The sequence below is a fragment of the Vigna unguiculata genome, chromosome 7, assembly GCF_037176805.1.
Source record: "Vigna unguiculata cultivar grain cowpea cultivar isolate G323 ecotype 2 chromosome 7, ASM3717680v1, whole genome shotgun sequence".
In the NCBI taxonomy this organism is placed as follows: Eukaryota; Viridiplantae; Streptophyta; class Magnoliopsida; order Fabales; family Fabaceae; genus Vigna; species Vigna unguiculata.
Window position 1 is genome coordinate 34,250,236 of NC_140798.1, and position 71,114 is coordinate 34,321,349.

The 71,114-nt window shown below is 34.2% G+C and overlaps 8 protein-coding genes across 10 annotated transcripts in view; 5 read left to right on the forward strand and 3 right to left on the reverse strand.

Moving 5' to 3' along the window:
• Positions 1-789: 789 nt before the first annotated feature.
• LOC114192467 (calmodulin-like) lies at positions 790-1,883 on the reverse strand. Its single transcript, XM_028082199.2, has 4 exons — positions 1,652-1,883; positions 1,327-1,487; positions 1,132-1,212; positions 790-1,054 (listed from the first exon to the last, which is right to left on the reverse strand). The coding sequence occupies exons 1-4, from the start codon at positions 1,725-1,727 to the stop codon at positions 923-925; spliced, it is 450 nt and encodes a 149-aa protein (XP_027938000.1). The 5' UTR covers positions 1,728-1,883; the 3' UTR covers positions 790-922.
• Positions 1,884-5,066: 3,183 nt separating this feature from the next.
• LOC114191903 (GDP-mannose 3,5-epimerase 2) lies at positions 5,067-8,406 on the reverse strand. Its single transcript, XM_028081353.2, has 7 exons — positions 8,191-8,406; positions 7,142-7,552; positions 6,932-7,025; positions 6,707-6,836; positions 6,436-6,568; positions 5,677-5,884; positions 5,067-5,468 (listed from the first exon to the last, which is right to left on the reverse strand). The coding sequence occupies exons 2-7, from the start codon at positions 7,549-7,551 to the stop codon at positions 5,313-5,315; spliced, it is 1,131 nt and encodes a 376-aa protein (XP_027937154.1). The 5' UTR covers position 7,552; positions 8,191-8,406; the 3' UTR covers positions 5,067-5,312.
• A 12,506-nt stretch (positions 8,407-20,912) lies between these two features.
• On the forward strand, positions 20,913-28,287 carry LOC114191534 (light-inducible protein CPRF2-like). Its single transcript, XM_028080755.2, has 6 exons — positions 20,913-21,561; positions 23,384-23,480; positions 23,776-23,992; positions 27,144-27,219; positions 27,336-27,461; positions 27,678-28,287. Exons 1-6 carry the CDS (start codon positions 21,190-21,192, stop codon positions 28,059-28,061), a joined length of 1,272 nt encoding a protein of 423 aa, XP_027936556.1. The 5' UTR covers positions 20,913-21,189; the 3' UTR covers positions 28,062-28,287.
• A 3,509-nt stretch (positions 28,288-31,796) lies between these two features.
• On the forward strand, positions 31,797-36,452 carry LOC114189791 (uncharacterized). Of its 3 annotated transcripts, XM_028078478.2 has the most exons (9): positions 31,797-32,533; positions 32,665-32,811; positions 33,653-33,748; positions 34,267-34,392; positions 34,582-34,647; positions 34,948-35,013; positions 35,423-35,500; positions 35,755-36,000; positions 36,118-36,452. In XM_028078478.2, exons 1-8 carry the CDS (start codon positions 32,180-32,182, stop codon positions 35,983-35,985), a joined length of 1,164 nt encoding a protein of 387 aa, XP_027934279.1. In that variant the 5' UTR covers positions 31,797-32,179; the 3' UTR covers positions 35,986-36,000; positions 36,118-36,452. The 3 variants fall into 3 exon arrangements, with proteins under 3 accessions (XP_027934279.1, XP_027934278.1, XP_027934280.1); XM_028078477.2 differs by having other exon boundaries at positions 35,755-36,271; XM_028078479.2 differs by lacking the exon at positions 33,653-33,748 and having other exon boundaries at positions 35,755-36,271.
• Positions 36,453-40,494: 4,042 nt separating this feature from the next.
• Positions 40,495-42,796, forward strand: LOC114189793 (auxin-responsive protein IAA16-like). Its single transcript, XM_028078480.2, has 4 exons — positions 40,495-40,951; positions 41,851-42,198; positions 42,294-42,355; positions 42,450-42,796. The coding sequence occupies exons 1-4, from the start codon at positions 40,698-40,700 to the stop codon at positions 42,485-42,487; spliced, it is 702 nt and encodes a 233-aa protein (XP_027934281.2). The 5' UTR covers positions 40,495-40,697; the 3' UTR covers positions 42,488-42,796.
• Positions 42,797-45,445: 2,649 nt separating this feature from the next.
• PNM1 (Pentatricopeptide repeat (PPR) superfamily protein) lies at positions 45,446-47,379 on the reverse strand. Its single transcript, XM_028078476.2, has one exon. It carries the CDS (start codon positions 47,328-47,330, stop codon positions 45,816-45,818), a length of 1,515 nt encoding a protein of 504 aa, XP_027934277.1. The 5' UTR covers positions 47,331-47,379; the 3' UTR covers positions 45,446-45,815.
• Positions 47,380-62,330: 14,951 nt separating this feature from the next.
• On the forward strand, positions 62,331-63,120 carry LOC114189582 (pathogenesis-related protein PR-4-like). The gene is made up of 2 exons (XM_028078186.2): positions 62,331-62,615; positions 62,806-63,120. Exons 1-2 carry the CDS (start codon positions 62,358-62,360, stop codon positions 62,974-62,976), a joined length of 429 nt encoding a protein of 142 aa, XP_027933987.1. The 5' UTR covers positions 62,331-62,357; the 3' UTR covers positions 62,977-63,120.
• Positions 63,121-69,040: 5,920 nt separating this feature from the next.
• LOC114191995 (E3 ubiquitin protein ligase DRIP2-like) overlaps positions 69,041-71,114 on the forward strand; it is a 5,211-nt gene continuing 3,137 nt past the window's right edge. The window contains exons 1-2 of the mRNA XM_028081490.2: positions 69,041-69,602; positions 70,261-70,360. Coding sequence (XP_027937291.1) covers positions 69,104-69,602; positions 70,261-70,360 — 599 coding nt within the window. The 5' untranslated portion in view covers positions 69,041-69,103. The remainder of the gene's footprint in view (positions 69,603-70,260; positions 70,361-71,114) is intronic.

The window sequence follows — 71,114 nt, forward strand, 5'->3', positions numbered from 1 at the left end:
CCAAAATCATAAAAATCCCAATAGTTCCGCAACCGAATAAGAATACGAGAAAGTATAATAATATGTTAACTACTAAATTTTGACAATTTTTTTTTATAATTTAAAATGTTATTTTATAAGTGATTTAAAAATATAAAAAAAAAACAAAAAATACAGAATAAAAAATCACTTAAATAATAACACCTCATATTATAAAAAAAATTATTAAAATTTAGTTGTAAAAAACATGCCAAAATTCTATGAATAAAAAATCGACTTTTGCATCAAATTTGTACACACGATTTGAAAAAGCCCTAATGTCCGATACATGAGTTTAAAATATTTATAAAAATATCATTATTATGTGCTTATGTCCAACACAAATGAGTTTAAAATATTTATAAAAATATCATTATGCGTATTTATGATAGTATATGACATTAAATTAATGTGGTGAAGTAATTGACCAATACGCGTATTAAAACTTTTTTACAATCGTATGTGATTTTTTTTAAAATTAAAATGAATAACTTTTATTAAAGTTTGAGTTGTAGTATACGTATGCTATTTATACGTTAGGACACATATTGCTAAAACAGTTTGATCAATATAATGATTCCATAACATTTCTTTTTCACTCTAACTGTAGAGTTAATTCGTACATAACAAAAAATATAAGTAAATGCATGTCTTAATTGAACCATATATATCCTCAAACAGTAACACGTTGATAAAAAAATTCATCTATAAATGATTTTGAAGATGTAACTTTAATACTATCTAAGACAACAAAATGAGTTGCATGCCAATAACTTACGACTTTAATTATTGAACATAGTCAACATTTTGTATTATATAAGGATTGATAATACATAAAAAGATGAAGAAAAACAAGTTTAAAAGTGTTTCATTCATTGATCATTTGTTCTATAGTAACAAATAACTAAAAAGCCATCATCCTCACGAATTCTTCATAATTAAGTCGACCATCACCATCCAAATCAGCCACTCTCATCATCTCCTCCAGCTCTTTTTCTGTGATCTTCTCTCCAATATTTCTCATTACAGATAACAACTGCACATAAATATTAATCATATGTTATTAATTACTAACAAATTAATTAATTTAGATGCTTAAGGAGTTAAGTAAACCTCTGTGGCTGATATGTAACCATCTTGATCCTGGTCAAAGAGTCTGAAAGCTTCTTTCAATTCCTCTTCTGCTTCACTTTGCTTCTCGATTCATCCATCCAACACATGCATGCATACCACATTATTAGCGTTCCTTTTCACCATTACTCTCATTTATCAACAAATTGAAAATTCAAGTTCTTCAACTACACGCACCTTCATTTTTCTGGCCATCACATTCAAGAACTGCTCAAATTCTATCATTCCGTTCCCATCCATATCCACTTCATTCACCATCATTTCCAGCTCCTCCTTCCTGGGATTACTTTGATTCAGTGCCCTAATTGCACTACCCAATTCTTCCATGGTTATGCACCCTTTTTTTTTCAATTTATAATTCAGTAGAAAAAAGACGTAAAAAAGAGAGACAAAACATGCAAACACCAGAGAAGAGAAACAATGGCAGAATATTGTAATTGAATTATATATGAAATACCAAACTATAATTGAGTTCAAAGAGAGGTTAAGAAAGGATACACACCATCTCCATCTCTGTCAAAAAGACAGAAGGCTTCTAGAAAATCGCCAATCAGATTTTCACTCAGCACTTCCTTCATGTTGATGAACTGCAGCAGATCCAAACCTAAGCACAAAATTTAGAGAGAGAAAGGAGATGAAGAACAGAAAGATAGAGTATTGGAACACCAAAATAAAAATAAAGTCCTCATTCATATTCATATTTATCAACCGTCCAAATATATAAGCCTAAGTACAAAATTTAAAACTGAACTTTAGATATGCATGCACCAACCGCCCAATAGGAAAAGCCCCACACCAACTAATTCATGAAACGAAAATAAAATTTTATTGTACGAAAGAAGGAAATAGGGTTAGCAGAAGTGGCCCCTTGGAGGACTTACGTGTATTAATTTAAAGAATTTTTTTCTCGACACAGATTATTTTTCAAGTCACACCAAATCTTCTTTTTTTTTCTAAATCACATTAAATCTTTATTTCATCTATTGAGATATTGTCATGTGTATTGTAAAATATTTGTTGATAAAACTTCGTTAAAACATAATTTTCTTAACGTTTGAAAAATAAAGAAAATGTTTTAAGCAGACAGAAAACTCTGTCAGAAGAATGCATATTTTTCAAGGTAATTAAAACTATTCAAGTATTTATGCAGAATTTGCCTCTTTTTTCTTCGGAAAAACTCATAGAAAAAGACCTCCTAATCACCCTTAAGACTGTTTGAAACTGTTGTATATATCAGCACAGTGTGGGAATTGTCTTTGTCCGAAACTCTCCAAAAGTCGTTTTTTATGACTTTTTTTTAGAAGGGGTTGTGTTAATGAAAAATTGTATGGTTTTGGTTTTGGTTGTTCCCACTTCCTATTCTCGCTGTCTAGCGTGTAGGTGCCGGTGCCATCACTCAACACTCTACACTCTGTCTGTTCTTATCAGGCACAGAAATTGCACATAAATGGAAACAGTATGGAAAATTTCAACAGTTCTATTACAATTACGTGAAATATAGAGCATGTTGTTTCTTTAAAGTGAAACATAGAGTTTTAAAAACGAGATATAAAGTAGAACAACTGATTCTATTCAGGAAAGGAAAATAATAAAAAAATTTCGTGTTCTGGGGAAACTAGATTCCTCAAGGTCCAATTATTGACAATGTAGGCTAAAGAAAAACCCAAAACCAAAGCAAATTGCAATACGGAAAGTGGAGTTGCAATAAAGTTTCAAATCAAACAACCTGCTCTACTAAGATAAATTTTATGTTTTAATGAAAATTTGTAAGATGCATAATTTGAAATAAAAAAAATCAATTTAATTCTAACCTGTAAAATAGAATTTAAATATCATTTCTTAAAAAATGGACAGAATTGTTCGAATGATTTTATTTAGTGAATTTTAGCCTGCCAACAAGTTGGTGGTTTTAATTTATGATCTATGTTTAGTTGAAAGTTTATTCAAAGTTTCGTGTTAATAAGGCAATCTGAGATTATATAAGTGGTGCAAATCTCACTTTTAATCTATTTTTGTAGAATTCAGTAAGGTTTAATGCTTCTTAACTTCTTAATAAAGTTAGTGATGTGATCATTCACATTCATCTGAAGCCATGTTTAGATTGTGTGTTTTGTTTTTTTGGTAAATGCACATGTTCATGTTCCGAGTGCATGGTTTGTCTACTTTTTTTGAAAATGGAGAGTATCAAGTTTTGGTTAATGCAACATTTTAAACAAACTTTGGTAGAGAATGGAATATTTTCACCATATTCTTTTTTAATTTTCATGTATTTACTTTAAAAATACTTTGTTATATTGTAATTTTTTAAACTCGTTATTCTACCAAACCACATAATTGAGTAGGACCATTTTCCATATACAATACAATATTTCTCTTACGTTTAACTAGTTTCTATTTCTTCTTTCAAAATAATAAGAAAGCACACAACAGAAGAAACAATAATTCCTGAATTCGTGGCCACTAAACCATGTCCCTAATTTATATAATTCAAACCTTTGCAATTATTAGAAAAAACAATCCCTGAACTTGTTTTGGAAGACAATTATCGCTATATGGTTGGAAAAGAAAACGAAAAACAAAAGGTTAAAATAAACTTTGCCTGATTCATATTTATTCATATTCTTAAATCTAATCATAAATTATATTTAATGAATACAATAAATAATATTATTATATTGTTTACAAAATTATTGCATTAATTGTAAGGACTAAGTTTTTGTATGTGCATGATTAATGTATTCGTAAACTAAATTTTATGTTTATTTTGTTATTTAGTGTATAATGATAGGGTAGACCCTAGAAAGATTTAGGGTGGGGTTTAGTTTGACTTGTGGGTTTAGATGTGACTAAAGTAGATATAATAACATGGTGTGTCATTGAAAAACCATTAGTTTTATCCGTAAAACCGAAATAAAGAGAATGAAGTTCTTTTTTTCTTTTTCTTACACCATCTTCAATTTCTCCATCCTTCTTAGGATTCCGAAGTTTTTAAACAAAGAGCAAAAAGATAACACTTTTGTAAAGTCAAGAAATATGTACGGTGAACTGAAAATAAAGAAAAAGAGATTTTATATTAAAATCAATGTAAAAATCTTTTATATATATATATATATATATATATATATATATATATATATATATATATATATCAATGTAGTTTTGTTAATTTTGAAGAGTTCTTTGCTTTCTAATTTTCGCATAATTCGCTAAGAGAATTAAAATTTTCTAGTAGCTTAGAGGCAGTGGTGACGAAAGGATTATATGATTGCCAATTTCTCTCAGTAAAAATTTTGTGGTGAGAAATCGAAAAGAAAAAATTGTTAGAAATTGTTCAGTTGATAAAATTTTGTTCAACAGTTTAGGTCGGAATAAAATGGGTAATCCTAATCCTATGCTTTAGACTTTTGTGGCTCTTTTCTTTTTCCGAGTCCCAAGACCATGTTAAGCCTCATAAATTAGCCGGTACTAGCCATGTTCACAATTTGTTTGGACCACTTCAATTCAATCTTCATGGAGGAAGAGAAAAGATAATCGTAAATTTGTTGTAGAATTTCAAAGAAAAAAAGATAATTTTTTCATTTTCCTACGAGGGTGGTTACGAAAAAGTTAGAAATAGTTCCCTTATCCTTCTTGGACAAACATGTATTCAAAATACACACGTGAAATTGCGTAAAGCGGAAACACGCTGTGATGTCTATCATGAACATGACCACAAACAGCGACTTGTTCTATCGTTGTGTCCAAATGACAATTGAAACGATTGTTACGGGCTCCATTCGGATCTTCTTTTGTTTTTTCATGAATGGGCTCCACTCAAATCTGATGCTAGTTTACTACAATAAAACTTAGCAACTTTTTGCTAAAAGAATGCTCCACTCTCAGTAAAATCCCTACATAGAACATTCAGAGACACCATGTTCACAAGGAAGAAAATTTTATTTGCTTATAAATCAATTATTTAGTGTAGTGAACCACCTTAAGCACCAGGAAGTGCCTTAAGAGAACTACATAAAATACACGTAAACAAAATGCAGAGACATAACAAATCCTTAGCCCTAATTAAACAAACAGATACTGCGCTATTTAGTGCCTGCCTATATATATATAATCCAGCTCTTCACTTGAAACATTTAGGTGATCACTACAGCCATGTGTTGAACACTTCATTCTTTGCCATCTGCAGCCCGAAGTGAACCTAGTTGAACTGGGGCCTGAGTCTGCACCACTTTGGAAGACCCATACACTGATATATCAATACCTTCACCCTTCTCCTTCTCAATCTGCTCCTTAATCCAGAAGTATGTGATCCTCAGCCCATCCTACAATATCAGAATTCAGATACTGTAAGTATCATAGAATCATTTGGTTGTTTAAAACTATCAAAAAACTAGGAAAGGATGTTGTAAAATACAAAGGTTTTCATTCAGAAAAGCTAAAACTGTTGCACATACTTAACATGAACATGCGATGAATTATGGAATGGAAATGAGAAGATAAATTCCTATGAGTTAATGATGATATTAATACCTTCAACTTCATAGTTGGAGCCCAGCCAAGCTTTTCTTTTATCAGTGTGTTGTCTGAATTACGACCTCGAACACCCTCGGGACCGGGAATGTGATGAATAGGAATATTCTTGTTCTCAAAGCCAAGAATAATCTCAGCCATCTCATTCATGCTAACCATCTCATCACTTCCAATATTTACCGGCTCACGGAAGTCAGATTTTGTCAATCTAAACACAACAATAAACCCCAATGTCAAGTTTTATCAAAGATTATGAAGAAAAAGGTGAAACATCTCCATAATTTCTTTATATACTCATGAATACCATATTGACTTTCCCCTATTCAACCAAATAAGACAAATTCTAAATCACGTAAATGCGGAAATCTATATTGTGGCCATATAATCCAATAGTTTTGATTGAGCTGGTGATTATTTTTCTTTCAGAAAGACCCAGTTTAAAATAAATGGATTTTGCAAAGAAAAATACTAATTGTATGTTTGGATCAATGTCTGTGATCCACGTTTCAAATTCATGTCAAAACATGAAAAATTAAGCACTAGCAAGCTCGCATAGTGCTAAGTGGACACACATCACGGAGCACAAAACATGCAGCAACAAATTTACAAGTGCTCAAAATAACTTCACAAAAAGTTACTCTACTGACTCTGTTTTCATATTCAGAAAACAGAAAATTCAGAATTTTAATGTTAAACATACAAACAACAAAAATAACACGATAATTTAGCTATAAGTCAAAAAAATCAGCCAAGACATACCTTAGCACACCTTCAACACACTCATCAATGAAGGTAAATGATCGTGTTTGCAGTCCATCTCCCCACATCTCAAATCTATCAGTGGAAGTGATTACCTTCCGACAAAAAGCAGCAGGAGCCTTCTCCCTTCCACCTATTATATGACAGGAAAAGAACACAACACAAACTTAGTAAATCCAAAAGGATACCAAAATATAAAAACTTTCTACCAAATTACCCATTCGGTAGAGACAAAAACTATAAAAGCTTTAAATTCAGAGAAAAAACATGCCTTTCCAAGTTCCAAAAGGGCCATAGATGTTATGGAACCTCCCAATACGGCACTCAATTCCAAAATCCTTGTTATAGTGCTTGCATAACTCCTCAGTTGCAAGCTTCTCCAGCCCATATGCATCTTGTGGCTAAAACAGTCATAAAATTAAACACATTACTCCCAATCCCAATGTGAAAATCAAGAACCAACATAAATTGAACAACAGCAAAATCATCAACAAACCTCAGCTGGCCATGCATCAGACTCCTTCAAGCTCACATTGGTTTCCAACTGTTTAAACTCTGGGTAGATACAAGCACTAGAGGCATAAAAAAACCTGGAAAATATTTTTTGAATCGCGTAAAGCACATCGTCATATAATTAAAACAAACACCACATCATAAATGTTTGGTCCGAAAACGTATAACTGAAATGATAAGCATGATGACTGACCTCTTAATGCCGTTAATCCTGGCAGCCTCAATCATGTTGAAGCTAATCATCGTGTTGTTGTACATAATGACAGAGTGATTAGACTGAATAAACCCCATCCCACCCATGTCTGCAGCAAGATTGAAAACATGATCAACCCCTTTAGTAACCTTCAAGCAGTTATCCATGACCCTGAGATCAACAAGATGGAATTCATCACAGAACATGTCCTCAGTCATGTGCTCATTTTTCTTCCAGTCAGAAGCAATAATGTAATGCCCCTCCGTCTTGAGGCGCCGAGCTATGTGTGATGCAATAAAACCCCCAGCCCCAGTGATGGAAATCTTAAGCTTCTCTGCTGGCCAGTAAGGCTCTCTCTCAAGACTCTCATAAGTGTACTCACCATAGTCAGTTTTTCCAGCACTTCCCATTCTGCACACAACATGGATTTGGAGGGTAAGATGAAATGGTTAGAAGAATTAAGTCCAAAACATCAACAAGCACTCTATAAACAAAAACAGTTCATGTGAAGCATGGGTAATGTGAGAACCAAGGAAGAAGAAAAGTGCAATTGACGAAATTTCCTCTTTTTAAGGAATAACAAACCAGGCTGAAAAACACAGCGGAGAGTCGGGGGAAAAGAACGACATACAACACATGCTAGCACATGAAGGGTACTAGAATGCGATTAATTAATAGAAGCATAATGAAAACACTTAACTCATTATAGTTGGCACTACTAAAAGATAAAACTTAAGAAAAAAAAAAAAGGAGTATTTAGGTTTAAAAAATATCTGCTACCCAGCTTTCCCAAAAGAAAAGGGGAAAAATTAAATTACAATATATATTTGGTCTTCAGGTGAAGAGTATCAAATTGAGGCAAAGAATAATATAGGTAAAACAAAAAGGAATGATACGAAGAGAATGACAGAACTGGTCCATAGAGAAGACACGGCAAAGGCATCATACGAGAAACCCATTAGAATTGAAAGTTTAAACCCTAAGCGTGGATGGTAAATTTTGAAAGATACAAAAAAAAAAAAAAAGGATGAGGGAATTGAGGAACAAACCTGTGTAGAGGGAAAAGAGAGAGCTTGAAGGGATTGAGAAAAGTTTATGGAGAGAATGAGATAGGAAATGGTTTGAGAGTGGAAGAATGCTATATATAGGATGAGAAGGGAAAGACACTCATTAGTTGTGTTATTTGCTTTCCTCACAATAATTGGCTAGGTAGCAGGACTGACCCACCAAACCACACACAGACACAAACAATGTTTCAATTTTCCTTCCTCCACCCACAAACAATTGTACTGTGCTTTTATTGTTTTTTTGTGCTTTAATAAAACCTAGCAAATTAAGCTCTGTTCTAAATTATTTAGTGCTGGGAATCGTTCACCGAAGCTGTCGCGAGAAAAGGAACGTGGTACACCAGACGCATTCAACACGTTGCCTATCTCTGAACTGAGGAAAGTGTTTTAAGATGAATAGATGCAGTAGATACTTCAAAATCCACCGCTTTAACTGATTCCACCGTACGGCCACTAAGTAAAATTAAGGAAGTTCTTTATACTCCTTCGTTTTTTCTGTTGCAGATTCTCATCACATTTTCACTCTTCGGTCCTATTAAATTAACTATTTTCTAATATTACTTTGTATATTTTGCATCAATTAATTTATATATATAATCAAACTGTGAGACATTTTCTAATATTTAATCCATCCCATTGCATCACACATTTTACCTATAACGAATAAAATTGTTAATGAGTGTATAAAGATAATCGACCTTAATTAGACTATAATTTTAATTTGGAAATTACGTGTAAAATTCTAAAGAATGGTATATTTTAGAAGTGATATTTGTTTAAAAATAGTAAGATTAGATTATTTTAATGTTAAAAATTTTTAATATAAATAAAATTGTTATAAACAAGTTTTATTATTTTAAAACACACCATCTTTATAAACTATTTTTTTAGAACTCTTTGACTTCTATCTAACAGAGTATTTTGTTTTTCTGGTCGTCTGATTGAAGAGCCGAAACCGTAGGATTGATCTTCTCGATGAGCTCTTCAATCTGAACCAATCAGTTTCTCCAGTTCGCGTAAGTTAAGTTTACACTCTTTTCTTTTGTCTTTTCTGTTTTCTATTACATGTAAGCCCTATTCCGCTTGCATGCGTCGTTTTATTTATCAGTATGAGTCTTTGTTGATCAGTGGTCATAATGGTATGTCCTGATCGTTCTTGTGATGTTTTTATGTGTATATAAAGCATCCTGTGAAATTAGAAACGTTTGACGTTTATAGAGTTGTTTAAGCAATATACTAGATAAGGGAAGCTCATTTCTCTGTCTTAATTCATAAACATGTTAAGAATGCATATTGTATGTTTAATTTGTGATTGATTGATTGATATATATGATATGCAAGATTGCTTGTGATGTTGAAAACTATAAAGATGTGTGTTTTTCCTGTTAGTTGAGAATAAATGGTGGTTTAAATGTGTTTTGCATTCAATTGGTATGAATAATTAGATAAAAGTGATGTTTAATAATTGAATGATCTCTGCACTGGTTTTGGAGTGGTATGGACTGACTGAAGATGCATAAAACAAGTTAGATCAATTTCTGTATAATTCTACAGAGTTGCACACTCGTTAGGCAAGTGAGCTGATTTGCAGAATTATGCATAACACTGATTTGTAGAATTATTCAGATTCGCAAACTTGTTGGACGAGTAATTCTCGTTGGGTGAATTTTCAAGTCAGGAACTTCCATACCTAGGCCAGTGGCTGAGCGAGTGCTACTCGTTGGGCGAGCATGGGTTGGGTTAGTGTTACTCGCTGGGCGAATTTGCAAGTCGGGAACTTTAGAATTTTTTTTTGTAATTTAATCTTCCAACTTTAGAAATGTATGGATTTAGTCATTTTAACTAAATCTTGTGAAGTTTATTTGAACAAATGTGTTTCATGATAATAAAATTTGGGTTCTTTATACCGTTTGACACATCTCTACTTACTTGAGAAACGCACGTCAAATAGAACTTAAAAAAATTGTAGTTAATAGGACTAAATTTGTGTATTTCTAGAGTCGATGGACTAAATTAGGTCAAAATTTCAAAGATAGACTAATTTAAATTTTCACTCAAAAGTTAAAGGACAAAAACATATTTAACTCAATATTAAAATGTCTAATTGATAGAAATGGAGATATTTGGATTTTAAATTGTATATTGTGGTTTACAATAGCAAATTAGTCATTTTAACCAAATTTTGTGACATTTCAAACGTGTTTCATGATAATATTTGGGTTGGTTACACCATTTAACACATTTATGCTTTAATATTAGATGAAAAACAAACGTCAAATAAACTTAACAAAATTTTGATAGTTAAAATAACTAAATTTACACATTTATAAAATTTAGGAACTAAATTAAGTCATAATTTAAAAAATAGACTAATTCCAATTTTCACTAAAAATTAAAAGGTCAAAAATATATTTAATCCAATATTAAAATCTCTAATTGATAGAAATGGTGAGCTTTGGGTTTTTATTTGTATATTGCGGTTTACAAGAGAAAAATAATTTATCATTGATTAACTATTGTAATTCGTTTATAACTAAAACATTTAAATGCCTTTCACTATTTTTACATAGATAAAACTCGTTAGTAATCAATCATAAATAATATTTTTAATGACCTTATTGGTAGTTATTGAAACCTCATTATTATTTTGAAATTGTATTTAAATGACAAATATATTTACATTGTTAAAGGTATTGTCAATGTATTTAATATTTTTGTTTAAAAATAAAAAGACATGAGTTTAATCGGCATGCACTTTCAAACAATAAACTTTTCTCAACATATATTTTGTCTTATTTATAAGTTATTGAAAGTACAAAAATATATGAGTAATATTATTTGAATAACAGGTGAGTCACAAATATTTATATTATTCAATAAATTATTGCTAGGGATAGGAAAACAAAATCGTACTCGGAGATATTCACATATATAATTGAAATTTTGACAATTTTACAAGGATGAATTTGAATAACTTGTGTGTTGTGAACCCTGATTTGATGGTTAAAATCAGCAAAACTCATGCTACTATTTTCATCTTTACATCTATTTTGAAAAATAGTCATGGTTACTTATTTAATTACTTCTGAGTTATTATTTACTTTTGATATAACTTTTTTTAAATAAGATTAAATATGATTTTAGTTCTATATTATTTTAGTTTAATTTGAACCAACCAATTTGAACCACTTAATTTTAGAAGAAAAAAATGGAACCAGTTAAACTGTTTTTCATTTTAATCCATTATCAATTTTGGACTAGTTATATATTATTTTATTCTACCTATTTGATTTTGAATACCCCATGCGTGTAATTGATGAAAATATATATTTTGTTGTTTGGTTTAGTAAGAGAGAAGTGGAAATGGGAGAAAAGCGACTACTTATCTAACTGACGATGATAATAATAATATAAAAGTGAATATTTAATTGCCCGTGACTTAGGGGTGATTGTATGGAAGCAATGGGACAAAAGAGTAAAGTTGAAGCCATTATTTTGCCACGACAGAGACGGAAGGTACTTGGAACCTGCACTGCAACTACCCACTCTACTTCTCCTAACAGGACGTATCCTCCACTTTTCTCCTTTTCTTCTTATTCTACTTTGAAAAAATTTATTCATAGTAAAAAAATATAAAATAATTATACTTTTCTAAATATCATTTTATATTATTTTTAATATCAAAGATAATTACTTTTTCATCTACTAAATTTTATCTTAATTTGTCACATCAGTCAAATCTCTCATAAACTTTCACAAATTTTATTTTCAAATTCACACCATCATCACCTCCAATTTTTTTAAAAGAAACAACACAACTTCACTCTTAAATTCACCAAAGAAACAAAACAAACTTTACTATTAAATTCACCAAAATTGATTCACTCCATATCCCTCAATTCAATCCTTACAAAAGAATAAACGCTTAAGAGATGTCAAAAAGAACCAATCTCACTCATATAAGTGATCTATTATGAAGTTTAACTTAGATATCTCAAAACGGGTCACTCGGCCTTGCCCAACCCACTACAGGTTGGTCACTTAGTGAGCTAATCCAACCTGACCCACTTATTTGTGAATTCAAAAAAAATCGAAGTAGGACCCCTTTTAGTTGTTCCCTTACTCCCATTATGTTCCCTCACTTGGGAGCAACTCACTTTCCTATCCTCCTGTCTGAAAACAAAAAGTTCTACTAGGACACAACAAGATCCTCCCGAGAGTCAACCAAACCATCTTCCTTTGCGTAAGTAGGACTCAAACCTCAATCCCTTTAAGTTTCTTTTCCGTGTTGGAGTTTTGGTTCCACTGTAATTTTGCTAGAGTCTCATTTTGCCTCCCTTCTTCTGTTGTGCCACCTTCGTAAGCTGAAATCATATTGTGATGCTCTTCTTTGGCTGCCTGTTTTGTTTGGCTAGCATCTATCAAGGTAAGGAAAGTTAGGATTTTCACGTTAAGTATATGGCTTGTATTTGCTTCTGTTTCATGATTAAAATTAGGGGTGGCAATGGGGGCCTACTCAGCCCGTTTAAGCCCGGCCCGCATAAGGCCCGCACAACGCGGGCTGGCCCGCCCCGCCCCGCATACTTTATGCGGGCTGAAAACACTGGCCCACCCTGCATACTCCTTGACCTGCGGGCCCGCGGGCCGGCCTGTTTTTTTTTTAATTTTTTTAATTTTTTTAAATTTTTATGATAAAACTTTCAATGTTTAAAAATTGGAAAACTTTAAGAAGTTCACAAAATTAAGAAAAGACTTTGGGGAATTAGATGATAAATTGATAATTCAACATTTTTATCATATTCATACTATGACATACACAATGTATTCTTTAAATTTTAGCACATTAAAAATTACATAATACTTGTCTTTTCAAGTTATACAAGAATTTGAAATGATAATGCAAGAGTCCATAAAAGAAGTAATTAATATACACAAGTGCAAGTTTTTTTTTTTTTTAATTTTATGCGGGCTTGCGGGCCGCGGGCCTGCGGGCTCACTATCCTGGCCCGCCCTGCGTTTTTTCTACGGGCCAGCGGGCCGGGCCCTAATTGCCATCCCTAATTAAAATGCCTGATTGACGTGTGTACTTGTATGAGAATGAACTGGATGTTGCTTTGTATTGTTTTTTTGCCTTGCATGCGTAAACAGGTGAAGGACATGCTATTCTCGCCCAAGCAAGTAGCTTTCACGTAAACTAGAGTAGCAAAAACCCACCTCTGCCTTTGCTCGAGTTATCGCTCAGGCGAGAAACTTCATTTTTTAGCGGAAAGCAATATCACTCAGGCAAGAAGGTCCTTCATAGGCGAGAACTCGCAAAAAGTTCATTGTGTCACTGTTGAAGTTCTCGCTCAAAGGCCTAACTTAAGTGAGAATGGTGCATACTTGTTTTTAATTCCTCTGTTTAATATGTGGTTGACGGTATATCTTCAAAATGCATGAAGTGTATGACTATGAGTGTCTTATGGGATTTTATAAACAGAAATTGATGTGGTTGGTGTGAAATAAATCATGAATTGGTTGGTTGGTTGTGCATTGGCATGAGGTTATGATGCTTTGAGATAGCATGTGAAATTGGCGTGAGAAAATGATGTGACGTGACATGAGTTAGACGTAATTTCATGAGTTTTTTGGGAGGTCTCATGGTGGTGTTGTAGTGTATATAATCAGATAAGGATTCAAACATGGTTGCATCCTGAAACTATAAAGAATCGGTCAGTCTCACTTAGAGCAGATTGATTCAAGTGATGAGAGTAGCAGAAGGTCATAGTCTTTGGCAGGATAATGACCTTAGATGATCGTGGACTAACCTTGTGCATGATAGGGTGAAACTCATTGACAATGACTATGCAGAGCAGTAGAGGTCACCACAAGTATAAACATCTAGTGAATCCCATTTCTTTATATGTATCCGGATATTTGAGTTTGAGGGTCTTGCATTATTTGCCTTCACATGTCTTGTGTGCTTACTGAAATGTCTGTTTACAAATCTGCTTGTATACATATATGATGAAAATTATTTTTATCTCTAACTTACCATTTCTTTATGTGTTTGGTTTTTCCTTTTGCATTGATCACCAAATACATTGTGTGAGCAGACGTGGAGATTCCCGATGATAGTTCAGATGATGTTGATGTTGCTTACTTGTTTGGGCGTGGTAGCTAATGCTTTTTTGAACACTTTTTGTCAAACTGTTTTATTTTGCAACTCCTTACTCTGTGAGCACTCTCTAATTAAATTGTTTCATGCTTTGTCTATGTTGAAGGCATTACATTATGCCTTTGGTATCTTTTCATTATATTATAGATAACTTTGAGAAGTTAATTCTGATTGATATATTTTGTGGGTACTTTATTTTTATATTATAAACAATGTGACTTTTTATTTATTAGAATTATTTTATTAAATTGAAGGTTACAGTTTAAAGTTAAAGTGTCAGTATTATTACACCCTACACTATTATTTTAATTGAATTTATAGTTTCAGTTTACATATGAACTCGTATTTGATTTCCATGAACCTTGTCTTATTTTATATTTTTTTCGTGATTTATATAAGTTAACTTTTTAAAATATAAATGCACAAAGTTCCTTTATTTCTATTTATTTAAAAAAAAAATACATGAAGATTTTTTTTTTAACTTTAAATTTCCTTGATTATATCTGAACACCTTATATTTCGGGGTGACATCTTACTTCTTCCACCGGCTTCACTTTCCTTTTGGGCATTGTCGGCATTTTCTATTTGGGCCCAGCTACTGGCACCTCAATTAACAATTTAAAACCTCAACATTTCACTCATGTTTTTGTTCGAAAACTAGCACTTTACCCGTGCGCTATTTAAAAAAAAAGTTATGGTATAATTTTAAGTTAATTAAAATATAATAAAAAATAGTATTCATATTTTATTTTGTAAAATTAAATAATAATATTTTATTACTTTTTGTATAAAATATATTTAAATTATATATTTATATATTTTTAATAAAATTTATTTTTTTCACAATAATAGAAATAATTTAAATAAAGAAACTAAATTGAAACTAATTTTATAATTAATACAAATGTATATTATTTTTACAAATAATATCTTATAATTGAATTTTTTTAAAATATTTGATTATAAACTACTTTTTAAACTACTATAGTCGTAAATAGTGAAGAAAAGGTATGATAGTGTCGTAATGCAATCTTGAAAATAATGTTTAAAGAGATGATGATCACAAATCGGTTTGTTATGATAAAAATAAGTATGAGAATGAATTATGTAAATGTGACCACATAATTTGTTGGAGTAGAAACGTAAATTGATTTTGGTGATAAATTTAAAATAAAAAACTGTATTTTATGAATAACTGCTTTTCCTGTGAACTTTACATCAAAACGTGTTGAAACTTCTACAATGATAAAATTGTGTTGAAGATGAAAAAATATCTAGAAGAGTGTAATGATAATTATAAATTTTAAAGTTTCTTTATTAGGCAATTAAAAATTAATAATTTAAATATTCTTATTTGTCTCGGACATGTGTTATTTAGAAGTTAAGAATGCTCCAAAAAGAGCTTCGAGTTGAGATATTTGTGGTCTACTTGTCCTCGCAAAGGTTTATGACTTATCAAATTGACAAGGCATCGCCAATCTCTCTTTGCCTCTGGAGACATGAATGGGACTACTTAATTTGCTTTTCGTGGTCATCATCAACATTATCTATATATATTACGATTAATATTATTTTTATTATTATTATTAAAATAATAATCAAAGTAATAAACCAAACAGCAAACACCACTAGCAAGTGATGACCTGACCCAGGTCAAAATAAAGCACCACGTCCCATTCATAACACTAATCAAGTGCAATTTAAGATTCAGTCAATCATTGAATGTTGCACTAGCGTGATCTTGTTTTTACAATTTAATTCTAATTAAAATTTACTATGTGAAATGAGTGGTGGGTTGAAAGATACCGATAAGATACAAATTTCATTTATGTATACAAAATTGATACCATTTTTGACTTTAAATTTTTAAACAATAAATTCATAAATCTTGATTAACTTTTTTATTTTTCTCAATAAAACTTAGACATTAAAGACAAAATAAAGATGAAAAGGGAGGTCTAAGTTGATCGAGAAAGTTAAGTGTGGAGCCCTCTAAAGTTTTTGTTCGTTCTTTGAAGAGTTGCTTCTAGTTGAGTTTTGATTATCTTATTCTTATTGTAACACACCACTTCACAGTTATGAAGTCCAAATTGCATTGTAGTTATGATTTATGATGTCCTAATTCAAATGTATCTGTCACTGCAAGTGGGTGTGAGCACTCCACTTGTTAATCCCTAAATATTCATGCTTCCTTCTTCTTCTTCTCCAATATAAGAAAAAACAATAAATGGTATTTTGTGTGAGGCCTTTTTCCATACTTAATATTTCCTTTCAACCTCCACAACATGTAATTCAAGTGTACGTAGCATTCATATCAAATATCTTCCTTGCAGACAGATTCTTAAATTCAGAAAACTTCAATTGCTTCAAGAAAGCGATGGTTTGAGGTTGGATGAGTTCGTATACTTGAAGTTTGAATATTTTCTACATTTATTGTTATCAATATATTGATTAATAGCCACTTCGGGATAAGTTATAATAATTAGTTGTTATTTTTTATTTATTATGTTATGATAAAATCATAAAACTTATGTAAATGTATAATTAATCCAAAGATAAAGTTTAGGTTAAATCATTCCAACATCTCCATCCTCATAACGAAATTTCAAGTAAGTTTTTTTCTTTATATTTGACTCAATTGGATCTCTATTTTGAAAAATTGGTTGCAATTAGGTTCTTTATGTTAATAATACACTAATTGTGTTAATTATGTGTCACGTGTCAACACATTATTTTTTTTTTATAATTTTAAAAAAAAAATATATAAAAAAATTGGCATGTAGCAATCTAACATTGTACCACGTGGCACGGTGTGATGTGCCAATGACAGTGTCACATGTCATTGGATGTGAAAAGTCTGAATGTAGTCCATCTATTTGTTATTTTTGTCTCAATTTGATCCCAAATTTTTAAAATTAAATCAATTTTGTTCCTGCAGAAAACAAATAAGATATGTTAGACACAAGTATTACCTTACTCTGGTCCGCCATCTTCTCAATAGGCTTCCTCCCGGTTGATACATGTCGCTTATGGATATCTCGGTGTAATCGGTTTGGACCCGAGGGATTACCTGCAGAAGAGACTCCGAAGCTCAAGTAAGCAAAATTCCTAAGAAAGTCAAATTTGGTGATTAGGGAAGTAATGAATGCATACCTTTAATTCGTGGGGTCCATACATATTTTATAGATTATTAATTATGTCTGACAACGTCATGGGCAGGGCCTCTGTTTGGGCTGTAGGTGGGCCTGAGCCCTAGCCCAAGTCCTTTAGTTTGATTGTTTGTGGGCCTTGTGAGTCTTATAGAAATGCTTTGATTTTGTTAAGTTTTCCAGAGTAGGCAGTCAAGACTGGCTACTCTTTTAGCGGCTTAGGTCGCTATTATTCTTCTATCGGTTTAGGCCAGTTATTTTATTTGCTCAGCATATATATGGTGATTGTTTATTATTATTATTTGGTAAGACCGGCTAGGTGTGGTACACCAGTCCTCCAGCCTTTGTCGATATATATATATATATATATATATATATATATATATATATATATATATATATATATATATATATATATATATATATATATATATATATATGGCGGTGAAAGATGATAAGTATTGGCATGTTAGCGAGGCCGGCTAGGTGTGATACAAATTTCATCCCTATGTCAAATTTAATTTTTATATAAATTTTACAATGATTTTTTTATTATAACTGATATTTTTAACAAAATTAAATATCAATTATAATAAAAAAAACCATTGTAAAATTTATATAAAAATTAAATTTGATATAAGGATGAAATTGATTCCGTTTTAAAATAATTCAAACAAAATTGAGATAAAATAATAAATATAGAAACTTCATTAAGATTTTTCACATTTAATAATGATACATGGCATTGTGGTATCACATTGTCTTTGTCACGTGATACAATGTTAAATTGACATGTGACAATTTTAATTTTTATCTTTTAAAAATTAAATAAAAAAAATTACGTATTAACACGTGACAATAGTTAACGGATATTACTAATAAAAATAATTTGATTATAACAAATTTTTCAAAATAAAGATATAATTTAGTCAAATAAAAATGAGGGAACTACTTTATATTTGGTTAAAAAAATATACACCTCCGAAATTATTTAACATAAAGTTTAATATAAATACTTTAAGCTATGCTCACTTTATTATCTAATTGTTTTGACTGAGTTTAGGACCAGAAACATCATTGAAATGCTTGTTGTTCATCACTGTTGAATTTATTATTCGATATTGTTCACAACTTACTAGTCAATTAAAGATTTCACTAATCTAATTTTTCTAAAATAACATTAAATTTAAATAAACGGATATTCTTGTTGAAAATCGCAAAGGAGGAACCACCAAGTAGACCACGGATAAGAAAAAAAAAATACAAAAAATATTTAGTTTATTTTATTGAAATGATTAATGATGCAATGTTTTCGTGGACATTTTCATATTTTTATCTTATTTTTTCTAAAAGATGAAAAGAATATGTTATTTTTGGTAAAATGGAAAAGGTTTTCTCGATTCCATAAAAGAAAAGGGATTGGATCATCTTTGTAAAGTTCTCATGTGATGCGAGAACGACAGCTTTTTACAGTTCAAGAAATTGTACGAAGAATTGACCATACTCCACCATGAAATGACACAGCTACACAAACCCTCGCTTTCTTTCCTTATGTAGTTAAAAATAATTGAAAATATCGATATCTTTTTAATAGGAGAAAACAAGAAACTATTAAACTTATGATTTATATTTCAAAATATTAAACATTTTTTTTTATTTGTTTCTACTGTAAACAATTGAGAAACAGTAAAATAATGATATAAGATATTGACCTTTTTATAATTATTAATGATAAGAATTAGAATTAAAGATGACGACCACATAAATTCATCTTAATCCATTAAGGTCGTAGCAATATCAGGTCAATATTATTACACTTTTTGAAAAATAGATTCAATTCATAAATCATTGAGCAGATTTATGATATGAAATTGTGTTATAGCATATTATAACATACATTAATTAATTTTTTTTCTGGAACATTTATTTATGGAGTTTTCTATTAAATAAGATTGTAAATATTTTTCTTCATTAAAATTATGAAAAATTAATATAATATAGTATTAGAGTCATGGTTAAAATCTATCATAACAAAATTGTTAGGCATATCGTTTCACTCTTGATCTGATTATTATCGGACCATCCATTAATGTATAGTTTCATACACGATACACACACATATATATGTATGTATGTATATATATATATATATATATATATATATATATATATATATATATATATGTATATCTTCATGGAAAGGGTGTGTTGGAAGTCTCACATTGATTAGATATAAGATCAATTTATATTGTATATGTGAGCGCAAATCTCACCTTACAAGTCGATTTTGTGAAATTAAATTAGGTTTAAAGTTCATTTCTTAACATAACTCATTCTACATAAAAATAATGTGAGAACCTAGAAAATCGCTTAAGTGCAGTGATATTTTCTATAAAAAGAGAACACTATAATATTTTAATAATAAAAGAAGGTTTAAGCTATATAAAGATTTCTAATAGAATAATTTTATTTTATATAAAATCACTGTTTCTCTAAACATTCTCTTTAGGTTTTATCTCTATAATCTCTCTTCAATTATGACATTAATCTTCATTGTTTCAAAATCAGGGACTATATGACCATTTCTAACGAGGAACTCTACACAACAATCAAATCAAAGAGTCGAGCAAAGTAAGTTATCATCTTGTCTTTTTTATAAGTTTTAGGTCTTTAGGTCTTAGGTTGTGTGTAAATTCTATGAGCTCTATGGAAATGCATGACTCAAGATTACTCTCAGTAAATCTTTGTTGTTTATGATTTTGATATCTAATTTTGAAGATTACGAAGATTACATAATCAATCACATTGAAAACACATAATTAATAAGATAAAATTTACACAATTAGTATTTAACATCATGTTATGTTAAAGTCATGCATAATTGATTAAGTGGGTTTCTTATATGAAAAAAAATGAATTATGCATTAGTAATAAAAGATTATGTAGCTTGTAAAAATGCCCAAGCCAAATTGTTGAATTGATGTGAGAAATATAGGATGAAGAAGTAACAACAATTTGGACAATTCATGTATGTTTTCGGACTTTTAATTTTTTACTTAAAATTTTCACAATACGAAGAAGAAACACAATTGTGTCACTTGTTTTCATCTTTTCATGCACATTGAATAAGTTGAATAGTTTATTAAGTTACGCGGACTGCTACTCAAACTTTTCTCAATTAAAAAGATAATAAAAGTGTGTCAGACATCTTCATCCTTTCATGTACATTAATTTGAATTAAAAAAAAAAAATGAGAAAAAAAGTCATATCAATATATTTGAATTTTCCTATCAATAAAATATTAGACGAAAAATTATGATACCAAAACATCTCTTATGAATGAATGAAGTTCATACAGCATCTCTCTTCCTTTATTTTCTTAAACATTTATCAAGCACTAAAGTATATATTTTTTTTTTGTGATGTAAATTTATTCGTAATCCTTTAGTAAAATCTAGCTCCAGTTTGTGTTGGTGGATGGGTTATATAATATCAGTGGCTGATGATAGGAGAGAAAAAAAAAATTGAAAAAAGAAAAGAGAAGATTGAATGTCTTCTCCCAGTGGTGTACGATTTTGACCTAATACCCCGGTGCTCTCGTTTTGTATAGCCGCGAGCCTCCTCCCATCGCATCACATCACACACAATCAAACCAAAGGAGAGGTACGATACGATATGGATAGGGTGTTCTCAGTCGATGAAATCTCCGATCACTTCTGGCCATCGCCGCCGATCCCCGTCTCCGCCGCCGATGAGGCCTCCAAGATGAGCCGCAGCGCCTCCGAGTGGGCCTTCCAACGCTTTCTCCAGGAAGCTTCCGCACCCTCTCCTCCCTCTCCTTCCTCCGCCACCAAGGCTGCTCCTGCCGCCGCCCCTGACGTCGTCTTTGTCGAGATCGACGATCATCCCAAACCTGCCCCTGCTCCTCCCCAGAACGCCGCCGTTTTGCCCAATGCCCCTGTTCCCGTACCCCTTGACTCTGATGAGTACCAGGCCTTCCTCAAGAGCAAGCTCAATCTTGCATGCCAAGCTGTCGCCATGACTAGGGTAATCCTTTTCTTCTTCACCTTTCTTCATCGTTCAATGTATGCTCCGCTTCGCATGTGCGAATCAAACGATTCCGTTGGTTCTGATTTGGATCTGTCTTGCGTTTTAACTGTTGCTCGTCTTCGGTTAATTATCTTGCATGCATTTTTTGTTTATTTATTTGCATACTGGGGTATGCTGCTCATTTATTTAAGAGCGAACGGCGATCATATCGTATTTTAAAATTAAATAGAGAAACTTCGAATCATACCACACTTCAGGGTTGTTCTTAAAGTGAATTTGCCATTTCGATTCTGAATGCACAAATTTGAAGACGATACGTAATATATTCAGGTGCAACTACTCTCTTACAAGGGAGCCGCCAATTTGATTCATGTCTGCAGTTTGCCTTCTCTCATAAATGGTCTTTAAGTAGAACAAATTACTTAATAGTATCTAAAATATTAAAAAACCATCAAATTCTACTTGGCGATTAAACTGGTGATTCAATATAGGGATTTTGATAATGTAAACCCATTTGTATTTTAGACGGACTGCGTTGCCAAATTATAACTATTATGAATCCTGAAATACTTCTTGTTGTAGCTTCCTAACATACTCCTTCTGATGAAACACACTTCTCCTTATGAACCAAATGGGAGAATACTAACAATTGTTCATAGGATTTGCTAACATAGATCCACTAATTATTTAGGAGGATATAAGCAATACGATATATTTTGAAGAACGGTGCATCTTGTTAACGTATTTGTTGAAAGTTCCATATAGATTAGAGATAAGACAAATCCATAATATATAAATGAGTGCAAATTTTTCTTTATAAACCGGTTTTGTAAAGTTGAGTTAGGATTAAGTTAACTTCTTAACAATGCTCTTTCTAAAAGACAAGTGGGTTTATGTTAGTAAATCTCTTCAATAGTTTTAATTTTAGTTATCCGAGTCTTACTATTTACTTTTCTAGTTTTTGTAATTTCTTTTCACTGAGATGAATTGACAATTCATATATATTTGTGTGTGTGTGTATGTTTTTACCTTGTCACACGTTCTTGTGAAAAAAAAAAATTAAAAACTCATTTGGGGTTAAATTTCAATTAAAAGAAACTGAAAGAATACTTGTGAACTTTTCCTATATGATTATTCCACTACTTTATTGAGCACTCATCCATTCAATGCTCTTGCTCTATTTAGCCATGTAATTGCTTCATGTCCATTCTTTTAAAATAAGGGTTTCACCAACTCATAATTAACTAATAGTTTCTGTCTTATATGACTTTCAATTAAGTTGTTTTATCTATTTCTAGCTTAAATTGTTTGCACTGAACACCATGTATTGTCTATATGAGATTTGTTCCACTTCCCTCCCTTGAAAGGCTTCATATTCATCTTGCTTTAGTTGCTCTGTGGAAGCAGTTTTGAAGTAATTTGTCTCTAAATCTTAAGATTCATACAAATTATGATTTACAATTTAAATAATCAATCAGCAATGCAGAATCCAAATCTTGATTGGATAGCCTTCAGGAGACAGAATAATAGTTTGAGTACGAAATTGGAGGTTTATTACCTGTTTATGCAATTCAGAGTGATACTGATATATTACTTGTTTCTGTACTTCCTGGGGTACAAACCAGTAGTAATCAGGCTTTTGAAATTCTCTACAAAAGAATGTGTTTTCAACAAATAGCTATAAAAAATTAAGAGGAAGCATCCGAGTAGAAGGTCTTCAATGCATTCCATGAAGGGCTTTCCATTTGTATCTATTCTCATATTTCCCCACTGAGAATTGAACCAGAATCTAATGTTTTTTCTCTACACTCTGCAATAGGCATCTTTGGCTAAATCTCAAGAGCCAACCCCTTTTTCTGATGGTGGATCACAGCCTATCGATCCTTCTCAAGTTGGATCTCAGACTACATCTAAAGGTTTGAATTGGTAAATATTTATGCATACATGTATTAAAAGGGTTAAATGACGATACATTGTCAGCGAAGTAGAGTTTCTGGAATGCTGAATATATAATGAATTAGTAGCTAGTAGCAGTTGCACGAGTGGGTTAATTGCATAATCTGTATTTACCATTTTCTTTTTATCAGAACACTATTGCCTTCGTTCATTGACCTGTTTAATAATTCTTTTAGCAGCTTTACAGGTTGAATTTTATCTCTCTTTGTTTGGATAACACCTATTGAATTATGTCAAACGTATATGTCTATGTAGGATCTATTCCTTCTGGAAATGATCCATCTAAGTTACAAGATAAAGATACGAAAGTACCAGTTGGGGTGCCTTCCATACCTTCCACGCAAAAGAAACCTGTTGTTGCAGTTAGGCCATCAACAAGTGGATCATCAAGAGAACTGTCAGATGATGATGATGCTGAGGGAGAGACATCTATGAATGACATGGACCCAGCTGATGCAAAAAGAGTAAGGAGGTAACGATATTCTAAAAATTGCCTGTTTTTATTGTGTAAAATGCTGGTACTTCTTTTATATGCAGGAATTAAATGTAATATCATGTCGTTGTGCTCATAGCACGCTCATAAGTGTTGCACGATTTGCAATGCGATAAGTGCGAGTCCATATGATTCAAGCATCTGGTGATAAAATCAGTGACCGAATCATTTTAATGCTTGAATCACACCATGATTCATACCTGAATCGCAATAATTGCGATCTGAAGAAGAGTAACACTAGTCATGCCTAAGTTCTGTGAGGCCTCAGAAGGAGTTGTTACATTCCACTACTTTTCTGAGGCTACTCCTGGCATCAGCGGTGTTTTATGCTGCTAAAATAAATAAATAAAAAAAAAAACAGCAGCCAGAGCGGACGGTGATCTGGGTGGACAAATCATGTTGTGCTGCAGTTCTAACTTCTGTTTCGTTTATGCCGTGCCTGGATTCCCAACCTTAACTTGCCTATAACCCTAAATAATAGTGTATTGCACTTTTTTTTTTTACTTTAGCATTTAGTTGCTTGATATACCGTGTTATAACTGCCCGTGAACCATCAGTTTTATCCTATAACTATTGACATGATATTAAAGTATTTTCTAATATCAAATAAAAAGAAATAAATTAGTATGATAAATATTTCTGTGTCAATTCTAGTTATTATCTTTTATCTTAAAGCCTAGGCTTAATGACTTATTTAGTCCCGCGTTTGTTTTTATAAATTTTGTCCCACAATTGTTGAAAAGCCTCTATTTGGTCTCATTTTTTTACAAAATAGATCAATGTTTGCCCTTCTGTTAATCTGATGGAAACGGTGTTTAAGCAATGCGAACATGATGTTATTATTGTTGTTATTATTGTTGGTCTGTCCGTTAAGAATTAAATGAGGTCTCAAAAAACTGTTGGCATTCATGGGGTTTGGTGGAGGTGCTCTTCTTCATTTGGCTTAGGGTTGCCGGGGTATTTGGTTTATGAGGGCATTTCTTTTGCAGGTTCGTAAGTTTAAAATCTGTCTTATAAGATCTTCTTATTAGAGTATGCTGACATGCTATAAAATTTAAGACTCGTGATTATAAAAATAACAAAATACTTTTCTGCCTTAAAACGTCTCTTTTTGCCAACAACCAAATAAAAAATTATTGAAATGCAAGGCTTTATGAAACCATTGAATCGGAATAAAAGTTGCAAGGAAATTTTAAAAGTGATGTCACATATTGAGATTCATAAAAGTAAATTAAGACTTCATTTATTGACTTTTTCAATGGAGATGCTGACTTGAGAAGAATATTCCTTTCCTTGCTAGGGTGATGGGTTGCTTATCTCTTTTTTTCTTAGTCTCTTTTTCTTTCTTTCTCTTTCTTAATTCACAAAACCCTTTTTCTGCTCTCTATGCCATTTGGGCTTGTTTGATTTATTATTTCCCAATTCAAAGATTTTGTGCTCATTGATATTGTGTGATTTTTATTTTGGGGTTTCCTTCTTTTTTAGGGTGAATTACGGGTGTGGAGAATTTTATGGGATTTTTAATCTGTGTTTTGAGTTCATTGGTGGTTTGTTTGATTTTGGTGTTTTGGATAGATTTTGTGGTTTCCAATGACGGGGTTTTCGTTGAGTTTACTTGAATTGAGTTCATTTATGTGCTGTTTGGAGCACAGGGCGCTGTCAAATTGTAATGGAAACTGCGCCGTTTTCATGTCACCTTCCATTGTTAGAGTCATTACAAGGTTTTAATTTACTTTTTGTGGATCCTATTATGTCACATCGATTTTAAGATCTTACGGTAACTTTTGTTCAAATGCAAGGATTATTAATAACTTTCTTTGAACTTGTTGGAGAAAAGTTGTTTTTAAGATGAAAAATCATTTTATATTCTTATGACCCAGGGTCTTCTTTAAGACCCACAGTCTTAAATTTTGTCATATTAGCTTTCTCCACTAGAAAGGCATTATAAAACCTCAATCCTGAGTATAATTCCAGCAATAGAGATGCTATTAGTTTGAAGTTGCAATGGGCTTTCTTGCACATGCAGACCATGGGCTTTTAAAAATTCTCGATTTCAATATTTAAGTATTAAATTAAATTATTAATTAACTCATTATTTTAACTGGAACACCTTAACAAGATCATAATGTATTCTTCCGTCAGGCATATAGATGGTGTTAATGAAGGAAAAAAATTAGCCAATTTCAGGAAAGTGGACCAAATTGAAACTTTTAATAACTATAGGATGAAATTGAAAAAATAAATAAATTGTATGACGCAATATTAAACCCAAAATCTATTATAAAGCCATAGTAAAATACTCGCACCATTGTGATTTATAAGCAGAAAAAGGAACACTTTTTTGTTATTCACTATAAACAAATGTTAACTACTTTTACTTTATCTGATGATACTTCTCCTAATGTTATAGCTTTTTAAAAAAAATGCTAATTATATAATATATGTAATATTTAATATAATATATTTAATGGCAGAATATTTATTGTAAATTTCAATATTCTAATATAACAAATATAATTGAACTCCTGCATCCCATACTCGTTCATAGTTATGTTTTTCAGCTATTGATCATGAATATGTTTTTTGATGTCCTTGTTTGTTTGCATATGCTATCTTTTATTATTATTAATCATGAATCTTTGTATTCATGGGGAAATGGTTTTCACGTCATAATTTGAATTCTGATTCAACTACCTTGGTTCAAAGTGATTTAGGTGTTTTGTTTACTCATTGGATTCTCCAGCTCCTGTCTTGTAAAGTCTAAGAGATTGGCATGCCAGAAAAAGTATTACATTAGAACTTCGAAGCAAGAGTGATGGTGTTTACTCCATTCTTTCCCTACAAATTGTGTATAATCTGTATGAAAAAAAATGCCTGAACATTTTTCCTATGAAACTTAAGATGTGAAGATGTGAGAACCCTTGAGGTTTTAATTGTTCTTAAACGGATTATGTACTTCCTCGTTTATACAGTAGGATTAAACAAATTTCATATTGTTTGCAAGTCTTACTGACCAGCCTTTTTTTTCAAAGATAGGATTCCAGTTTTACTTTATATTGTTAGATATTGATATGTTCAACTGGGGAACAAAGTCTATTTCGGTCAATGTCTAATAAAATTTATATCTCAGGATGCTATCCAATAGGGAGTCTGCACGGCGCTCTAGAAGAAGAAAGCAGGCTCATTTAACTGACCTAGAAACACAGGTTTGTGTATTTTATTTTATAGAATTGAATTGTTTCTCCTCCGCCCTCATGTGTTAGATGATTAGTCCTCGCATGAAAACATTGATGCTTTATGACATTTTATTCTATCATCATAGGTTTCTCAATTAAGAGGTGAAAATTCTACCTTGTTGAAGCGCCTTACTGATGTAAGCCAGAAATACAGTGAATCTGCTGTTGACAACAGAGTTTTAAAAGCTGATGTGGAAACATTAAGAGCAAAGGTAATGGTCCTACTTCATAATTGGCCTAACTTAAATCTATTAGGCGCAAACCTAGATGCTCTTCTTCACAAATTCCATCAGTTGGATGAAGAATGGTGTCCAATCATATTTTTCACAGTGAAGAGAAACTACATTAAAAGTTGCATTGCCAATTGCTTCACCTGGATTGACAAAGATCTCATGTTTTGTCATTGCCTGCCTTGTTTTCATTTTTAGGTGAAGATGGCTGAAGAGACCGTGAAAAGAATTACCGGGTTGAACCCAATGGTTCATGCGATGTCTGGCATGCCATTATTTGATGGAAGAAGCCCTTCAGACACTTCAGCTGATGCAGCTGTTCCTGTGCAAGATGATCATCATCACTTCTATCAACCCACATCTAATACTCCTATTCCCAGTCATGATCCGATAGTGAACGATGGGTTGGGGGGCATGTCTTCAATTGAAAATGTGCAGCAGCAGAACTCTGCAGCAGTGGCAGGTGGGAACAAGATGGGTCAAACTGGTTCCCTGCAGCGGGTAGCTAGCTTGGAACATCTTCAGAAGCGGATTCGTGGTGGTGTGGATTCCTGTGGACCTCCCTCTAATGGGGAGCAGTAAGTACCCAAATCTCTTGGATGCTTCACCAGAAAGTTATTATAAAACACTTATTTCTGCTAGTTATTTATAACTAAACCCATATTCATCTGGAATGCACTGTACATCATCAATTTGATGGATCACATGAGTCTGTATTCAATTAGTGCACACCCCCATCTTGTTCTTTTCCAGCAGCCGCTGAGTTCTAACAGTTCTTAATGCCTACGATTTCCCCCAAGTTCCATTATGATCGGATTATGTCTTACGGAAAGTCCCGGAGTCTGAATAAACTGAGTGTAACAATCAAGGGGACTCTCTAAGTATGTCTTTTCATATTTGAAAATTATGATTCCTGGCAATCATGTTTTCGACAGTTACTGAGTTTTAGAAAGAAAAATAATACTGACACCATTGAAAAGAAATATACGTGTCTTACCACTCACTGTCATAATATAATAATCTGTATTAGAATTATAAATTAAAAAATAAAGTAAATAGAATTAAAATATTGTTATTTTAAGTGGTCAATTTTTATTTGGTGCGTCAAATGATGGTACCATCTTTTTAAAAATCGAAAATATCTGTTTGGTTAATTTTAATTATTTTTTAGAATATTTATTATTCTGTTATCTAGTAAGAGTAAGATGACGTTTATTGTATTTTTTTTTTAACTTCAAAGGAATTGTAATTTTCAATGAACTTATTTTAAGTTTAAATATTTTAAACTATTTTAAAACTTAAATAAAATAGTTTAATAGATATGTTAGAAATTGAAATTGTCTAGGAAAGTAACGATGATAATGCTTGTATCGTATCCATAGATGGAGAAAGGTTGAAAGACTAGAACAAGCAATACACTACTGTTAATTTTTAACTTTACCAAATATATTCAAAATTGAATTCCAATAAGTGTTTATTAACTCATTCAATGTATTGTTTGTCAAAAGATTCAATAAACACTTTCTCGTATGGTATTAGAGTTTTCACTCTCAACCCTATAATGAAGATACAAAAATATGAATTTAGGAACAACCAACTTTTGTGACAACAAAAGACACAGACAGAGTTATCATTAAGTTACAGAGTTAATCTCGTTAATTATAACATGACTCATGCTTATACGTGTTCTAATCAAAACCATTTGAAATAAATAAATTGTGACTTATTCAATGAGACATGAAAGTAGAACACATATTATAAGTAGGACATGAGTACTCTGAAGAGGTAACTACCCTGTTGAGAGATATAAACCATGTAGAGATGCACAATTTTCAAAGGATACTAAAAAAATTATAAATTTGATGTCCAAAAGCTAACAAATTCCAAACTTGATCGATGAAAATGAACAACATAGTCAAATTAAATGGTAGATGGTGTAATTATAGAAAATTTCACGTTTTGTAACTTCTTTGCTCTCATATTGTTATAGTTTGTTCTTCTTACAATTTACAATTGGACACATTCGTTAATATTGCGTAAATTGAAAAACATTTATAAAAAGTTTAGTTTCATCCAATTTGACAAAATTATTAGTCTTTTTATTTAGGTCAAAATTTTGTTTTCAATTCTAATATGCAATTCTAATATGCATGATAACAATAAATAAAATATTACTTAAATTTATAATGACATGAATGAATAAACTCCAAATAAGTAAAAAAAAAAGTTCTTTTTATTCAAATAAAAAATCTTAATTGTGCATACCGACAATACAAGTTATACATTATAGCATTTTACACCTTTTTAATATACAATATTTTTAATTAATAAAATATTATTTTTAACAGTTTTAATTTACATCAAAAGAACGTTATTCAAACTCAACCCAAATAAATAAAAAAATTAATTAAGACAAAAACTAAAGTTTATTAACATCAATTTTAGTTTAAACTGAAAATTATTAAAATTGTGTTTAAATTTCACAAATTTATCTCAGTTTTTTATAAAAAAAATAAACTTTTGTTTCTAACCATACTATCTACTCAAATTCGAAAAAAAATGACATCACGAAACATGATTTAAATAGAAGAATGAAAACTAAAATAAAGTTATGGCTTGAAATATAATATTTTTAAAACTATCATTTACATAAACTTTTTAAAAAATTTATATAGATAAATATTTTTGAACTAAAATTTGGCCAAAGCGTTCTTTTGAGCAATTTCATTAATAACCTATCCTTAAATTAGATGGTAGCAGGTTAAAAAAACAGTGAGAAATTGGACCTGCTTTCTTTTAAAAGTATGATGCGTTGTACACCACTCTCACTTCATTTCTTTTTTATATCACTCTCTATCAACAAACATTCATTTTCATCTAACATCTTTGTATCTACATAATTATACTTCAATTATAGATTTATGTAAACATTTTTATCCTTCTAACATACTCAACTAAATTTCATTTTTTTTTCATTAATTTTGAGTTAAACCTCAAGGTTTTAATCATCAAACGCTATTTCCGTAGCAAAAGATCTCAAAGTGAGTTTGGTTCAAAATCTCTATCCAGTGAAGGAAAAAAAAAAAAAAACGCCTCCGTGCGCGTGCGCGTGCACGTAACAAGCGCCACTATCGTTTGTGTTTTCTTTCCCCCAAATCTCTATCCAGTGAAGGAAAAAAAAAAAAAACGCCTCCGTGCGCGTGCGCGTGCACGTAACAAGCGCCACTATCGTTTGTGTTTTCTTTCCATTTTAAAAATACGCAAGTATAATATATCTATGGGTTAAATATGTTTTTAATTTTTTAATTTTTAGTGAATTTTGGAATTAGTTCATTTTAAAATTTGGAGTAGTTTTTCATCTTTCCAAATATGTGAATTTAGTTATTTTAATTAAATTTTGTTAGGTTTAGTTGATGTTTCGTATGCATTTCAGTACTGTATTTGAGTTGTTTATAATGTTTGATACATTTTTGCTTGTTAAGTCAAATATTATTATGAAACACGCTTGAAATGTCAAATAAACTTAACAAAATTTAATTAAAATGACTAAATACATGTATTTCGAAAGATAAAAGACTAAACTAGTCCAACATCTCAAAATGAACGAATTTTAAAATTCACTGAATGTTAAGGGACCAAAAACGACATAAATATATTATACTTTCATATTTTGCATCACACATTAATTTCTTTATTAAATGATAATATCATGAAAATATACAATTTTATGTATTATATGATAATAACATTTATTATTATTTTTAAATAAATTGCTTATCCTTCTTACATTTTTGTTTTGTGAGTCGGCCCGTCTCTCTATTAGTATGTTTTTTCAAGTACATATTTTCTTTTGTTTTTTTCTTTTCTTTTTAAGAGAAAAAAAAACTTTACTTAAATGATTAAACCCTACAAAACAGTTTAATAAAGAAATAGATAAAAGCGAGAAACATAAAGTCTTAATGAATGATAAAACGAAACAAACTTTATAAAAGCTATTGAAAAAATGCAATAAAAATATATTAGAAACATTTTTTTTATCATCACACGTATATGCATATGTAATATTCTTTTTCTAGTTTTATATATAAATACATTAAAATGATACACAACTATAAATCATGCACCGACTATATATAGTTATTTTATACTATCGTATAATAAAGAAAAGTATGGAGTAACACTTTTAATTAATAGCAATATAAAATGTAGATTATTAGGATGAATTAATATAAAAAATGTTTAGAATGATAATTGATTTGTTAATGTAAATATATATATATGTATGGGTTAGTGTAAATAAAGGCAGAGCGCACTAGGTTTGTCTTCTCTATTCCGTGCGTGGTCAGAAGCACTCACAAGAAGCAAAAGCTGAAAAGCTTCGACTCTCAAATTTAAAGACCCATCCAAAGCAAACCTCTGCCAAATCCAATCCTCTCACTCTTTTTCTCTTGTTTTTTTTTCTTTCTTCACTTCTCAAATTCCACAGGAGAAGACACAAACGCAGAACATTCTCGGAAACCGTAACCCATATTCTATTCCCGGGTCATCGGGCTTCGGACCATCCGCCATTTTCACAGACCGCAACAAAACAAGGCAACAACCTTCCTTGTTTTCCGCTCTCGGTGTTTTTCAAACCGCAAATGCCTGAATAAGAAAGGGGTGGCTTAGTAATTCGAGACACTCGCTCGGTGGTTCTAGACATGGCAGGTAATAGTAGCTCGGAGGGGTTGGGAGATGATTTCTTCGAACAGATCTTAGCAGTGCCCGAAGCTCCAGTGGGATATGGCAGAGCCGTAGCCACTGACGTTGGAATGCTGCAATTGGGGTCCACTACTCCAACCGCCGCCGCTCTCAGAGGCGGTGGAATGATGCCTCTGGGCCTGAATTTGGAGCAATCTGCGTTTCTAAGCCACCATGATTCCAGAAACCTAGTTGACGACGTTGTTAATGTTGATCCCAGCGTTCACAATAATCACCACCACCATCATCATCATCATCAACACCTCACGCTCCATAATAACAACTCATCACCCTCTCCTACTCCACCAATCACCGTAAGCACCCATCCTACATCTTCTCATACCAGTATTCCTGGATCATGGTCTAGCGCGCATGCAGATTAGAAAATGGTTTTTGTTTTATTCTGTTGTTTACAATTTTAGTTAATTTTTTGTGTGTGGTGCAGGATCGCGATTCGATGCATGTGAGAGGTTTGTTTTCAGCGTTTGGACAGTTGCATAGTCCTACTCTTGTTCCCTCTGTCCGCCCCACGCTGTCATCGCCTCCACCACCTCCTCAGCCGCAGCTCCACCTCCACCACCATAACCAACAGGTAAATACATCTTATTTTATTATTAATTATTATTATTATACCTTAATAATAATTAAATGTATTCGCCAATTGGGCACTTCCGTCCGTCACCCAATAATTTACCTCTAACCTACATAAAGACAAATTATTATAATACATTAACCTTAAAGTTGGGTCACTTTACAATGCATAAAGAAGAGATGCCTGTGGAAGTTTAGTTAGTGCTTCATCCTTCACCATTCATTCGTTTCTTTATCGCCAATAAAATACTTAATTTAACTAATCCTATATTTTATGAAATGATTGTATATTGTTTATTATATATGCCTTCCCTTTCTTTTCTTTTTACTAAAACCAAATTTCATGGGTTTAGAGACATACTTTACAATTATGTCCTTTCCCTTTCCCTGCGGATGCTAATTTCACTCTCTCTGTGACAGTATTCGCATTCCAAGAATCATTGCTTTTATTGCATTCGTGTTTAAAAAATTCCCAGATTTTGTTTTATGCTCAACTTTTTATTACGTCGTTTTTATATATTTTTTCGGTACGAAGTTTGTTGGATCTGTTATACGATTTTAGGAGCATTTTTTTTTCTTTATTCCATCTTCTGTTTTCAGGTTTTGGTTTAAGCGACCCACGGTACTTTCCGACAACGCGTTTTCTGTGCTTGTTTTCATTCGTAGATTGTATACTTTTTCACCACGCGTTTTTCTTCTACAGTTTAATACGCGTGTCAAATATTTTTGTAAAATAAGCTATGAGCTATTAAATGTTTTTTTAATTTAAAAATAATTTAGATTAAATCCGTTTCTATGACAAATCGCACCGCTTATTGAACAAAAAATATACACATGTGTAGGTATTGATACAAAATGGTCAATACAACTTGACAAAACGCAGAGGCAACAGGCACGCAACAAGTGACTTTGTTTCAATTTCAACGCCCTTGTACTGGGTGGGACCCGTATTGACATGTATTTCTATTTTGTTAGGGCATGAGATTTTGACATTTTTGCAAAGGCTAACTAACAAATGTGCACATTAATATTCATGCCGTGGATCCTCCGTCTTGACTTTAAAACCTAAATTCAAAATTTTAACCAATTTATCTTTATTGAGAAATTGCAAAAAAGAGAGAGAAAAAAATAATAAAAATAGTTTGTAGTCTAGAATGTTGAAGTGTTCTATTCTTGTCGTGTGTACTTTTATTTACATGTCCAAGTAAAGTATAATATACATGTGCCTGCATGCATAAAACAAACATCTTCGGTTTTAGTTTAAGATTGTGGATGCAGTAGAGTATGGATTGGATGAATATACTCTCGCACAAGTTGCAACTTTCTGAAATGATTACTCAATAACTATCAATATTCCTATACATGGTAATGGTGATAATGAAATATATATAGTTGGATTATGTCTATTGAGTTACCCTGTGATGTTATTTAGGTAATGATCTCATGCTAATCGCAGGCATTTCAAGGGCAGGGAGGTGGAGGTCCAGCGTCTATGAGTGGTACTCAACAAGCACCTGGCATTCGCCCTCGTGTGAGAGCAAGAAGAGGGCAAGCCACAGATCCACACAGTATTGCTGAAAGGGTAATTGGTTAAGAACACACTTAGTCTTAAAACTTACATGCTTTAATATTCACATAATAACAACCAAAAGGAACCGGTTCACTGCAGACTAGATTGTTTTATTAGTGATATTAATATATGCTTATTAGATTCCTTTGTCTTATCCGTCTATAACAATTGATCTTTTTTGTTCAATTGTATTGGATGTAGTTGCGTCGCGAAAGAATTGCTGAAAGAATGAAGGCATTGCAGGAGTTAGTTCCCAGTATTAATAAGGTTTGGATTCTCTAACAAATTTGCTATGCAGTTACACCATTATTCACACTCTTGGCTTGTGATTTGTATGCTTGTATTTTCGGATTAACATACTATTTATATTTTCTCTTCATTTAGCAGTCATCATTTCTTTATGTTTTCTAAGAAACTTCCATTTTATAAATAACAATTATGTTAAAACTTTGTAAAAGAGTACACTAGGATGAATGCTTATAAAGCCTTCAAAATAATGGATTACGTTGAGAAAGTAAAATATACGGTTTTGTACTTGATAAACATGCATCCTTTTTGTGGTTGCAGACGGACAGAGCCGCGATGCTTGATGAAATTGTGGATTATGTCAAGTTCCTAAGACTCCAGGTTAAGGTAAGCTCTTAAAGAATGTGTATTCAATAAAACTTTCTTCATTTCCATGAACGGCTTAATCTATATTCAAAATTTCTTCCTGTAGAAAAGTTAAGTTGAACTTAGGCATATGCTAAACCTTTTCTTGATTTTATTTTTGAGAAACTTGTTTCAAATTGCTGAGCCTCCGTACTAGTGCACATGTTAGGCTTAATACTTAATACTGTGAAATATCCATAGTCATCTATATGGAGTGTGTGTGTGCATGGTAGACACATTTTATCGTGTGTGATCTTCCTATGCAACGAAGAGATGTCTACCAGATTTTTTTTAGCTGCACAATTTTTGTGTACCAATTATCTAAACAAAATAGATTAATAAACCTTGTGTCCTTTTCATATCATTTAATTTTATTGATATTTTGAAACAGGTCCTGAGCATGAGTAGACTGGGGGGAGCTGGTGCAGTTGCTCAACTTGTGGCTGATGTTCCCCTTTCTGCAGTGGAGGTGATAACTACTCGAAAGATGTTTTGAAATGCTACTTTTCTTCTTCTTTTTTAGTTTCATACCCTTTTTATCATTTCAATCTACTTTTACTTTATTTTCTTCAAGCACCACTTGCAAATTTTTGTACCACGGTACGTATCTAAACCGGGATATATGAGATAACATCATAGCAATCATAGCACTGCGCACTACACATGTAAATTCATGTTAATTTTGTATTTTTGTTCTTACAATAGTTTTATTGATCCTATCAGCAAGGGGAGGACATAGAAGGTGGAGGCAATGAGCAAGCCTGGGACAAGTGGTCCAATGACGGTACAGAACAACAAGTTGCTAAACTTATGGAAGAAGATGTGGGTGCAGCTATGCAATTTCTTCAGTCCAAGGCACTTTGCATCATGCCCATATCTCTAGCCTCAGCCATTTTTCGTATGCCTCAATCAGAATCATCAACAGTGATCAAGCCTGAATCAAACAGTCACTGATAGAAGCGAACAAAAGTGTGGTGACAGACTTTACATTACATAACTTTGTTTAGCCAAATTTGGTCCCATTCTTCCTCCTTTATGACAAGGGTATTCTACTTTCTTGTATAATTTTGTGATTGGATGGAGAAGGATATCTAGTCGGTGCAGCTGTTCACTCTTCTCAACTTCTGTCAAAGAAGGAGTAATTGCTTTTGCTATTGTGTAAAACCAGAAGGACGCAGCATGTCCTTGTCACAGTGAAGATCAACATTTTCAATGGCCTTATTGATGTTTTTCTTCCAAATATCTGTGGTGGGGTTGGTGCTGGATCACCAAATATTTGTAGTGGAAGCTCTTTTTCTTAGTATTTTTAATTTTGGTGAGTGGGGAGTGGGGCCACTTAAAAGGAAAGGATGGGTAGGCATGATTTATGTGGAGAAAACTTTAATACAACTTGAATTAAAATATGTTACTTACCTTGTAAAGCTGTTTGGAAGCATCTGATTATTGAAAAAGCTAAAGGTGTTTTAAAATAATAAAGACATTTCGAGTTTTGTTTGCTTCTAAAACAAGTGAATTCCACCATAAAATTAGGTGCCACATTACCCAACCGACTGCTTCCTGAGAAAGTGGAAAATGACAACTTTGCTAATTTACTAATCAAAACCTTATCTTCTTACCAATATTATAATATTATCAACAAAAATGCTCAATGCTACTATAGAATTTACTGTGTTTCATTTCACCCTCAACATCTTAGAATCGTATCAAATACCAATAGAATTTACATCTTAGTTTGAAATTTTATACTTGTCACAAAAGGGACGTAGAAAAAAAAATCCTGACATTTACAAAATTTTAAATAATTATTTACTTTTCTCATATTTTTAATAAATGAAAGTATAATCTATTATGTTTTTAATAAAGCAATCACTTTACTATTTTATTTATTAAATAATTTTTTTATAGAAAATCATTGAAGAATTTAGCCAATAAACCATTTTTAAATAAATAAAAGATGGATACATATTTTAAACTTAACGATGTGAATATTTATTTGAAAAAAATCGTTTTACCTCATTTGACGTTAATAAAATTTTTAATAAAAGTTAACTTTTATATTATTAAAAAAAAAATAATTATGAAAGATAATTATCAAATAATAATAAAAAAATGGTGTCAAAATACCAGTTTTCTATTTATTTTACAGGTAGAAAATAAATTATTTTAAAATCCGAAAGACTATGAGTGTGATTTGACATCACCTCGAAAAGCTAAATGCAAATTCCTCGTTTCGAAATGGAAACTATCACTATTTTACATAATTTTGTAAAATAAACTAACTTCTAAATGTTAACAATCACTGTTCAATCCTCAACTGAATATAAAGATGAAGTAAACATAAATAAATAAATAGAAAGGTGCATGTTAGTAAAAAATCATATACATTTGAGATAAACATTTGTCAAATGATCGAAAAAGTAGGAAACTATTTCAAACTCAGAAAAATTATAGAAGGGGACACTGAATAATGAAAAACTATTTGAAACTATTAATAATGCAATTTTTATAGATCTGAAAATTAATAATTTATAGTTATTTTCCCCAAACAAAAAATAAATTTAATTATATTCTATTATGACATATAATCAATTATCAAAATAGTTTAATGTTCACAAATAGTTTAACCACATCACAATTCAACAATATGAAACTCTATGCCTGTGAGCAAATGCACGCTGACTTTGTTGCTACAGTTTTTTGTTGTTAGGCCCAACGGCTCATTTAGTGCACAGACAGCTGATTTCAATAATTGATCAAAATCGAGTTGGTTTGGGTATACTTTAGCCCAATTAGCATAAACATATGAGGTGCTACTTCCTGCACCCTATCCATTTTCTTCCCGCACCCCATCAAATTTCTGAAAAGTGAGCGAGTGTTTTCCGCAAACATCTTTCCGAAAGTGATTTAATATGTTTCAGAAAATAAAATCTAAAATAATAAGGTGCAGGAAAAAATTTGATGGGGGTGCAGGAACTAATAGCGAACTTGGACAATACAACCCACTAAGAACTTGGATTATAGTCTTGAACATGATTGGGTTAATTCAACGTTACACTATACATTGATTCGTTTTCAAATTTACATTAAATTTTTCATTACGTGTTGCAATTCATTTATACTTAACATCATAAACATAAATAGAGTGCAAAAAAACTAAGGTCTATAAATTTCAAGGGACTAAAATAATAACATGACTTTTTAAAGATTAAAATAAAATGTATTCTAAAAACACTGCTAAATGTTTGAATTAATTTATTATAATTTGTCCACTTTTGAGAAAACTTATTAGACAAGTGATTGTTTACCTATCCCCAACAACTTTTTTAAATTAAAAATTATAATTCATCTTTGACGTTTCAAAAAGAGTACAAAAAACTCAAAATTTCATATAACGATCGAATTGTAGATCTCATTCCACAAGATGATTTGTCGTAAAGTCATGAACAATGTTCTAAAGAAATAAAAGAATTGTCAAGGGAAATTGAATTTTTTAAGTGTTGCTGAAATTTTATATTTACAATTCAAGACAATTATGTTATATAATATGAAAAAGTCAACAAACTTCACGTTTTGTCTCCCCACGAACATTTCGAGTTTTTCAGCAAATGCCGCTAGCTATTATCTAAAATTTGTAATTTAACAATTAGATGATTAGTTATAATTACGTTGTTTAAAAAATTATTAAGCTAAGAAATAGTTAATACAGGTTAAGGAATCGTGTTTTGATATCTCTTCGACATTAAATATGTAATTAAGGTTTATCTTTCGTCTCTTTTGTTTCATTATCAAAGGTCAAAAAACTTGACAAGTTCGCAATTTTTTTATTAGTGTTATAATTAGAGGAAAAGGTCATTAGCGCGCTTTAATGAAGCAATTGAAATTTATGTATTAGTAAAGTAAAAATCTTTAACAGTATTATAAAAATTAAAAGAAAAATGTTGGTTAGCACTCTCATAACATTAATGTGATACATGTTGTTCAATAGTGATACCTATGAAATAGTAACAGTGATGGTAGAATGGATGTGGTCAATTTCACACCACACGAGGGTGTAAATAGTGAATTGCCGGGATTGGTTGCTACCGTAGAATGGGCCCAATGGGTCCAATGGGCCCTCTTTGTCAGTTCTTTCTTTATTGAACTCAATGTGGATGGCAACATTTATATTAAAAATTAAAGTGACTTACTTTTAATATATTATTTTAACCATTTTATTTATTTCGGTTTAAGAATATCATTACTATCCATGTTTTTGGTCAAACACCTCATAAAAGGTTCATTGAATGGGGGCTCTACCAAAAGCTTTACATTCTCAATATTTTTCAAGTTATAATTATCCTACTAATGAAACAAGTAAATTATAAAAAATATTGTATTATTATGTGTATAATGCATCACCCACATCACAATTCCCGGAACGACAACTTCGAAGATTCCCTGTGTTTGATTAAAATGGCGATTTGAATGAATTTAATGAAGTTAGGTTATGTGGAGGAAAATGATTGCATTTACTCTGAAATACTTTGGTTTTGCTTTGTTGCTAGTGGTTGGTGAGTCGGTGGACATGGTTAGTTCAATGTCTGAATAAAAGAAGCTCTTATCCTAATCTCATCAAAATGTCGCTTCAACTCTGCCTTTCCCAATCTTTAATCATTCCTACAAACTTTATCACCACCTATGTCTTTACACTTTTCAACAAACCAATCTCACAAGTTACCCATTTCATCACAGTTTTCTCCTTTTCCTTTCTTTCACCACACCCTGTTTCTGTGTTAAGAAAATTCCACACTCTGTTATTGCATTGTTCAGCATGCACCAATATCTAATTTCAAAAACAGAGAGAGACACAAAACTGTTTAACCTTGTTTGTTTTTCGTACGAACCATTTAACCGATGTTTCTGAAACCGAAGACAATGAAAAATTTAATGTTGTTGGACCCCTCACCCGAGGGTGGCCTTGCATGGGCACCGCGAAAAGTGGACAAAAGATGAAAGCTGGTCACGATAATGAGATACATACACACACATGATCCCTACTTCTAAACCCTGTCATTTTTTTTATGCTGATTGCGGTTTTTGTGAGAATAATTCTAAATCCTCAAAACAAAATAGCATGCTCAAAGGAGAACCACCGCACCTACTCATAAAAAAAAAAAAAGGAGTACTACAATAATGAAAAAAAGATTCCCTCATTGATTGTGTTCCTCTACCATTAAATTCATATTAGTTTATTTACGTTAAAAAATTAAATTAGAAGAAATTTTGTATGCTGGAAATAAGGTAAAGGAAGGGCAAAAAGGGAAAGTGGGATGTCCACTAACCATACCACAATCATTCCGGTCACACATCACTTCTGACGTCACTGACCCGACAACCCAGGGATCATCCAACAGCGCCTAACCCCACACGTGTCACGATCTGAACCCTCCCCTTCCCTCACCCAATATATGACCAAAACTACCCTGTTTCCGACACCTCTTCCTTCTTCCATTCCCAAACCCTCTCTTTCTGTTTCGCTTTCAACAGAGACTTCACTTTCCCAACATCACCTGAGAAAAGGATACCCTTCACACGCACGCCCTCTGTTTCTCTCTTTCTCTCTTTCTCTTCCTCTTCTGGTTCGGGACGCAGGACAACCCGACAACAACTACTGCAACTACTACAACATGATTAACTTCGAAGAAACCGAGTTGCGACTCGGCCTCCCTGGTGCCTCTGCAACTGATCATGGCGAGTTAACACTGAAGGGCAGTGGTGGCAAGAGAGGCTTCTCTGAAACTGCTTCTGTTGATTTGAAGCTCAATCTTTCTTCCAATAACGACTCTGCCTCTGTTTCACCGGCTGCAGAGAACCCCAAAGAGAAAACTACCACAGTTGAACCTCCTCCTCGGGCTAACGACCCAGCAAAACCACCTGCAAAGTGAGTCCTTTTTCTCTTAAATATATATGTCGACTTTGCTACATATATGGTTTCCATACCAAACTTGGTTTATTTTATTTTATTTTATTGGTATGAAGTTGTAGTTTGGGAGAAGAATCGACCAATCTATTTTCTGCTTTGCTCTGGTTTTTTATTTTACTTGTTGTTTGATTTGTTCTTTGATCTATATAGCCAGTTTGGATCTTGTGTGAGACATGGAAGGGGAAATATAACAGATTAAACAAAAAATCATCTTTCAGTTGTTTGTAAAATGAAATTAGAAATTAGATTAGTAGATTTCGTTCAATCTGTGAAACTATGATACACAGAAATAACTTAGCAGGATAGGGAACTTATCTCTGCCTTGTTTAGAGAGTTTAGATTTGGGGAGGGAAAAAAAAAGATGGATTAAACTATGAATTGAAAAGATAATAGAACGGTGCAGGTACAAGTAACTTAGAAGATTGATTTTGGTTGAAGGTCGTAGCTGCCGAGTAATTAATTAACTAGTGTATTTCTTAGTTCTGATCTCTGGCTTACTTTACTCTCTCACCTTGTTATTTTAATGGAATATTTTAAACATGGTGTTTGAATTTGATTGTAAGTAAACCAATATTGATGTGTACTTTTTTTAACAAGTTGAGGAGGTATTATTCAAATAAAATTTGTGTAGAATAGGTAAAAGGTGGGGTGTGAAAAAAGAAAGGAGAGGAGGAAGAAAAAGTGTAGTGTGGAAGAGGGATAGCAGAATGAAAAGGGAAGCAAAGTTGAAGTGTAGCGGATGAGATGGTTGGTTGTCGGGTAGACAGAGGAAAAGGACAAGACAGAGGGAATCTTACTTTATTTGAGAATATTAATATTAAAGAAATGGTTGAAATGTTGTATGATTTGCACTGCAGGACACAAGTGGTGGGTTGGCCACCAGTGAGATCTTTTAGGAAGAACATAGTGAATGTTCATAATCAAAGGAACGAAGGAGGAGGAGCAGCAGCTTTTGTGAAGGTGAGTATGGATGGTGCACCGTATCTACGGAAGGTGGACATACGGTTGTACAAGAGCTACCAAGAGCTGTCAGAAGCTCTGGCGAAGATGTTCAGTTCCTTTACCATTCAGAAATGTGGGTCCCAAGGGAGCAAGGACTTTATCAATGAGACCAAATTAATAGACCTTTTGAATGGCTCTGATTATGTACCCACATATGAAGACAAGGACGGAGACTGGATGCTCGTCGGTGATGTTCCCTGGGAGTCAGTCTCATTCATTCATTCACTTTACCTTTCTTTTCTACATTAATTATTACTCCAATTTCACTCACTATTTCTCTCACAAACAAATTTCACAGAATGTTCGTTCAATCATGCAAGCGCCTCCGCATAATGAAGGGTTCTGAGGCAATTGGCCTTGGTGAGTCATCTTATCATTCATAAAAACTACATAAAAACTACAAGAAAAACACTATCTATCTTACATGCATTGTTTAATTATTCCAACTTGACAGCGCCAAGAGCCGTGGAGAAGTGCAAGAGCAGAAGCTGAAGTGGTTTCAGGGATCAGCAACATTGGCCTCAGTCATAACGCACAGGGAACCGAATTGACTCCGACAAGATTGAGTCTAATATAGGGATAATAAGAGTTTTATTGTTGTTATTATTATGTGCTTTGTCAGCTTTTTGAATTATCTTATATGTGTATTATATGCATGAGAAAAATAGTTGGAAATTGGATAGGGAGAAGAAATAATATAGATGTTTATATGATATCCCAATTTTGTTAAAAAAATGTGACTTTAATGGTTGTTGGCAGCTTGCCTATTATGATGATGTGAATGTTTGCAGTTTATGTTAACTGGGTTTGGTTTTTGTCCCCTCCCTCCCTCCTATTCTCAGTTATGCGTTTACCTTCACGCTATGCACAGTTATGCACAATCGTAACATACAAAACTCTGTTCTCAGTCAAATTATAAGGATCTGGTTGGCTGAGAATGTTCGACAGCCTATGATCTATGAACAAAAAAGATAAGGTGGACCCCACCCACGTGATGCCTGTTCTTTCTACCTTTTTATTGTGGGATCCACTAATTTATTTCACATGTTCCCTCTTTATTTATTTTTGTTTTCATGTTTAATTCGCGATGAGGCTGTTAACAGAGAACCTGATTATCTGGTTCAATTACTTGTTTTTTTAAATATATATACTTATTTATGTAATTGGCTGCTCAACTTTTATTTATGAATTTCCCTTGTTATTTAAAACTAGTTATTTTATGTATTTCAAAAAACTTGTTTCAAAAAGATATCTGAAAATTGTGTGATGAAAAAACTTATTCTAAAATTTATTTGATGTATTCTAAAAGAACATGTATTAGAAATTGGATTTTGAAAATCTTATTCTAAAAGTTCTGTTTTGAATATTTTATTTTAAAAGTCATGTTCTATATAATTCTAAAACTTGTTTTAGAAGTTTTTCAAAGCAGATACTTTAGAAGGTCATTTTAAAATGTAAAGGGGTGCAGCAGCTAGAAATTACATGGTGCAGGAAGAAAAAAAAAAAATCAATGACTTGGAAAGTTTTCACGTATGATATGTTTACAATTATGTGCTTTTAGTCGGTTGGGTCGCCGTTGGCTCCTCCTCCTTTCAGAATAATTGATTTTAAGATAAAAATATTAGTAAAACCCAGTTAGATTTGGACATATTAATGGACCTAGAAAAATGAATGGGCTTCCAGAAAACGGTTAAGAAATCTTTATAACCCATTCAGCCTTCTTCATTATATTAGTAAGACAAAAAAGTAAAAATAATTTTCTTTTTGTGATGAAGTTTGGTCAACCAGTATACAGAGAAATTAAGCACAAACAGACATATTTGTTACTGATAATACAGCACAAAAACTATGTACTTCAAATCTTTTTATTGATGTACACATCCTACTACCACAATCACAAGAAAAGTACAATTCAGATTATCTAGAAATAGAAACGAATCAATGAATAACTGAGACAAATAATTGAGTCAGCAGCAATAGCAATTATTAGATCATAATTCAGATATATATATATATATATATATATATATATATATATATATATATGAAGCTTACACCTCCAACTGTCCAACTGTCAACTGTCAGGCACTCCCAGTGACAATTTTGGAATGACGATTTGATAACCGCTTTCAGTGAAGTTCAAAAGGATTCAACAATGTATCTGACTCAGCCACACTTTTAAATCAAACTTCTAGATCATCCATTTGTCTTGTCGACAGAGCTATATAACTGGCAGCATAAGATGGTTGTTCGCCATGACATTCAAGAAAATAGTTTTCAACATGTTATAGTTTTCCTTCAAAATTGCACAACAAAGGAAAATTACGCATCACTTGCCCAATGCATCTTTGTCAAGACTTCTAACAATATGGTACTTTTAATATTGTCACCCTTGGAACTATTAGCACCAACCCAAAAGAAATAGCTCTTCTATGGTTGAGATGACCTAAGTCAGGAATCACCATTTGATTTACACCTAAATCCAAGCTATAGAGGTAGTCCTCCCCGTAGTCCAACTTATAAAACAATCAATTAATAGGACATAAAAACTACTGAGGAAACCACTGGATAGCATTACCACATCAAATATTTATCATATCAAATATGGATTTCCTAACAATCTTCTACAAATATAACCTCCAGGTGTCTGATATCCCCCTCTTTACGCTGCCTGAGCAAGTTCACACCACGTATCACACTAATCTACACTGCACCGGAACCCTCCGCCAGAGTACCATCATCCATTGTTGCCATCAATTGTCAACGCCGAAAGCCAACTGGTGTTCTAAGTTCGCTATCTACTCATCAACCATTCAACGAGTTTGAGGTTTCAATTTTATTGATACATGCTTCCACAGATATTAAAAATAAAACAAAAACACTAGACCAATATAGATGTCAAAATCCTACACACAAATAATTTAATGGCCGAGAACAACGCAATGGATGATTGGGAAGAAAAAATAACAAAGAAAGCCGATAATTGAAAACTAAAATCTAATAAAATACTACAAATCATACCAACACCACACTAAACAAAAGTCAAATTGTCAGATACTACCAAGCACAGTGAAAATTCCAAGCAGGAAAGAAAGTTTATATCCAAAGCATAAACTGAAAAATATTGCAGCAGCACAATCTAATCGGAAGGACAGCCTTAGCAAGTGAGTTGGATGATAACAACAATGATACCCGCTAGTGGCCTAAGCTCCAGCAACCAATTCTACACCGAGATTCTTCTTTGAACATTTGGTGCAGAATAATTATAGCTATAACCCATCTTCTATTCTTGCTCCATAAACTACAAAGTGAGCTGTTACAATCTGATAGGTGTTCAAACTTTATGCTAGCTATTCCAGTTTCAAAAGCTGAAAATTCGGCAATAAACCTTCAGCAGAACCATTGGATACTGGCCTGTGAATACGATAAAGAATGGAAAGAGACAACAACTAAAACAAAATTAAATTGACACCATCTTATCTTTCAATTGACGTGTTGCCCTTCTGTGAATCTAGGACCTTCTAAAGTTCAGTAGTCACATTATTGTTACATTCATTTCTCATTTAAATTGTACCATTCTCAGACGTCGAATGAATACCTGATTATAAACCCTTAGACTGATTCTGCATTCATCCCCGCAGCTGAACCAACTTAAAGCCAGTACAAAATATTATTTCTAAGCATGTCGTCTATCTCGTAAAAAGGAACCATTTTCATACAAGAACTTATCTCTGAATGGCAACGCTAACCAGGAGACAGAAAACGATGATTAAATAGGCAAAAGTATTCCAAAATCTTTGAAGTACAAAAAATGCGATCATTAACGACCCATCATACGTTTGGGCTTCTTCACAAAGCTCAACCGAATCTGTTTCAGGCGGCTTCTCTTCCTAGCCATTTTCTCAGGCAAGGTTTCCCTCTTCTTCACAACCTTGACAACCCTCTTCTTCTTCAGGTATCTTGGGTCAACAGCATAATCTTTAAGAATCACAGGCAGTCCGCTACTCTTTGCTTCATTGAACAAAGCATTAGCCCTATCAACGCGATTGTGGGCACCCAATTTCCCCATCAATAAGTCATAAGTTTTAACCCCGGGTACACACCCATCAGCCTTCATCATAGCAAACACACTCAAAGCATGATCAATCCTCTCAATGCCACACAAAATCCTGAGGAACTGATAGTAAGCCTTCTTGTCAAGAAACTCACCATACCCAGCAGATCTCATCCTATCAATCATTTCATCCCCCTCCTCCAGCCTAGCAGCCTGATACAAACTCCTAATCAAAACAAGAAAAGTAGACTCATTAGGATAACACCCCCACTCTCCCATACTAAGAAACAACCTCAACGCATCCTCGGTCTTCCTAATCTTACACAGATTCGTTATCAACACATTGAAAGTCTCCACATTCCTCGGAACCCCACGGAACTCCATCTCCACCAGCACCTTCTCCGCCTCCGACTCCAACCGAAAAGGATCCTTCTCGCGACAAAGCTTACACACGCAATCAAGCATGGCATTGTAAGCCCCTACACCAAGCTCAAATCCTCCACGATACATCTCACCGGCGAGCCTCTGAGCTTCCTCGAGCTTCCCATCCACGCACCAGCCGCTGATCAACAAATCACACGTCGCTTCGTCGGGGAAAAACTCCCTTGCCAAATCCTTCACCATCTTCTCCGCGTAACTCGCGAAGCCCTTCGAACACAGCTTCTCAACGACTACCTTCAGCGAAGAGCGATCACGCTTCATCCCGTAGTCTCTCTCCATTCTCTCAAAGAACTGAACCACCTGGCTGGGCCGGCCCGCACGCACGAGGCGGTCGATCGCCGATTCAAGGGTCTTGGGCCCGACAGCGGCTGCGGTGGAGAGGAGGTCATGCGTGGCTTTGAAGTCCTTGCGGCGGCCGAAGTAGTCGACGAAATATGATAGAGTGTGGTCAGTGTGTGTGAATTGGGGATTGGAAGAGAGCCACTGGTGGAAACCTAGAACATTGCGGCCAGCTTCGGGGCAGAGGTCTAGGGTTTGTAGAATCAAATTGGGGGTTGGAGTGATGTGGGAAAAGCTGAGGTGGAGGCGCTTCGAAACTGAGAGAGGGTCAGAGTTCGGTTCTTTCAGAAGCTCAGAGGAGACGTTATGCGCAATTGGGTCGATTTGGGTTTCCGACGAGAAATGTCTAGTTATAAAGAGTGAAGGAGAGAAGAGAGTTCTGAAATGGAAATGGGTTGAGGAATGCCGGGGAAAGAGAGGAGGAGGGGGATGAACCGGAGAAGGAGATGACAATGAAAAGGAACTACAACGGAGTAAGAGCCTCCGAAGTTGCAGAGACATGTTTAGGGTTTTAGAATGTGAAATGCAGAAGAGCAGGATGAGGAAGGAGGAGCAACTACAAGAAACAAGACAAACGTGGAACCACCAAGTTAGCCCAATTGAATTTGGGTTTTCGGTATAAGTTTTTAGCCCAAAACCAAATTAAGTGGCCTAAAGAATTTCTTTCTGTAACTCTATAATTTCAATATATACTTCCAAAAAGTGAAAATTTTAAATTTATCCTTCAATTTAGGAAGTTCTTTTTTAGTTTTAAATTATATAATTTGGGGGAGTTTCAGACAATCTAAAATATAAAACTTGCATTCTAAAAAATATATATTATAAAATATAAAATAAAAACTAAATTTAAAATTGTACATTCTAAACAATAAAATAAAAATTACAATTTTAATCTCATGATTCGAAGTTAATATTTTTTATTCGAGATTAGACGATGGATAAGTTTTCTTTTAGAAATATTGTAATATGAAATATCTTTTACTATCTAGATGATAAAATCAATCAAACTTCTCTTATATTTTTTAATTTACCATATGTATCATATTATAGACAAATTTTTACAAACTTTTATTTTAAATCTACTCAAATCACATTATTTTTCCTTTAATCTAAACAGTACAACAATCCTTTCTCTATTCCCTCAAATCTATCTACTTACTCTTCTTCCAATCCTCTCCTCAATCCAAACACACTCTAATGAGGAGACTTATAAAAAAGTTGAGATGTGTTATTACAACTTTAACTTATGAGATAAGTTTGATTTGTTTTACCCGATATAGAATTATAACAGATCTCAAGCAAAGATTTCTCTTCATAGACTTTGTTCACAAAAAGTTGCATTGTTCACAAAAGTTGCAAGTTCGCTGACAAACTTTCAACCAACTTCTTATTTGTACGATTACCAACATGTAAAAGAGAGAATTTAAAAAAAGGAACATTTTACTAGCCAAGCCTATAGATGTTTTTTTCTTGGGAATAATGGTGTTATTTGCTTCCATTCTGATGCTGGAATGGATGTGGATACCCAATTTTGATCTGAAACAGAACAACAAATATAGCAAGAAAGACATAACACACTTTGGTGAGGATAGAAGAAGACAAGGGGTTAAATGAATCAATCTTATCTCAAAGATTTTCTCTTCTTATAAAAAGACTATTCCACAATTCCACTAAATATACAATGTTTCTTTTTAGATTTTCCTGCTCTTCGATTCCTAAGGGTGGAGTATATATAGAAAACACTCTCACTTAAGTCACTATTTTTCTAAATTCATTTTCAAACAAACAATTTAACTGTGTTAAAAACTAATATTTTGTAGTCATTCGTTTCTATTTATAAACATAGTTAATGGACTTTACATTATTTATGGATTAGCTCAGATTCAAGTATACCTTAACCATGTTTTGTATGATGTACTTACTCTTTAATTATCAATGTAATTACATGTCCAATCCTTTGTTGAAATGTTTTCACCTTTCGATTCTTCTGGAATAAGATTGAGGACAAAGCCTTTTTGAAAATTTCAAGATGAGATGTCGTTGGTATGACACCTTGTCTTGTATAGGAGACTAATACGATGTTAACCTAATGTACTTTGGGTATTCGAGCCGAGTCTAGTCGGGAGGTCGAATATATGGTTCCAACGATATCTCTGATTAAGAGACTATGTTCCTAAATAGTTTACCTAGAGAGTGAGTGCTTGGATGGTTCACTGGTCTCATAGGTTAAAAAGGGTACGTAGAGTCATAAAAAAAACTAATTTATTTAGTTTCTCAATGTCGTATAGTCTCCAAATCATTGAGACTCATCATAAACTTCAGCCATTTGGTTGGTAGGGTTCCTTAACACAATAAAAAGGAACTTTTTAAGCATCCTCATCAAAGAAACAGGTTGACCCCTACATCTGAGAGTTTGACTTTGAAAAAATTGTACTTAAATTGGTCGGGCTTAAATGGAATCAACTTGGCCAAGTTGATGAGGTTAAGGCGAGTTAGCTTTAGTCAAGTCCGTTCGACAGAGATTAAGGTGAGTCAGTTGAGGCCAAGGTCAATTTGAACCAAGTCGAGTTAAATTTACATTTAATCGATACATTAAATCTATATTAAATGAAAATCATGTCAAACTAAATAAGGTTGATACACGTTAAGTCTATTATTAAGTTGATCCCATGTTAAATTTAATTCAATTTAAATTGAATTAATCAAATCTAAATTAAGTCAATTTTATTAAAATAAATCTAAATTATTGATCCAATTTATTTTATTACATCTAAATTATATTTAAACTGAATATTTAAAAATTTATGATGACCCCCCAATAGTTGTAGTTCGGGAATAAATGTTGATGCATGTTTCACACTTTGGGAGGGAACATCCAAACTGTTCCAGAAATGAAATGACAATAATTTATATTATTCGTTCCATTTTAAAATTTCTGTGATAAAGGACGAAATAAATATGGTAGATGAAAATTAAATTAGTTTGGTCCACTTCAATATTGATTTCTCTTGAAATGGAACTTCTGTTAACTATACTTTTAGAATTAATGAATGTGATGTAACAAGAGAAACACACGTCTGAATATGTTAAAAGACAAATATTAACATGTATATAGTATATGTATAAGATATTTCTTAAAATTTAAAAATATTAGGCAACACTTAGGAATTTTAAATTGTTATTTACATCTGCCATAATGACATCTTACTTAATTTGATAGAGAGGAGAAGAAAAAAAGAAAAGAAAAGAAATGAAGATAAGTAAAAAAGTTGTTTGATTAAAATGAAACCAGTAGTTACAAATAGTATTAAATGGTTCACAAATATGTTTGTCTTTATTAAGCTGTTGAGGAGATGTTTACACTCCAAACTAAATAAACAAAAGTTGCCCATTCTCTCCTTTGAACACTTTAATGAGTTAAAAAAACAAAGAAAAAATGGTGATATAAATAAATTACACTTAATTAACTACCACTCGTCATAATTAGGGATGACAATATAGATTTGGCCTGTTGGATTGGCCCGCAGGCCTGTGAAAGAAAACGGGAGCGGATCAGAATAGTGAGCTTGCAGGCCCGCATAAGCCCGTAACGGGCTATAAGTTGGCCCGCGGTTCATGCAGGTCGGCCCGCAAGCCCACATAAAAAAATTGCACTTGTGTATATTAATTACCATTTTTTTAATGAACTCTTGCATTAACATTTCAAATTCCTGTCTAACTGGAAAAGACAAGTATTATGTATTTTTTAATGTGCTAAAATTTAAAGAATACATTGTGTATGTCATAGTATGAATATGAATATGATGAAAATGTTGAATTATTAATTTATCATTCAATTTCCCAAAGTCTTTACTTAATTTTGTAAACTTCTTAAAGTTTCCCAATTTTTAAACATTGAAAGTTTTATCATAAAAATTAAAAAAAAAATGTGGGCTAGTATGCGGGCCCGCGGGCCAAAGTATGTGTGGGATGGACTGGTGTTTACAGCCTCTATAAAGTGTACGGAGCGAGGCGGATCAGTCCGCGCTGTGCGAGCTTTATGCGGACCGGACCTAAATGGATCGGTCGCCCGTATTACCATCCTAGTCATAAGTTGATTGCATTTGAACTGTTGAACAACTCAATCATAATTTTATTTATTTTTTATTAAAAGTAGTATAATCTCACCGGAGTGAGGAAGATAGATATTTCAAATTACCATGAATTTTAACTTTTAAACAATGTGACTTTTGACATTACCATAATAAGCTGTATTTTGATTATAAAATAACAAGTTTTATTTATACTTAGTCGGTCGGATGATCTCAATTTTTATTCGAATATATTAATTTGGTATTTATATTAAAAGACGTCCTAAAAATAATAGATACATATCTTCGTATAAAAGTCATTCTAAGAATAAAAATATAAACGTGTTATATTGGTACCTGTAATACTTACAAAGTATAAATAATACATGTAAGAATATTGAAATATTTAAATCCAAAAGAAAAAGGCAAAATTTACAATATATTGAATATAGCAATCAAGAGTAATTCAAAAATCTCATATGGTATAAAATAAACAAATTTAAGCACTATATAAGAATAAAAGTTCATAACATCATTACCTTAAGATTTTAGGTTAAAAGTGGTGTTAAATATCTTATATATATAAAATCAATATCATATATATATATATATATATATATATATATATATAAAATCACAATCTCTTAATAACTATAAGTCACATATGAAAAAAAGAAACAGGTCTTGCTAACTACTGCCCTAAGGACACTAGTTAAAGATAATTAATATGCATTGAATCTTATAAAAATTCATTTTTAAATGTGATATTAAATAAAATCTGACATGATAATCATTAATGCAATTTTTTTTTATTTAAAAGATAAAAATGACCACAAATATTACAACTGTATTTAATATTTTATTTAATGTTCACGAACAAAATTTAAAAACCAATTAAATAATAAAATATTATATTTTAATATCGTTAAAAATTAAAATATAATTAAACATAAAAAATTTAAATCAATAGAAATACTAACAAAGAACGGTGTTAAATGTCTTAAAAGTAAAAAAAATAATAATTAAAGTATTAATTTAAGACTTCATTAACTTCCTTCTCTAATTTTTTTATAAACTTTTGCAACATTCGGATTAATTTAACCAAATATCAAGAAACAAATAATATTTTAATATATGAAATTATTAATTATAAATACATTAAGTTAGTAATATAAAAAAATTTAATTATTTAAATTTTCAGTAATGACCTTAAAAATTTTAAAGTATTTATTTTTATCAGAATTATTATTTACAAATTTCAAAAAATAATTTTATCTTTATAAAATATTTGATATATATTTATATTATTTTAATTAATGAACTTAATTGTAACGTCCCATTTAATTATTAAACGAAATTAAAGGAAACGTCACGCGATAAAGTATAGCAGCATAGTCTTGGGATCCTTAACGCAACCCCTACAACCTGGCACACCACGATGCCAACATAAAACAAATACAATTCTAACAAGGAGTGTAGAGTAAGAAATCATAAGACGATACAGGGGCCGTAGCCCTAAGAAAATCATGAATAAGATGACTCCAGCCCAGATGGCTAAGCTGCTGAATCACCGTTCCCTTGCTGACCACGAGAACCTTGCCCATCTGCTCCCATCAACCAAGTTGATGATCATCGCAAGGAAGAACAACCACATACAACACAACCATGCAACAAAATGGGTAAGCTAGAGCCAACACATATTCATCATACAGTCAAATATATTTTCATCATCTCATAACCATATAACAACCAAACATGTTATGACTCTTCATTCAATACACTACGACTCGACTCGACTCATCCGGATACGTATAACTTGGTCGAATTCAGCGGATGCTTGCACTTGTGGTGGATACCTCTGCTCGACCCTAAGCTGCTCGATCCTGAGCTATGTAATACAAGTGTTACGATGAATCAAATTTTCCCTCACCACAAGGTTAGCCCTTAATGAGTTTCAGGCCTCCTGCTACCCTCACCACAAGAGTCAGTCCGCTCTAGGTGAGACTAACTGGCTCCTTAGAGTGTCAGGATACAACCTTACCTTGAATCCTTACCTAATTATACAGATGGGGCACCACCATGGACACCCACTAACAGGGGCCATGGAATTACGTCCCGACCACTGAAGCGCAACCCTGAAAGTCCCACCTAGAGACCCCAAGAAATTATGCACTGACACGGAACAACGTACATAAACAACCAATAATTTATACATATGTTGCACACAAGATTTCAACCCAACACCCATAACAAGATTCCATTTCTCATATGTTGAATCGCTACCGTCTCGTTATTCCCAAACATGAGTAAAGTGTTTCTCCTCATAACATAACCATGCCCCTGGTTTACCAACCATCAAGATTTATTGTTACTCATACCAAACTTGCCACTCCAATTTCATGAATCATCTCATACCATTATCATGTTCCCGTCACGTCAAAACTCACAACTCACCACTCGCCCGCCACACCATTTATACAGGCAATCCAGTTCATAAATTTAAAGATAAAACTCATACTAGCATGTTGTTCACTTTTTAAAATCCAAGAAACATCGAGACCAAACCATTTCTTGCCCAGCATCTCGCTCAGGCAGAAAGGTCTCGCCCAGGCGAGGAGGACCCTCGCTCAGGCGAGCTCCCTTCGCCTAGGCGAGAGCTCGACTTCCAGCCTGGGAACCCTGCGCGTGTTCTCGCTTAGGCGAGACTCTCCTCGATTAAGCGAGACGTTCGTTCGCCCAAAACGTGCAGTGGGTCGCCTGGGCGACCCTTCGCGAAGAAACACTTAGGCGAGTCCCTGTAACTCTCGCCTGGGCGAGACAGGTTCGCCTGGGCGAGACAGGTTCGCCTGGGCGAGTCTATCAAACTCTGCCACTGTTCCTCTCTGCCATCAACACAGTTCCATTTCCAGACAACAAATCAATTCACACCATACGTTCACAGTCACATATAAGCACGAAAATCACGAAACAACATCCAAGCAAGCATTTTTATACCGAACAAGAGGGTTCTAGCTTCCCTTACCTGGGAATAGCTAGCAAAAGACCCGACGCGCCCTTTATACCGAACACACGAGCACATCGACTAAATGAGCGAATGTAAGAGCTGAAAAGATGGCTGAACAGAAGCACGATATGGTCACTAGGAACCCTAGCTGGGAAAAGAACGGAATGAGCAAAAGAAACAAGTATGGGCCTGCCACAACACTTACATGGAGTAGGAAACAACCTCGAACTAGCTCGAAGACGGCAGAACCCTAACCCTAGCAGAGCGTCACGTGGGAGCAAGGGGATGACGGCTGGTTCTTTTCTGAAAGTGAATGAAATGTGGAATTAGGGTAACACTAAGGGTTCTTATATCATGGGCCAGCCTTTAGGCCCACTGTTGCAGGGCAGCCCTTAGAATTAAGGACAAAGTTACGTAAACAGATTTTTTTTTAATGGGCCTTACATTCTCCCCAACAACAAAATTTTCGACCTCGAAAATAAAGACTCACCAGGTAAACAGATGTGGATGTGATTTTCTCATGTCCTCCTCTAACTCTCACGTCGAGTCAGCCGTCATCCGATCCCAGATGACTTTAACAAGTCTAACGGTCTTCCCACAACGTTCCTCAACCTTGCTATCCTCAAGAGCTATGGGTGGTACTTCTACGGTGAGATCCTCTCTGATTTGTATATCTTCGGCTTCTAACACATGAGCTGGGTCAAACACGTACTTCCTCAGCTGTGAGACGTGAAACACTGGGTGAAGATTCGCCAACTGCGGGGGCAAAGCTATCTCATAGGCCACTGGCCCAATCCTCCTCGTGATATGATACGGGCCAAGGAATTTAGGAGAGAGTTTTCTTGAGCGGAGAGCCCTTCCCACGCCCGTGGTTCGGGTCATCCTCAAGAATACATGATCTCCGGCTGCAAACTCCAAGGGTCTCCTCCTACGATCAGCGTAGGCCTTCTGCCTACTCTGAGAAGCCAGCATCCTATCTCTCACCATCCTCACCTTCTCGGTGGTCTGCTCTAACAACTCCGGTCCAACTAATACTGCCTCCCCATCCTGATACCAACAGAGAGGAGTCCTACACCTCCTGCCATAAAGAGCCTCGTATGGCGCCATGCCAATGCTCGCATGAAAACTGTTATTGTAGGTGAACTCAATCAAAGGCAATACTTAATCCCAAGCTCCCAGATGGTCCAATATGCATGTCCTCAACAAGTCTTCTAATGACTGGATTGTCCTCTCAGACTGACCATCGGTCTGAGGGTGATAAGCTGAACTCATGGTGAGCTTGCTACCCATAGCACCCTGCAGTGTCTGCCAAAACCGGGATGTGAACCGTGGGTCTCTGTCGGAAACTATGCTCGAGGGCACCCCATGAAGCCTTAATATCTCTCTAATGTACAACTGGGCCAACTTGGCCATGGACATCCTCAAGTTCATCGCCAAAAAGTGTGCACTCTTGGTCAACCGATCCACTATCACCCAGATGGTGTCATGTCCTTTAAAAGTCCGTGGAAGATGAGTCACGAAGTCCATGGAGATGCTGTCCCATTTCCACACCGGTACCTCCAACGACTATAGAATGCCACTGGGTCTCTGATGCTCCACCTTCGCCTTCTGGCACGTCAGACAGGCGGATACAAACCGAGCCACATCCTTCTTCATCCCCTGCCACCAGAAAGTTTCCTTGAGGTCCTGGTACATCTTAGTCATGCCAGGATGCAAACTAAGACGACTCTTGTGTCATTCCTCAAGAATCAACTTTCTCAACTCAGCATCATCCGGTATACATACCCTGCCTCGAAACCTCAGTATACCATCATCACTCACGGCAAAGTCTCTGGCTTCCTCTGATCCAAGCTGTTCTCTAACTCTGTTCAGACCAGCATCCAACAACTGCATCTTTCTGATCGAGCCCAAGAAGTCACTAGATATAGTAAGGGTACTACACCTAATGGACTCGGACCCCAACTCCACCTGTATCCTCATATCTCTGAACTTCTCTAGTAGTTCTACCTCTTTTATCATGAGATGTGTTGTGTGTACCGTCTTCTTACTCAGAGCATCTGCTACCACATTTGCCTTCCCCGGATAATATAGAAGCTCGAAGTCATAGTCCTTCAGGAATTCCATCCACCTCCTCTGCCTCATGTTCAACTCCTTCTGATCAAACAAGTACTTGAGGCTCTTATGATCGCTGAACACTCGGAACTGAGCACCATAAAGATAGTGCCTCCATCTTCAAGGCAAAAACTATCGCTGCTAACTCAAGGTCATGAGTGGGGTAGTTACGCTCATGTACCTTAAGCTGTCGTGAAGCATACGCCACTGCCTTCTTTTCTTGCATCAAGACGCAACCAAGTCCAAGATGAGACGCGTCGCAGTAGACTTCAAACGGTTTCCCCACATCCGGAATTACCAATATAGGAGCACTCGTCAATCTCCTCTTTAGCTCTTGGAAGCTCTCCTCACACTTATCCGTCCAAGTGAAAGGTTGGTCCTTCCGTGTAAGCAAAGTCAGAGGCGCCACTATCTTGGAGAATCCCTCTATGAATCTCCTATAGTAGCCCGCTAATCCCACAAAGCTCCTGATCTCTGTGGCCGACTTAGGACTTTCCCACTTTACCACTGCCTCGACCTTTGTCGGGTCCACTGCAATCCCCTGGGCGGATATCACATGCCCCAAAAACTGAACCTCATCCATCCAGAACTCACACTTGGATAACTTGGCATACAGTTGCTTCTCTCTCAAAACACCAAGTACCAACCTCAGGTGTTCTGCATGTTCTTCCTGGGTCCTGGAATAGATAAGGATGTCGTCTATGAAGACTACGACAAACTTATCTAGGAAAGGTCGGAAGATCCTGTTCATATAGTCCATGAACACTGCCGGAGCGTTGGTCACGCCAAAAGGCATAACCACATACTCATAGTGGCCATACCTGGATCTGAAGGCTGTCTTCTGTACATCATCAGCCTTTACCAAAATCTGGTGGTAACCTGATCGCAGATCTATCTTCGAGAACACTGATGACCCATGTAACTGATCCATCAAGTCGTTAATCCTCGGGAGCGGGTACTTGTTCTTGATAGTCATCTTGTTCAGTTGCCTGTAATCCACACACATGCGTGAACTCCCGTCCTTCTTCTTCACCAACAACACTGGTGCTCCCCAAGGTGAAGTGTTGGGTCGGATGAACTGTTTCTCCATCAGATCTTCTATATGTTTCTTGACCTCTACCAACTCTGCCAGAGCCATACGATACGGGGCCATTGACACCGGGCCCGTCCCTGGTATTAGATCTATAGAGAACTCCACTTCTCTACTGGGAGGTAATCCTGGAACCTCCTCCGGGAATACATCCCCAAAATCCTGGACGACTGGTATCACAGACGTCGTCTCTCCTCTCTCCACCTCCATAAGTGTGAAGATCATGTAGCATTGCGCACCGTCCTGTAGTTCCCTCATAACACCCTGGGAGGACACCAACTCATGCTCCTCTGAGTCGGGAAACAACAACTTCTTCTCCCGACAATCTATTAGAATGCGATTGGCAGAGAGCCAATCTATCCCTAAGATCACCTCCAACTCCTGTAGATGTAGGCAGATTAAGTTCACCCTGTACCTGCGCCCCTCTACCTCCACTGGAAGCCTAGCACACAAGGATGACGTCCTGACCAAACCCGACGCCGAAGTAGACACCGCAAGCTCACACTGCAGCTCGCGCACCGGCAGACCCAATCGTTCCACACATGCATTTGACACAAAAGAGTGTGTCGCTCCAGAATCATATAACACACAGCAAGAAGAACCAGCTATCATGCAACTACCCATAACCAAGTTACCTGAGTCTGATGCCTCAGTCCCTGACATGGCGTACACTCTGCCCGTTGCCTGAGGCCTGTTGCCTCTGTCTCTCCCCTGATGCTGATGGGGTGTCTGAACTGGAGGGCGTGTCGCTACCCTGGCAAGGTTGGGACAATTCCTCCCAAAGTGGCCTTCCTTGCCACAGTTGTTACACCTACGATAACCATCCCTACGTGGACAAGCATACCTCGGGTGGGGTCCTCCACACGTGAAACACCGAACTCTGCCCTGCTGAGGAGGAAAGCTCCTAGACTCCTAAGGCTGATGGTGTGGTCTATCATACGGTCTCCTCCTCTCCTCATGTATGGGCCTGGACCCAGATGGTCCACCTATCCTCTGCGACGGTTGTGGCTGCTGTGGGCGCTGACCTTCCACCTCCCGCTTCATCTTCTCCATCACCCTGGCCTTCTCCACCAGAGCGGTAAAGTCCTTGATGGACAAGGGAGCCACCATCAAGCGGATGTCACCGCGAAGCCCATTCTCGAACTTCCTGCATCGCCACTCCTCATCGAGTGGTAGGGTGTAGAAACGGCTGAGGTGTTTGAACCTCTCAGCATACTCAGTGACAGTCTTCCCTCCCTGGGTCAACTGGAGGAATTCCACATCCTAGGCGTATCGGATGCTGTCAGGAAAGTACTCGGAGAGGAATCTATCCCTGAAAGTTTCCCACGTCACTGGCTCATCCCTCTCCTCCAGGATGGATCGGGTGCTGCTCCACCAATGCTCTGCCTCCCCCGTGAGCATATACACAGAGAACGCCAACCTGTTCTCTGCAAGGCACATCTTCGCATCATAGATGCGCTCCAGGTCCTTCAGCCATTGGTCCGCAGCGTCAGGACTAGTCTTCTTGTCAAACTTCGCCGGGTGGTGTTTTAGAAAGTCCTCCAGGCTCCACTCCCTGACTGCCGGTCGTGGTTCAGGACCAAACACAGGGGCAGCCGCCCTGTTCTCCTCCAACTGGCGAAGAGCCTCCATATGCTGCCGATGAGCATCCTCGGCAGCTATCCTCGCAGCCTCCATCTGTTGCATCACTGCCTGTTGCTGCTCAAGCGACGCCGCCTGCCGCTGCATAGATGCCTCATGCTGCTGCATCATCGCAGCACTCTGCTGTGCCATAGCTGCTACCATCGCCTCTATGGCTCTGGCGATATCTGGTGCGTCCCCTTGGGATGATTGAGAAGTCCTACGAGGAGGTGCCATAGTTCACTGGCACACAGAAAATCACTTGGTTAGGCTTGATAAAGGCAAGAATTCAACTAAGAACACTCAGAAGACACAGAGAAAGCTAAGCGGACAACTCAAGTTCACAGGCCTAAGGAATGACCGCTCTGATACCATAAATGTAACGTCCCATTTAATTATTAAACGAAATTAAAGGAAACGTCACGCGATAAAGTATAGCAGCATAGTCTTGGGGTCCTTAACGCAACCCCTACAACCTGGCACACCACGATGCCAACATAAAACAAATACAATTCTAACAAGGAGTGTAGAGTAAGAAATCATAAGACGATACAGGGGCCGGAGCCCTAAGAAAATCATGAATAAAATGACTCCAGCCCAGATGGCTAAGCTGCTGAATCACCGTTCCCTTGCTGACCACGAGAACCTTGCCCATCTGCTCCCATCAACCAAGTTGATGATCATCGCAAGGAAGAACAGCCACATACAACACAACCATGCAACAAAATGGGTAAGCTAGAGCCAACACATATTCATCATACAGTCAAATATATTTTCATCATCTCATAACCATATAACAACCAAACATGTTATGACTCTTCATTCAATACACTACGACTCGACTCGACTCATCCGGATACGTATAACTTGGTCGAATTCAGCGGATGCTTGCACTTGTGGTGGATACCTCTGCTCGACCCTAAGCTGCTCGATCCTGAGCTATGTAATACAAGTGTTACGATGAATCAAATTTTCCCTCACCACAAGGTTAGCCCTTAATGAGTTTCAAGCCTCCTGCTACCCTCACCACAAGAGTCAGTCCGCTCTAGGTGAGACTAACTGGCTCCTTAGAGTGTCAGGATACAACCTTACCTTGAATCCTTACCTAATTATACAGATGGGGCACCACCATGGACACCCACTAACAGGGGCCATGGAATTACGTCCCGACCACTGAAGCGCAACCCTGAAAGTCCCACCTAGAGACCCCAAGAAATTATGCACTGACACGGAACAACGTACATAAACAACCAATAATTTATACATATGTTGCACACAAGATTTCAACCCAACACCCATAACAAGATTCCATTTCTCATATGTTGAATCGCTACCGTCTCGTTATTCCCAAACATGAGTAAAGTGTTTCTCCTCATAACATAACCATGCCCCTGGTTTACCAACCATCAAGATTTATTGTTACTCATACCAAACTTGCCACTCCAATATCATGAATCATCTCATACCATTATCATGTTCCCGTCACGTCAAAACTCACAACTCACCACTCGCCCGCCACACCATTTATACAGGCAATCCAGTTCATAAATTTAAAGATAAAACTCATACTAGCATGTTGTTCACTTTTTAAAATCCAAGAAACATCGAGACCAAACCATTTCTCACCCAGCATCTCGCTCAGGCAGAAAGGTCTCGCCCAGGCGAGGAGGACCCTCGCTCAGGCGAGCTCCCTTCGCCTAGGCGAGAGCTCGACTTCCAGCCTGGGAACCCTGCGCGCGTTCTCGCTTAGGCGAGACTCTCCTCGCTTAAGCAAGACGTTCGTTCGCCCAAAACGTGCAGTGGGTCGCCTGGGCGACCCTTCACGAAGAAACACTTAGGCGAGTCCCTATAACTCTCGCCTGGGCGAGACAGGTTCGCCTGGGCGAGTCTATCAGACTCTGCCACTGTTCCTCTCTGCCATCAACACAGTTTCATTTCCAGACAACAAATCAATTCACACCATACGTTCACAGTCACATATAAGCACGAAAATCATGAAACAACATCCAAGCAAGCATTTTTATACCGAACAAGAGGGTTCTAGCTTCCCTTACCTGGGAATAGCTAGCAAAAGACCCGACGCGCCCTTTATACCGAACACACGAGCACAACGACTAAATGAACGAACGTAAGAGCTGAAAAGATGGCTGAACAGAAGCACGATATGGTCACTAGGAACCCTAGCTGGGAAAAGAACGGAATGAGCAAAAGAAACAAGTATGGGCCTGCCACAACACTTACATGGAGTAGGAAACAACCTCGAACTAGCTCGAAGACGGCAGAACCCTAACCCTAGCAGAGCGTCACGTGAGAGCAAGGGGATGACGGCTGGTTCTTTTCTGAAAGTGAATGAAATGTGAAATTAGGGTAACACTAAGGGTTCTTATATCATGGGCCAGCCTTTAGGCCCACTGTTGCAGGGCAGCCCTTAGAATTAAGGACAGAGTTACGTAAACAGATTTTTTTTTAATGGGCCTTACATTAATTATTTCAACTTTTAATATAAAAATATGAAATTAATGTATATTAATTATTTCTTAATCACCACTACTCACATTTTCGAAAAAAATATAAACCAACATATAAAACAAAAATTGCAAGGGATAAAAGATAATAGCTAAAATTCAAAATGAATAGACTCGAGGTTATTTAGACGAGAGAGACAAAATCAGAGGTCTTTGACATATGGTTAAGATATCCCATGAACACATCTGGATAACACAACGCTACTCTGTTTGCGTCAATTCCTTTATTTATTCTAACGACAAGAAACGCGCCATTTGCGGCTACCTCAATTTTTGTCGCTCATCATTTTGTCCTATCTAAATCTACTGCTAATTGCATTATATAACAGTTCTAGGCGCATTGCTCTCTGCAAACTAAATTTGGAAAAGAAAAAAATTCACAATTAATTTTAAAATAACAATTATACAATAAAAATATTATATTTAAACAAGTCAATTAAAACAAGAATATGATAAAAAAATAAAATATTATTAAAAACAGTCGTATAGGAGTAGTGTTGTGTGAAATATAAAGAGCGTAAAAACATTAGAAAATTTATTATATATTAGAACTAGAGAGATATAATGCCATTTTTTTATATCATATATATATATATATATAAAAGGGCAATTTAAATAAATAAGTTTACGTTGAGAAACAAATAATCATCTAAAATATCTGTTAGACTAGTTTTTTTAGGGTACTAATATTTGGACACTCAACAATATTTTACACTCATCTAAAAAAGTTAATTTTTTTAATAAGCAAAATACTCTTAAAAGTGAGTTATCAATCAGTGCAAGTGGTGTAAAAAAAAACACATTTTCCGTCTCTTTATTCTATATTTTGTCTAGAATGATCAATATACCGCATTCACTTTGTAACCGAAATATTCCTTGCAAAAGTAAGAATATATGAGTGACGAACCACGTTAAATACTATATAAAGCATTGTAACGTAACTCCAACCTAACACGAGGAGACAAAATGAGTTTGGCAAAAGCTTTGATTTTCACTATATATAAATGATAGACGTGCCGGCCCAAAGAAGCTATAAATGCAGCAAATCTATTCACTCAACTGCAACGAAACTAGCTAGCCATAAAATTAATCAAGCTTAACATCATAATGATGACAAAGCTTACCCTATTCGTGTGGTCAATGGTTTGTGTAGTGGCTGTGGCCTCTGCTCAAAGTGCCGTTGTGGAGTCTACGTATCATTTATACCAACCGGAGCAGCATAACTGGGATTTGCTCGCAGTGAGTGCGTATTGCGCCACTTGGGACGCAAACCAGCCCCTCTCATGGCGAAGCAAATATGGATGGACAGCTTTCTGTGGACCTGTAGGGCCTCAAGGACAAGATTCTTGTGGCAAGTGCTTGAGGGTACGTAGATAGTTTCATATCGACTAGAGATAAGACTGTTTCATAATATATAATTACATCAGTGCAAACTTCATCTTACAAACCGATTTTACGATATATGCTTTCTTTCGTTATGCTTTAAGCAATAACATTCACATGCATGCATGCTTTTGCTTTTGATCGATGAAGAAATCACAGTAATACTTTATAGGTGACAAACACTCGAACAGGAGATGAGCAAATAGCTAGAATTGTGGATGAATGCCAAAACGGGGGTCTGGACTTGGACGTTAGTGTGTTCCAAACACTTGACTCCGACGGAAATGGGAATGCTGAGGGCCATCTTACCATTCACTACGAATTTGTCGACTGTGCTGACTAAACATGTCTTCGTATAATTCAGCAGAAGGGTTGCTTCTTATTAATTATGTTTAATGAGAAAAGTACAAGCATAATCATGATCAATAAGTTATTTTAGGTACTTACCGATTGCATTGCATGCGATTGGAAGAAAAAATGTTGTTGTTTTATTCCGTTTCATTTTTTACACAATAAAAATCTTAGTGGATTTTGCTAAAGTGTTTTTTTCTTTTTTTGTATGAATATTATTTTGATAAAAAAAAATTGATGAACTTCACAACACTTCTATAAATATGATTATAATAGATTAATTTCTTTTGTAACTAAAATAAAGTAATAAAATAATATTTTTATCTAAATTGATAGTTTAAGAAAATATTTGGTTAAATTATCATTTTTCTTTTCCTTTATGAGTTTGATATCAAAGTTTCAGTCAACGGATGGATATAAATAAAGTGTATATTGTTAACATTGATTTGCGAGTACGTGGATTTGGTTTGATTTGATATTCTAAAGTTAAAAATAAACCAGGAATTATATTTTGATAATTTTTAAGTATTTTATAAATATAGAGAAATCAGAAAATGAAAAATAAAAAGCCATTTAAAAAATATCATTTTAAATTGTAAAAAAAATTGTCAAAATTTACTTGTTAAAAAATTATTTTTCAATAAATAATTAATAGGAATTTATATTGTTTAGGTTGGTTTTTTTTTTGTAATTTGAGGTCCATTTAAAGTCAAATTTGTAAAAATGGGTTCGTTCAATGTTTTTTTGCAAGGTAGGATCAAGTTATTAGGGTGAATGACGACATTACAAATGATTTTTTGTACGAATCCCTCGTAGCCAATAAAGTAGACAAAATTGAAACAATTAGGAGTAGATTCATGACACGATTTCACTTAAAAAAAAAAAGAAATTGGCAGGATGAAAGAAGACTTCACCTATAATTCGGGATGTCAACGGGGCGGGTAGGGTACGGGTAGTAGCTCTCCCGTACCCTACCCGCTGGATAAATATTTGTCCCGTACCCGTACCCATATCCGTCGGGTATCCGTTATGCGGGTACCCGCCTATTTTTTTCATATCTGCGGGTATCCATGGGTACCCGCGGGTATTTACAAAAATATTTAAAAGAATAAATATTTAACCATAATTAGTGCTTGGATCAACAAATCCACCTTCTCCTATTGATTCTTGAAAAGCAAACAAATAAAAAATCATTAACAATTTATATTGTAGTTTATTTTTGAATGAAATATTAAAGAAATTACTAACTTCATCAATGTCCATATCTTGCAATATTGTATAAAGTTTCATGTTGTCCAATTTTAATCTAGAAGAGCCTGAAAACATAAGAAGTTCATTAAAATTTTTTAACAATCACTTTATTAAAATATCTAAGTAAAAGTGTTAATTTCATTACCTGTTGATCCATAACTAGTCTTTGACACACATCAATGCCTCCACAGTATCTAGAAGTAATCTACTCTGATCTGGGATAAGAATCCGACCACCATTACTGAATGAAGACTCATAATGTTTTTTAGTAGTATATATATGAGGATATTTTTATGAATTAAAGTTTAGCGGGTACGGGTATCCACGGGTACGGATACTATGATACCCGTACCCACCCTGTTAGCATGCGGGTATCAAAAATATCCATACCCGCGGATAGCAGGTATCCATTTTTAATATTCATTTCTTACTCGTTGCGGGTTTTATCCGCGGGTACGGATTTTTTTTACATTCCTACCTATAATATCGTGCAACTTAATTATGGACACATTTTACAAATTTGAATTCAAATATACTCCAAAATAAGAAAAAAAAAACTACTTTTTAGTGGTGTGTGTTTAATATATGTTAGATTTTTTTTTTAAATATAAGTTAAAATATAAAAATCGTACTTTGAAAGACACAACAGTAACAGTAACAGAGAATTTAAATTCTATATGTAGGTAGGTATAAACTCGAGCGCGTAATGTTCTTTCTTGACCGTCAATTGAGCTAATTTAGACTTTTTTAACTCTATATAATATACCAATCATGAAAATGTTGGTAAAACTCTTGAATCACTCTTACCAACCAAGAAGAATATCTTTGTTAATAAATATAATAAATCAAGACAATAAAAGTTGAGTTATTCATATGAAAACTTTAATTCAACATCTTATACATGACGAGATTTCTTGCAGCAACTGCCAGATAGTGGACTATGAATTTATCAGTGACACAATGTAGTGAGCCATGTAAATCGCAGAAGCTTACGTACGTCTAGGTGTATAAATAAAAACAAAATCAACCAGCAGTGTAAAAATTCTTATTTGAACAAATCAAAATGCTAATTTTCCCATTTTATCGTTGCGATCTTCTTTTAAATTTATTTGTATTTGTTTAGTATAAAACTTTTATTATATTATCGAATCTCAGCGATAATTTAGGGGATGCGTTTAACAAATAAATTTTAGGTAGATGTATATTATATTATCGTGCAATTGAGATAATTGCGTTAAAGACTGTGTAACGTGTATAGCATAAAACATTGTACAAGGCTGCATGTGGGTGTGATTGCGAAATCAATACACGGGTGTTGACAGGGAAACCTTGTGCGCAATAATGTGTATTGAACAGTGCAGTGTAGTGTCGATATTCGCCGCGTACAAGAAAAAGCAAGACAAATATATGAGCTTCATAAAATCATATTTTTTCTAGTCCAGACAGGAAATTTCCACGTAAAAAAACTTCATTCAGTTTCTTCCACATAATTTTCAAGGGAAACATTTGATTCAGACCATTGTAATATACGAGTTACCACATTCATTTTTCGATCTGATGACTGAATATTCCTTTGGAGACTATGTACAGCGTTGCAATGCAACTCCAATGTAATAATACGAGGAAACAATATATGAGTTTGCAAAAGCTGTGATTTTAACTATATATCATAGATGTGCCGGCCCCTATTAAACACAACATCTAATTACTTCAAAGTGTGCCATTCTGTGACTGTAGAAGCTGAAGGCAAAGCTTTCCCAATGCATGAAGTAAGTCATATGAAATTGTACGTGTTTATTTGGTTTGACTTTTCATGAACTAAAAGTCGTACATGGATTAAATTTACCCTAATAAAGTAATTTTTATTAATTAATATATAATATTTACTTGAGAGAGTCGAACAGGGACAAAATTGAGGTGAGGCGGCGAGAACTTGAGAGTGGGCTTATTCATTGGATGTCCCAACCATTTTGTTTTGTTTTGTCGTGATATATGTATATAGACAGACCAATGATGCATGATGACTCTGACCTATGTTGTACCGGTATCATTCTCATCTTATCATTAAGAGCCTTACTTTGTTTTTTGTAATCAATTTCTGCTCTTGCCACAAACGATTTTTAGTAAACAAAATATTATATCATTCACAAACAGACAACAGACCAAATTGGCCTTTTTTGCTGTTTTTTTGTTTTTTGTTTTCCTTTTCATTACCCAGTCCCCATTCAGCTCCTAAAACAACGTGGTTGGACAAAACAAGAGTAAATCGATGAGTTGAGGAGTGAAATAGGGTAACGTTTTCTTGTTTTCTGGTTGCTAGACGGCAAGGAGCAAAGGATCATTTTTCACGCATTTTATTTGATAAGATAATGATATTATGATTTTTATTTTTTTACTTCTATTTTTTATATTTTAATGTGTTTTAATATCAATCATTGATTAATATATCACCATTTTTTATTTTAAAAATTAATAGTTCACACGTTAAAAAGTAAAAAATGAGAATTAGAAAATAATTTTTCTATTTTATAGGACGTTGTTCTAAGGTTTTCTGTATTAATTTTTAAACAAAATTTTGTCAAATTATAAATAATGAGGGTATGATTTTTTAAAGATCAGAATGTTAAAGACTTTACTTTCCATTAAGACTTTGTTATTTTTCTTATTTCCGTACATTCATTTCTTAAAAATAGTTTTGGAAAATATTATAATTATAGATAAATTTAATGATATGGATTAATTAATTTTAATTATTTTTCATAAATATAAATTCCTTATTAATGGGAGAAGTATATCTATTTAGATATAAATAGTATAAAAAGCTAAAAAATCAACTGTGATTTATAATATATTATTTTACTATTTAATAAAAAAATTCAGAATTTCTTTCAATGAATATTGGATACGTGTTTGTGTTTAGAGGCTTTGGCTTTTTTTTTCGTAAAGAAGTAAACGTGTTTGGGTAGATTTGCTGCACCTTCTTCTCTGAGTGCATTAAATGTTTGGAAAATTACTTAACAACCACATGTTGCTTACTTACTGTGTCTATCTTTTAATACTAAATGTTAATAAATGCTCAAAATAACAATTTTTGTATTATTCAAACAAAGATAATATTTATAATATTTTTTATGTACCCTTGTATATATTTTACGGAAAAAAACAATAATTTCCATTAACGATTACTGAATATTAAAACTCATATTTTTATACCAGTACAAAATAAACTTTAAAATATAACCCATCTCATTTATTTAATAATTCAAGTAAAACAAAATGATTTTAAAAAAAGAAATAGCCCTTCAAAGTTGCCTCAAGCTGATTGTATAATGTGACAGATCTCAAGGTTTCGATATATCACTGTTTAATAACTTCACCTAAAATACGAAAAATTAAATAGTTTTGTTATTAAACTGTTTGATATTATCCTTTGGATTATATATACCAAAATTTATTTTAGGCATTTGCCTTATGTATGTTTTTTAATTATATATATAACATTAATTAAAATAAAGTAGTATTGTTAATTAAAACATTTATTTACATGAGAAATATATAATTTAATTATTTTATAAAAAAATTAACATTTAGATTGATTGATTTCATATCATTTAAAAATTTATCATGTGTGAAAGTTTAAGATTTGAAGACTGCTAATTTCATTCCATACATAATTATATGTTTCTGATGCAATAAAGGGTATTTAAAAGATTTAATTTTTTTTCTCTGATAAATGAAGTTAGTCTAATAACGGAAACATTATACTCTTTTATTAAATAATTTAGTTGAATTGATTCAATAGTGCTATTGTAAATCTCTCATTATCCTTGAACCCTTCAAAAAAAAAAAAACATTACACCTTTTTTATAAACTTATGTCATACCTAGTAAAAGGACAAGTTTCACCAATATTAGCAGTAATTAATTGGTAAAAATAAATAAAGAAGTTTTTATAGTACTTTGGATTCCATTAACTTAAGATTGTTGAACTATTGAATCTTAATAGCTTAGTTTAGCTAATCCCTCTGCTTTTAGAATTTGGACAGTTTAGTCTTACCAATATTTTCCTTCTTACTAGGATATTAAATTTTTCCAAATTATTTTTCTTACGCTTCAAACTCTCCTCAGTTACCAGACAACGAGTGACTATTATTTTTCTTATCTTAATATCTACTCTCACATAAAATTACATAACTTTAAAACAAATTCATAATTCAAATTAAATGATAAAATGGACTTATTGAACTTTCAAGATAAAGATATATAATTGGTTAATAATATTTTGAAACAAGAAAGTTCAATAATTTAATTTAAATAAACTAAAATATAATTAAGTGAAAAAATAAATTGGTTAACTTTATGGGGTGAAATAGGTTAAGTACGCATACGCTACGTGATTTATTAGTGAGACGCTGCATAGATAGGATCTAGCACCCATAAGTCAACTTCCCTGTTAGAGATTCTTAGACATCAATGTTTGTTCCATTAAGTAGCGTTACACACACACACACATCTCAACGAGACCTTAGTTACTACATCTGATAAATGCATAAGTGGAAAACAAAATTAGTGGTAATGTTAATTAATGAGTATTGAGGCATAAAATTTAATTTTGTTTACGTAATTTAAGAGGAGGAGGAAAGTCACAGGGGTGTCAGAACTTGGGAAAAAACATAATAAGTTTTGTATGTGTGTTTGGGTGATGTTGGTAACAGAAAATTTTGCTATTTTGGGGGAAATGGTAACCAGAAAGGGAGAAGATAGGATGAAAAAAACGAGGAGGTTGGGATAAACAGTTAAGGAATAGTGATACATGGTATTACCAAAGTAAACAGTAATAATCTGGGAGAGTTGAAGTCAAATATGTGAATGACACACAAACACACGCACGGCACAAGAAGCGTTGGTTTGTTAGTAGTGTGTGTGTGTGTATGGCGTGTGTATTGCTTTGCTTCTTCTTCTCTTTCTCTTCATGCTCTCTTTTCTTTGTCTCGGTCTAACACCAACAACACCCAAACCCAACAACGACAACAACATTGGACGGTGCCCGGTTCATCTTTACGTAGTTTTTCTGCCGAAAATCGAACCCCATCTGGGGATTTGGCCCCCAAAAGCCGCCACCTGAATTCCCTCCCCAGATCCATATCGGTTCCACGTCGAATCCAACAGGGACAGAACCACCGTGGTGTGGTGTGGTTCACTTGGCAGGATTGGAATGCAAAGTTAATTAATTTATTCGTTATCGTAGCGATGGTGTCCAGCCAGGTGGTGAAAGTGAAGAGAGATACGCTACGACCATGCATGACATGCCCTCTCTGCCATAACTTCTACAAAGATGCCACCACCATCTCTCTCTGCCTCCACACCTGTTCGTCTCTCTTACCCTTCGATTTCTGTGCACTTTCTGATTTCTATGCTGCTCTTGAAAAAATTTACCCGGATTCTGACGTTGCTCCAGTTTACCTACCCCGCAATCTGCAATGCATTGCTCTTTGTTTAATCCCTCTGGGTTCTTACTCATCCTTGTCCTTGCTCTCTAATTTATATCTAATTGGCTGGATTTTCATGATTTGGGTTTTCAATGCGCTTGCTTGATACTTGTGATTGGTGATTTCGGTGATCTGGTTTCCTACGACACTTTCGTCTTAGATTACTGCTATTGCGTGAAGAGAACGTTAAATAATTGTTTTGTGGCTTCGGTAGAGCAATAAGATTGACATGATAGCTGGGCTTACATGGTTTACTTTTCTGTTTGTGGTTTTTCGGTTGTTTGCATTTCTATGATTTCACGGGTAAGGAATGGAATCATCCTAATTGTGTTTTGAGGTGGCGTACTGTTGTGAAGCTTTTTTAGGATGCAGTGGACTTTCATGATATGTTTGTTTGGTAATTCGAGCAGCGTGTGATGTTAATGACATTCCTGAATCACACACTTACATCTTCTTGCTTGCACATGTTTTGAGTTCATTTGTCGACACTTTCGAGGATCTTCTCTGCAATTCACTGAAGTATCATTCGAACACCAGTTTGCAGGAAGTGCATATATGATAAACTATCGGATGAGGAGATGGATTGCTGTCCTGTGTGCAACATTGATTTAGGCTGTCTTCCGGTTGAAAAGCTCAGGTCGGTTGCTCTTTGTTTGCCAACTTAATTTTGCATTTTTTGCAATTTATGAATTCTTTTGAACTGAACTGAACTAACATGCTGCTGGAATTTCTCGTTGGAAATGGATTAATATCTGCAACGTTGTTTATTCTGTTGCGTCTTCTCTTCACTTCGTTGTTAGTATTTGTTGTTTGCTTGTACATGAGAATATTTACTAATGCTCATGATCAATCTCTTCCTTTTTCTTTCTTGGTATAAAACCTGTTTGTCTGGTGTGAGCGAATGAAGGTTGTGGTCTTGAATATCTTTCACTGTGTAATGCAAAATTTCATCACTGAATATTCTCTTTCTTTAAGTTGGATTTATACTTTTCTCTTCCCTACTTGCAGAAATGTTAATCACAACATATAAGTTGCATCTGTGTTGAATTTTTTCACTGATAAGTCAGATACATAGTTCTGAACATCTATCATATTATAGAGGGCACCCTTCTTCCTAAGTCTGAAAGACTACTAATAGCTTAACATTTTCAACCGAGATTGAATCTTGTATGTGAATTTCATTTGCAGCTTGTGATTTTTGATGAAGACTGATATTTTTATATAATGGATCTTCAATATGAAACTCAGAGTGACGTCTTCTCCATCTTCAAGTATATTATATTTGAATGAGAGTTATACTTAGAGGCTGCATGAATAAATTGTTTTTGTAGATTTATATAAAAAAAACGCAGTTTAGTAAATTTGTTGGATGTTTGCGAAATAATCAAGGA

What these genes read in the sequence shown, in the direction of transcription:
- LOC114191534 (XM_028080755.2), top strand. Translation starts at nt 21,190, where the DNA reads ATGGATAGGGTGTTCTCAGTCGATGAAATCTCCGATCACTTCTGGCCA. An exon ending in AAGCTGTCGCCATGACTAGG is followed by an intron (nt 21,562 to 23,383) that starts GTAATCCTTTTC and finishes ACTCTGCAATAG; the next exon opens with GCATCTTTGGCTAAATCTCA. An exon ending in GATGCAAAAAGAGTAAGGAG is followed by an intron (nt 23,993 to 27,143) that starts GTAACGATATTC and finishes TTTATATCTCAG; the next exon opens with GATGCTATCCAATAGGGAGT.
- LOC114191903 (XM_028081353.2), bottom strand. Translation starts at nt 7,551, where the DNA reads ATGGGAAGTGCTGGAAAAACTGACTATGGTGAGTACACTTATGAGAGT. An exon ending in CTGATGCATGGCCAGCTGAG is followed by an intron (nt 6,837 to 6,931) that starts GTTTGTTGATGA and finishes TGACTGTTTTAG; the next exon opens with CCACAAGATGCATATGGGCT. An exon ending in CTCCAACTATGAAGTTGAAG is followed by an intron (nt 5,469 to 5,676) that starts GTATTAATATCA and finishes CTGATATTGTAG; the next exon opens with GATGGGCTGAGGATCACATA.
- LOC114189582 (XM_028078186.2), top strand. Translation starts at nt 62,358, where the DNA reads ATGATGACAAAGCTTACCCTATTCGTGTGGTCAATGGTTTGTGTAGTG. An exon ending in CTTGTGGCAAGTGCTTGAGG is followed by an intron (nt 62,616 to 62,805) that starts GTACGTAGATAG and finishes AATACTTTATAG; the next exon opens with GTGACAAACACTCGAACAGG.
- LOC114189791 (XM_028078478.2), top strand. Translation starts at nt 32,180, where the DNA reads ATGGCAGGTAATAGTAGCTCGGAGGGGTTGGGAGATGATTTCTTCGAA. An exon ending in TAGTTCCCAGTATTAATAAG is followed by an intron (nt 34,648 to 34,947) that starts GTTTGGATTCTC and finishes TTGTGGTTGCAG; the next exon opens with ACGGACAGAGCCGCGATGCT. An exon ending in TTCCCCTTTCTGCAGTGGAG is followed by an intron (nt 35,501 to 35,754) that starts GTGATAACTACT and finishes TGATCCTATCAG; the next exon opens with CAAGGGGAGGACATAGAAGG.
- LOC114192467 (XM_028082199.2), bottom strand. Translation starts at nt 1,727, where the DNA reads ATGAAGGAAGTGCTGAGTGAAAATCTGATTGGCGATTTTCTAGAAGCC. An exon ending in TTTTGACAGAGATGGAGATG is followed by an intron (nt 1,488 to 1,651) that starts GTGTGTATCCTT and finishes TGAAAAAAAAAG; the next exon opens with GGTGCATAACCATGGAAGAA. An exon ending in GTTACATATCAGCCACAGAG is followed by an intron (nt 1,055 to 1,131) that starts GTTTACTTAACT and finishes ATTTATGTGCAG; the next exon opens with TTGTTATCTGTAATGAGAAA.
- LOC114189793 (XM_028078480.2), top strand. Translation starts at nt 40,698, where the DNA reads ATGATTAACTTCGAAGAAACCGAGTTGCGACTCGGCCTCCCTGGTGCC. An exon ending in GTCGGTGATGTTCCCTGGGA is followed by an intron (nt 42,199 to 42,293) that starts GTCAGTCTCATT and finishes CAAATTTCACAG; the next exon opens with AATGTTCGTTCAATCATGCA. An exon ending in TTCTGAGGCAATTGGCCTTG is followed by an intron (nt 42,356 to 42,449) that starts GTGAGTCATCTT and finishes CCAACTTGACAG; the next exon opens with CGCCAAGAGCCGTGGAGAAG.
- PNM1 (XM_028078476.2), bottom strand. Translation starts at nt 47,330, where the DNA reads ATGTCTCTGCAACTTCGGAGGCTCTTACTCCGTTGTAGTTCCTTTTCA.